The 72,089-nt window shown below is 36.2% G+C and overlaps 1 protein-coding gene and 1 long non-coding RNA gene across 2 annotated transcripts; both read right to left on the reverse strand.

The window, feature by feature from the left end:
* Positions 1-2,350: 2,350 nt before the first annotated feature.
* On the reverse strand, positions 2,351-3,128 carry LOC124631531. The gene is made up of 2 exons (XR_006984518.1): positions 2,721-3,128; positions 2,351-2,451 (listed from the first exon to the last, which is right to left on the reverse strand). It is a non-coding gene; the product is annotated as an uncharacterized LOC124631531 (long non-coding RNA).
* Positions 3,129-15,220: 12,092 nt separating this feature from the next.
* Positions 15,221-53,774, reverse strand: LOC124631390 (5-hydroxytryptamine receptor). Its single transcript, XM_047165758.1, has 5 exons — positions 53,397-53,774; positions 19,509-19,589; positions 18,703-18,969; positions 17,479-17,722; positions 15,221-16,252 (listed from the first exon to the last, which is right to left on the reverse strand). Exons 3-5 carry the CDS (start codon positions 18,938-18,940, stop codon positions 15,388-15,390), a joined length of 1,347 nt encoding a protein of 448 aa, XP_047021714.1. The 5' UTR covers positions 18,941-18,969; positions 19,509-19,589; positions 53,397-53,774; the 3' UTR covers positions 15,221-15,387.
* Between the last annotated feature and the right edge of the window lie 18,315 nt (positions 53,775-72,089).

Here is a 72,089-nt window from a genome sequence, read left to right on the forward strand (position 1 = left end):
TACATGAAAGAAAATAAAATTTGCACAATGCAATAATCCTGGTGCCAGATTTAATTTACGAATTTGATTTTAAAATTTAATTCTATTTGAATGCTTTATGTACAAGAAAAGAATTTGCACAAAGGCGGACTTAATGTCAAAAACTTTAATCATAGCATAAAAAGATCATAAGGCGCGCCTTATATACAAAGTGCGTTGAAACTTAATATAATATGTCATTGAACTGTTGAGGTACTTAGTAACTCAATATACCTGCTACGTTGACTTCATTGGGGATTGGAGACCCAATATGTGAAGATCCCTATAGTTAAAAATATCTTCACACCTTATCCCCTGCGGGTTTCAGGACGAATCGAATGACATCATGGTGAATTTTTGCTTCATACATCGCCACCATAGTGGAAACGTGGCCAGACCGCACAAATAACGAACATTTTTGCACCAAACATGATCAGCGGGCCTAGCATGACCGCCATAGAAACAGCTTTTGTCTACCGGAGAATCGACAAAATGACAGATTGAAGAAAGATTTCTATCGACCCGAGCATGGCGATGTTTGACATCGAGAAAAGAAATGTTTCTTTTCTTCGTCGACATGTGTCTATCGCGTCGAGCATGACGACTATATTTTCTCTACTTTTGACATTTGGGAGTAGATATAACTTTCTATATGAAATGTCAAATACTCTACATCTCATCGGACCTAGACAAGAGTAGACAAGAATATTATTATAATTTTAAGATCTCAAAAAGCATTTACAAAGTATGTCGGGGTCCTACCGTCGTCATGTGGTCAGTTTTTATGCTGAGAAGAATCAGTGTAAAGCTCAAAGAACGAGCTATACGAGTGTTAAGCCTCTCGACATTGAAAACGTAAATGTGCAGAGATGGTGCAGTATTTGTGCGGAATCTGTCTCCTAGGATATCTTAGGGTCTGCCTGTTCATATCAATGTAAGTACCTACAGTCTATTTTATTTCGTTGTGCTTTCCAACCAAAAATATGACAAAGTTTTCGTCCTTATAGATAAGTTAAATATAGAAAGATCTATTCATTTATTATTGTTTCTAAGATTATTTTGTCTATTATGTAGGTATTGCCCTTCATTGCAAGAAAATAATTAAACAGAAGAAAAATATTTAACAAAGCTTAATTGTTGCAGGTTCTTTGTTCGGGTCCTGCTTAGGTCATTAACAACATTACTAACCACTGTTAGCAAATTTTTTAAGCAATTTGTTTTTGCAGTGAATACAAGGTTAGTATACCTAATATATTCCAACAGGTATCTGTGGAGATCAAAGGGGGAGGCCTATGTTCAGCAGTGGATGTCCTATGGCTGAGATGATGATGATGATACCTAATATTAGATATAACCTCTATTTCAGATTGTAGATACTGAGTGCAAAATACTGAACATAAATGCCAATTATCCTGACAGAGTTCATAAACAATCAATTTTCAATAGTTCTCTCATTAAGAACAAACTGCGCAGGCTATATGACTCTAGAATTGGACAGTTTTATCTGCTAAGAAAAAAATGACATTTTAAATAAACAACCATTATGATTTTAATATTCACATTCTTTATTAAATGATATCATTTCAATAATTTATAATTTGTAAACTGACGACCCAGTTGTCATTCAGCATCCTTTTTTTGTAATCTGAAACAAGAACACAAAATTAAATTAACATTCATTTTCAGGGGATTCTAGTCATGCGTTAGGGTCTTGACTCATTACATCAATAAGAATGCTGATAATGTGTCACTATCAGTATGTTATTCTTTTATTATACTGTAAAATAATTCTTGTAAAAACTCTTTACCAAACAGTTATTTCTTTTTGCAGGGTGCCTATGCTACAACTCTTCCCGAAGAAAGGCAGAGAGAGAGACACACTAATGACCTTAGCGGTAGCTTACTACAAGCTGCAACTCACAGAAGAGCAACTATTATGAATATCTTTGTATATCAACAGTTCTTCAAACCATACAGACAGAATTGAGTTGCTGGGGAGTTTGTTCCACCGCTTCTGCTGCTGATTTTCAGCCTATTTTGAATAAATGACTTTATCTGTAGCCTTAATTTTATGTAAATAAACCTTTACCTCTGTGTAAATGATTGTCTCATTTTATTTTTTATCTTAAGAGTTGTTGCTTATATCACACAAGCAACAAATAGGTAGGTAGGTACTATAATTATTATTGCCATAATTATACTTTGAAAACAAACCATGAGAGTTTTGCTAGAATGAAACCAACAAGTCTGGAGAACTATTACTAGTAAATGAATATTATTTAAAGACACTTACTAATAATAGAATGTTTCTCGTGTCAGCATTGTATGCCAACAGCAGCTTTTGAATACGGACCTATTCTTCTTTATCGTGGCCTTCTTTTCCCAATGGATCGCGATACTATCTTCTCTGTTTATTGGATGGGACTTCGTACGCTGTAAATAAACAGGTTTTGTAACGACGAAAGTAAAAACACTTCGGACAATAATATAAGGAAGCAAGATAACAGTGAGGAACGCATTGAACTGTGCATGGCAAAGTTTTCATCAGACAATGCCTCCAATCACCATTTATTGAGATTATTATGTTATTTTCCTTTGTTCTTTTCATCGTATGTATGGATATATTATGTTCGTTTGGATTAATTACACACAACTATTGGAATAATCAGTACTTTATTTATTTAATCACAAAATCTACTTACTTTTTCCTTGCCGCACGCAGTAATCACCAATATTTAAATAAGTAAAATCAACAACAAAAATCGTTTTTTGTAAACAAACAAACATGAACCATTTTAGTTCCACAGATAAAAATAAGTTCGATGAATACGTTTTGTTGTTACTTTGAGTTACGTGAGTTTATGTATAGGTTCATGCGTGAAAAATAGTGCATTGACACATTTTTTTGGCTAACTAAACGTAAATTCATCGTAGAGCGACCCATCACTAGCTACTTATCCGTTGCTATGGAAAGTCTTTCTCTTGATAGAAACGCGAGTCTACAGCTCGCGCCATGCTCGGGTAGAAGACATGTCGAGTGGGAAAGAAAGAGCTTTGTCGTTTCTTGGTAGAATAGAGATAGAATCGCCATGCTAGGCCCGCAGAATATATTAACAGACTTTTCAGGAAATAAGTATTTATTGCTTTACTAGAAGTAAGTGGTTAAATAAATAATGAAGCGAGGGAGTTATGTTGATAAACTCTTGAGTGTCCAAATCGTGCATATCATTTTATTCCAATGTTTATGAAATATATTTCTAAATCAATGCATCTTTGTGCTAAATGCTGGAGCGAGCCTTTGGTTTATGTCGATCTTCACGACATGAAATATTTTTGTCTCCAAAAGATATTTGCCGTACCCATTTAATTTGAACCTTTTTCAAAGGTTAGTGCGAACGAGTAATTCGTACCATGTCATATTAACTGACGTGTCTTTTGGAGACTACAGAGTGAATTTATGATATTAGTAGTAGGTAGCTTTAGCATATTTTTGTGATATTTGTCAAAGGCCTTTTGCTTGATGAAATTGTTCATTCATTCATATTGAACCAGAGTGATTGAAAAGGAATAGGAATGGGGTAATGGATTAGAAATCCAAAACTTCGGCGGCTCACTATACTTACTTAGTTATTTATTAATTAACTTGAAAATTCCGCGAAGTAATTTGACAGAGAATTTGCAAAACTTATGTTGTTAGGCTATATTTTATGGAGAAAATTATTTAACGTTTATTAGACGTCAAGTTAGTTCATTTTATAGGTACTAGCGTCAACTTTAATAAGTCGCAAATATTTTAAAATATTGCGTTAATTGTACGCCTTCATTTATGAATGCTATGTCGTGTTCCAAATATTTTATGTAGGTCCCTATGCCTTCTTGTAGACGACATAGTAGACGACGATGATATACCGGTCGTAAATCAACGTATGTCCGGAACTAATAAGAAATAATAATTTATTTATTTTTATAAAATTAAATAAAAGGTTTCAAATATTTTTCCTTTAGCAATGGGGATGACGCGCTCGAAAGACCCCTAAATCTATCAACCGCGTCGCCAATATACAGTAATTAAAAATATATTTGAAACTGACGCTAATTAAATGAGACTTTGTTATAAATACGTTGCAGATGAATTCGTCTACATTCAAGTACTTTTTTGAATTAGTCTATATTTACAAAGAATATATAAAACTTATTAATTGAAGTAGCCATATAAGTGGTTATTCAATGTTACGAATATGTATTTGTTTTTCCCAAACTGTGTATAAAGATTTTTTCTGTAACATCAACATTTACAATCCGCTGAAATTCCAGTGTAAAATATCGATTCATAACGATCACTCGTATCGGATGTTTGGATTGTTATTTTTCTTCAAGGTTATCGAGACATTACTCATAGTCGTGTAAGCTGACCGATCGAAGCGGGGACGCAGTTGCAATCAGCTCGGCTTTTAATTAACGCCGAACGTAAGCGACCGCACTTTTGTCGGTGACCGATTTTCATCGGACAACGAGTGACGATTTATAGCAATGCTTCGCAGTTCGCACGTGTACATTGACTAGTACTTACATTACATTGCTTTAAAAATCGGATTTGCATGGAAATCCTTTAAACGTACGTACACCAGAGAGCGTCTTATGTGTATAATGTGAGTATAATAATCGTTAACTATCTAAAGATTTCATTTATTTATTTATTTTATTTATTTGGCTCACCAACAATTGTTTACACGATAAAAATATTAAATACAATCATCATAATACAATACTTGTGTAACAATCTCTTATAGGTAAGCACAGCATGCATTAAATAAATTGGCTTCTAAATAATTACCTACACGTTTAGACGACGTATGTATATCTAGAAAATAGTTTTCTGACCTACCCAAAATGTCACACGAAAAAAGAATTCGGACTACACGGTAACGGTTTTTTGGAATTGACGTTTCTAACTTGCAAAAGGTGAAACTAGTCCAAAGGTATAGATTGAAACAGGCGCCTAACCGCAGGGCTTTCACAGGCTGTATATTTTGTAAAACCTAGTCACAGACGTTTCTGTTTGCTGGCATTTCACATCGTCCCAGACGGGGATAAGTGCGGACTTCATTTAAATAGTTTCCAAACATACACGGAATGTTACTCGTCCCTACTTTGAATATAATTACATAGGATTTTGTTTGTTTGAATAAGAGATTAACGTATATGGGACCCCTGTGGGCAAGCACGCGCGTTCTAATGCGAACATAATGTAAAACTGAGTGATTTTTGAATTGAAACTACCCCTTACTAATACCTATTTTTCTTCAGACCAATTATTTTCAATATGTCTTTGATAGATTTTATAGTCGACCCAAACTTTTTCCCAAACAACTAAGTACATCTACATTGAGGGTTGTATTCTTCTTCTTCTTCTTCTTTCGTGTCGATGACATGTCTTATAGTGAGACTACACTTTGTCAGCCCAATATGCCGCCACAGCGAGGGTTGTATTGAAACATAAATGAGATGTCGTTTGTTTGAAAGGTTATAATTTAAATAAGAGTCTGTGCCTAACTTCATTATAGTTCTAAACAAAATGTAAATGAATGAATTTCTAATTCAAAGTTCAATATTGACTGATCTGTATCTACGTAGCAGTGACAGGTTGACATTTATTAGTCTGTTAATCTTACAATACCTTAGTTAGTTAAGTACCCTATAGGTACGAGTACCCACTATACTGCTATTAGTACTATAGTTGCACTTAGCCAGGTATTTTATTTACGATGCGCTGGCGAAAGATAAAGCTTGGAAACCTTAGATTAACAATAGGTCGTTGCGGTGCTTCAGCTTTTCCACATTTTGTTTTTCTTATTTCCCAGTAAACTGGAAAATTGTTCAGAGTTTAAAGAAAAATCTAAAGCTAGAGTCACTGGGCTTTGAGTCATTACAGTACCTACTTAAAATAAATGAAATAAATGTTTAAGGTTTATCGTTAAGTAAAAAGCAAATAGTAGATATTTTAAACTGCATGTTCCCCTCCATTATCTTATTTGACGAACCGTGTTTTATTAATACGTACCAATGACGTCAGAGTATTTGTAAGCTTAGCATTACCCTGGGAATACTGAATTAGGTACTCGCAGCGTATGACAGTAGAAAGTCTAGTTTTATTATATTCTGGCAGTTGGCGAGAGAAGCGGCGGCATATGAGGGCTCGCTCTTTGCCACCATTAACCCGCGTCCATTAACTAATGGCGGGCCCTAATGGTGCGCTCAGCAAACACCGTCTTGGCTTAGTTTAACTTAACATGCATTTAGCTCCGTCGTCCTAACTTACGTCTTTTGTCATCATACAGATAAAGTGGAGAACATTCTTATTCAACGTCTGCAGCGTGTATGCAAATATAACATGTGGTGCACCGTATTATTTATAAGTTGAGGGAAACTTTATAGCGGTGTGCGGAATAAAAGTATGATGAACCATAGCGATAAGTTAAATTATTCGTGGGTACATTGTTAGCGAGTCTACGTGCTTCAGGTATAACATGAAACGAGGAAGTTTCTTCCACATGAACTGCCTTATAACTGAATAGTTCGTTTCTTATTCATAATCTTCTCACTTATATTAATAAGTCTGTAGCTTAAAAATAGACGAGGTTTTATATGATAGAATGATGTTCTGCACATCGTGTAATGTTATAAAATTTCCAGCCTAAATAAGAAATGCAGACAGCAAAACATCTCAAGATGTTTTGGAATTAAAGTTTTTTCAGTGGGTGCGATAGATATGAATTGTTCACGAGTAGTTCCTTGCGGGGCTAGCACTCCCTTCCCCCTCCCCCTCGCGTCTGATGCGTCGTCGTCGGCTTGGCTCAGTTCCGAGCCAAGGACTACTTGAAATGCCCCAGTTCCGAAGCAAAAAGAGTATTTCACTTTTGTGCAGGATTGACAGCCTAATGTAGTGCTCATTCGTTGTGCTTTGTATTAGCTAGTTTGAAATTATTTTTGTGCATATAATCAGATATTCGGTTTCAAAGATACTTAATGAAATCGTTGAACTTTGTTTGTCGAAGTATCCCGTCGGAAATAAGACAACCGTAGTCAAAGATGATAAAATTAATTTTGCATAAAAATCTCTGAAAGTACTTAGACAGTTATTGTCATGGATGTCCCGTGAGGCAGTCAGGTGTTGATGTGACCTTGTCGCGGCGTAGCTGGTGTCGGTGACTCGGCGGGCCTGTCGCCGTGTCCGGCGCGCGCGCGTGATTAATGAACCCTGCATTATTCGCACGATAGTGATCAATCAATCACGGGTAACCTGTTGCCGGAGGCTCCTCGCACTATTAAATAACTATCATTGTTATCTTGTTAGTAATTGTTTGAGCGCAGGTGCTTGCCTCAGTCGACGGCAAGCAATTACTACACACAAATGAATCTCGCCAATTCATTCATTTTGATCGAGAAGCTATGGAATGGAAATAACATTCCGCTCTCGCAACTATTTCTTATTAAAACTTGCACCCTTAGTGTCGTTAACAACTACACAAAGCCAAGGCAAACAATACAAAACATAAATGCCAGTGCACATCTGTAAAATTACTTTTTAAATCTCTGAGCTTCCAACATTATCTTTTTGCGGGGATTCTATTTTATTTTACAAAACGTTTGAAAATGACTTGCAACGGGAGCACAGCCAAGATTGGCACTCCGCCACTTTTCGGTGCAACTGTTACACAAACATAACTTCACGTCGATATGTAACGAACGGTTAGTGATACATGAGACAGCTCTTGTCGTATATGGTCAGTGACTAACAATGTCATGTCACGGGGTAGTTTATGTGGCATATTGTACTCCATAATTAAATCGTTTCATATGCAAATGAGGATTATACAGTATGTTGTCATGTTATCGCAACTAACGTCTACCTATGCATGTTTGCGCAATATCATAAATTAATACTTCAGCTAACTGTGGGAACACGCCTACTGTGCACATAAATACATTAGCGTGATGTTACATAACGTTTTGTGTCGCTGCTAATCACCTTTACTTGTCACGCGACACTTCCCTCATCAATTTTGAATCATACCCTGTAAAAACTGTGTTTTAAAAATCATATGAATTAATCGTAGCCTTAACACGCCCAACTGTCCACATGTTTAAAATGTCGTGTTACAAACCAAAACACAGACAATTTACTACTTAAATAAGGCATGGTATGTAATCTACACGTAATTGTATGAGCTACCATGTTTAATATACGTTAGGTATATAAAAACAAATTGTTTCTTGACGTTAAACGCTGAGGTCTTACAACGCAATAAATAGGAGTACAGCACGCAATATATTATTCAATTTATCTTGCTTGTCTCTGCTGGGACGTTAGGCGGTTTTGAACTCATTCTTTTACATCGGGCTCATTGTTCATCGTGTTATGAGTAATTATTGTACTGAACTAGCTTTTCCCCACGGTTCCACTCGTCTCCCGAGAGAACTACTACTTCGAAAAATATATCGCGATATTTTGTGAACTGCAGGGAAAGTGAATGTTTTCAAATTCCCTTACTATTTTCTATAAAGTTTTAATTCAGTTTCATGCTTAGAGAAATTTCATCGGCAACAGTTATACAAGTTAATTTGTATTTTGAAGTCCAGTACAGCGTAGCAGTGGGGTCAGATTTAGTCTGCTCGGCTAAAGTAAGCTAACTTTGTGTAATAGTGTTGTGAGCGGCGAGACTCAAAGTAAACTGTAGCCGAGTGAGGCTTTCCGCAATCACCACGCTGTGCAATCCACTTTGTACGCGTTACTTCTCTACTAAATATTTAAATACCTTTTAAGCATAAAGCAATGCTTAAAGTCTTCCACATGGGTAAGCTATGCGCTGCAAACAAGTTTAGCTTAGGTACCAGCTTTTAAACGTTTCGTTTAGAAAGGAAAAAGGCAAATTAAAGTTAATTGCTCTAACTAGTTTGTCACACTGAGCGGGATTGCCCGCGGCGATTGCATTTGCAGCAAGTATTCGCCCCGGGCGTAAGCGACAGTCCCTTAGAATTAGAACAATTGAGATAATTTCTGCGAAGAAATAATACGACTTTTCTTATTAATTATGTTTTATTACTGAAGTTTGTTTAAGTTAAAGAAAGTTTATAATTATTACCATTACTACTGAAAATGATGTTGATTTTGCTTATGCGTTTTAATCGCATTTTGACAAATCAGTGTGAAAAATTTTTCTTCCTTTACGAAAATGGGCCTTTGTCTACAAGTTGGTACCACATTTATTTAAATTTAAGCAATTCCATGATAAATGTGTATTTAGTTAATTAGTTCACCGTCACCAATAAATCACGTTTGGGCGAGCTACGCGTTGCCGCAGGAATTTTCTCTTTAACGAGTTTTGTTGGGCGCGGCGTGAGATTACACTGCGAACTCCATCACTTAGAACAACAAGCCGCGGTGACGATACTCCGAATACTCTACCCTCACCAAATGGAGCGTGAACACAACTTTTTGTCCCGTTTAGTAGTCGCGTACTTGGAACTTACTCACAAACTGTCAAACCGACGGTGCCTGATTGATGACTACGGTACATGTATTTTCACGCTACGAGTATTAAAATTCAAGCAAAAAAACTTGTCATTTCTCAGCTTGCAATCTTTCACCATTTTACCAGATTTTATTTTATAGGATTTGATCTAAAATCTTGCGTTGAAGAGCAAAATCTAGAATGTACGAGGTACAATCCTTTTCACATCTTCATACAAGAGTATGTGATTCACAAAGCCTTTAATCTTGTTACGATTTTTTTAGATTAATTTTTCAATACGCCGATACGTTATTCAGCCTTTCAGATCGCGAGAGGATAATGTTCGCTGATACAGACATGTAGTACATGAAAACGTGCGACGCGACGCGCTTTCAATATTGCCGTCGGATTTTTTCAGGCATACATTTTCACCTTCAATACAAAGTCGTGCATATCGGCGTAGCAATTTGCGTTATTACTGTCATTGTAATAAAATAATAAGAAAGTTGTGTATTTTCTGTATGAACAGTTCTGAATGGCACACATTCTGAACGATTCTACACTGAAAGTAAACATAAAAAAGTAACCGAATAAAATATTCAATTGTTTTTAATGAAATACTTATTTACCTAGTGAATACAATATTTGCCACATTATAATTTGCAATAATGTACACTTAAAACATTTAAAGTTCAACATATGTAAAGATGTTCGTAGGCATACACTACGACAGTTGCTACGAGCGTAGCGGTGCATTGCGTAGCAGCATGCTACAACGCGTAGTCGCAATACGTCAAGGTGGTGTAGCTTTTTCTATGACATTGACATTACCATTACCGTTGGACATAAACTTAAATTACAAAATAAACAAAGATAACATAAAATACATTCAATGCAAAATAATGGCAATGACATTGTCCTGTTATTAATAACCCGGCGAGCTTTTATCTTACTATATTTGGTTGCACTTCATCCTACTGCGGTTAGCTATCAGCGCTTTACCGATAACCTCCACGTGTATTTATAAGTGCATTTCAATACGTTACCATGGCATTCAGAGCTCCGGTGTTATGTGGTAATCTATATAAATCATCTGGACCGCTATCACTTAAGGATAAAATATCGTTCATTCATGTTCCCATATTTTGTGCTTAAATGGTTACTGTATACATAGGTAGGTATACAGTTTGTTTTGTTATTGCGATTGTTAGAAAAACGACAGATATTATAGATTATGGATGGCGCCCGGCTGATCTCCAGAGATAAGACCCGGGATACGGAGAATGGATCGGCGAATGAAGGATTTTGCACAAATTGCTGTCTCCGAGCCTCTGTCGTTCCGTCGTTATTATTGTTTATTACTTCATCTCAGTTCTATTTGGAAATATATGAGGAGGCTTATGTTTGGCTATGAACTGTTATGACACATTACTATTGTTTATCACGGTGATTACATTTTATATCTTTACTCGTTATGAAAAAAGCTGACGCCTATTCTTTAAGAACAGTCGTATATTAAGTACTAAAAGTTACTCGACGTATTGAGGTAGTCAATCTCCAAATTTGACATATCGTCTAATGAGGCGACGAAGGGTATTGAAGGGAAATCAACAGTTTCCACCGAAATTCATGCGTACCAGAGATGAAAGCTGAAACGGCGGGACCTCCATAATAGATCCCACAAAGGGCCGAATCGCCCTTAGTGCAAACAGGTTAATTACGTTGAAAACCGCAGAGACCCGCATCACGTATGACGTTGCACTACATTGCCACTACACGCCTGCGAATTATATGTACTTACGTGCGAAACCTACAAAAAGAACCACTTTTAAATGGATCAAAGTTAATGAGGGTTTGAAGAAGGTACTTACTGTTTAACCGACCTCTAATTAAAAGAAGTCTGATCGTGCACTTATTTTTTCTATAAAAAATAAGAATTCAGTAAAGACAATTTTAAAATTAGTTCTTTGTTAATTTTAAACGTGAGGATTTTATAACTAACTGTTTTCTAGTTCATAATTTCTCATTAAATGTACATGTAAACAATGAGTATTAATTTCGGCTTACATAGGCTTACGACGATCTAGACTATATATCACTTCAGAAATAACGTGCAAAGATACATCCTACTAATTTATAATCCCTAAAAATATTGTTATTGTTAATATTATTAGACAACAAAGATATTGTTTTATAAGTCAACAAAAAAGCTTAATCAAAGACGTCGACATCCGAAACAATCAATTGATGGATGATGTTCAAGAGTGTTCACAAAATTAAATTATAATTCACTCTGTGAAGTAGCTTCGATAAAAACTCATCGGCTTAAAGTTGATGTTTAGTTTTTATTTTACTGGGCTTCGCTAATTGCTTTATTGGCGAAAGGAAAATTTTAAAATCTATTAACATCTCATATTAGTTTCCCTAATTATTGTCAACAAATACCTAAAATAAAATGTACCTATCATTGATACGCATGATATACGAGTGATTTATTATTAAGTTTGTATGAATGCGGATTTATTTACTCACCCATGAGTGCCCATGACGTAATATTTCGCAGCCACACCTCAATAAACTTCGTATCTTTTTCTCATTATTTGAAGAGGAACGTTATTACTTTTCACCTTTCATAAAAGATGGATGTGCGTGCACTCGAACCTTATAAAAACATTGTTTGTATTTTTAAATTGAACTTTTTGAAGATGTTGATTGCTTGCATCTTTTTAGACGTGATTATAAACAAACTACACCTAAGTAGAAAACTATAAACGTATTCAGTGTTTGTGTGTAAAATATTACTGAAGCGTTTCATGAATATTTGTTTATTTAATATTTAAAAAGTTTACGTTCGTGAGTTAGTTGAATTTTGATTGCAAACATGTTTTTTGCTCATAAAAAAACTATTTTAATTTTACGCAAGATGGTGTAATTTCTCACGTGACGTAACAGAAAAACTAGACTGGTTGGATCGTTGATATCCATCACCGGTTCGATAAGAAACAAATGATTGCGTTGTATCCATTGTTGGCACTCGGGCGATATTGTGCGCTTTATATCGTTCCGATAGCCACACATTATGACTGTCATTAGCTTCGTACTTAGCTGAGCTGGTATTGGACGGGTTGGTACTAGATAGCGAATAATTATCGGCTGTATCCAGGGAACTATGGATAGAAATATGAGGCTTTATGAATGCTAGTTAGTTGGATTTTGCACTGGTACTTAGGTACCTTAAATGCTCTGTGTTTTTGTATTGTGTTGCTTAGATATTGAGTTCTTAGAGCTAGATACCTACTAGTTTTCTAACGTAAGCATTCATATAATTTGTTATATCGGTACACGACAAAACATTTGGTCAAGATTTTATTCACAATTTATTAATTTATCGTCTTTTCTTGGTACTGAGTTTTATTTACAGAACACGATTTTTGCACACACAAAATGTTGATAGCCTAGCCTGTAATTAGTAAAATTATTACTCATTTAGAGCTAATATCTTTCTCAACACAAAAACACTCAAATTCGCCTCTCTTTGTCGATATTGATATTAAACCTTTATCCTAAAATGAGGGCCCTATTATTAATAACGGAGGGTCTCGAAACTTCTAGAAAAACATAGTGCTACCAATATGAACCGGGTCGATGAACTGCTTTATTCTTGAAATTTGAGTTAGCCTTCAATACATTTGTGATTTGTATAGCTTTTAATTGGCAACTTTCATCCGATACATTTGTTCATGTGATATTGAAAATACCAGTCAAAACAGTGCTGAACTTTAGCGAGCAAAATGAAAACAATTTTGATTACGATCGACGAAACTAATTAAAATACCCGTTATTGAGAGTTCATTACGAGTTTTCTGTTCTATGCATGAACCATTTTAATAATCGTGCAATTTAATTAAGTGTAGCTTTAAATTAATAGCCTAAGTTTTGAGCTGACAATGTAGGTGCTCAGCGGCGAGGGCTTGAAGGGAAGCCGCTGATATTGTTTATGGTCAAAGTTCGCCTCAGCAAAGTTTTGTTGCGGATTTATGGTAATCAGACACTTCCGATGTCAGTAAATTGTGAATGTTAGTTTTGGGCCGAGTTGGGTCGTAGGTACACCTACTCCAGTAATTTAGGAGAATCTATTGGGCGCGGATTATAGGCTCGCACAAAGGATCAGCTTTATAGTCAACCCGGCTTAAGGAATTAATGAATACTAATTCTCTAACGTCTGGCACGGTCGGACCCCGTGATGTTGTATTCACGGGCCCAGCTGTATAAAGCTACCTTGTAATAAATGCGTTGCCCGTCAGAGTTAACGCAGTTTGCAATGTAAAAAGTTTTTACTGTCAGAAATTATGAAACAAATATTTTTGTAAGCGCAGTTTTCAACTGCACGAACAATATTTTTCTCAGATTTATTGGGAGCTATAAAAACGGCATTTTGCTTGACGAGATTTTACTGTGGCCAGTCATTTGTTTTAAACGAGTGGTATGCACTGGGAAAAGTATGCTATCCAGGTTTATATAAACAATCTTAATAATGTAAAACGATTAATAATAAATAATAAAAGAAGTACTTGTTTTCACTGTAAGAATTACTTATCATCTGAGCATTCATAATAAAGTTATAAAATTGTCTCACCGTATAAAGAACAAGCAGGGTTTCTAATGGCACATTAAATATATGGACACTTAATCGTTAAATGACTCTCTGAAGGTTTACGGTCAATATACAGCCAGCTTTATGAAAAATATTACACTCGAAGGGAATTTAATCACAGAATATAATGTTTTTCTATTGAAATCTAGTTTTTGTGTTTCTTATCAGTTACATAAAAAGGTTCGTGGCGCTGAATGTTCAAGATAGCGTTTTTAAATTCTAATGTTGTATTCAATATTTACATTTTAAATGTTTGTAATGGTATACTGAAACCTAACTGTAGATATATTGGAAAATATGACAGATAGGTACTAGAGAAAACTGATTAATTTTACTGTAACGTCAATTTAAATGAAAAGCTCATAATAGAACGCGAGTTCCTATTATCGTATTATTGAAGGTTTGAGCGAGTAATTATTCATTGATTATCCATTAATTGTGACAAAGTGGCCATTTGAGCGTAGCAATACCTCATAACATTCATTTTATAACGCTTCGAGTGTTCGCCCCGAGACCATAGACACTCACTTTTGATCTACGACCTTCATTCAGATTTTACGCTGGCGATATTAACGAACTTTTAGCGATAAAGGTACTTGAAAAGAAAATTAAAGGATAAAAACTGTTTCTATATTGGAATACAAAGTATACATTACTGCAAGAAAGTTAAAACGTTTGAAAAAGTTCTTTTGTGTAATCAGACCAAAAGTGTTTTAATCAAAACTATTCAATAGCATTATTTCTTGAAAGTGCTTATCCAAAAACTAGGTTCTTTTAATAAGCTTGGGGATTGAGTCTGGACTTTACACATTTCTTTATTTCGTATATAACTTAGTTCCCTCGGGACAAATATGATTTCCCGCGTAATGGCTTTCATTTAGCTCGACTAGAAGTTTTCTTCGACGCAACTATTTACTTGAATAGCAATTTGCGAAATTGTGTAAATTCACTTCTCAAGTCCGACCTTTCATTATATTGCTTTAATTTTAATCCAAGCCGCTTTCTGCCTGAGTGGCACGGAACGAATGAAACAACGTTGTAAAGAGAATTTGTGATTTATTTACTAGACAGGTTTTCGTATTCACATTCATCACGTACAAAAAATAAAGGGGTGTAAATATATCTCTGAAAATGTAACAAGGTAACATAAGTATGTTTCGAACTAGACGAGGTCAGTCGGGTAGGGGCGAGGGGAGGGAGAGGCTACGGCGGGGCGCGCCGGCGACGCGCGCGCCGCCCGCACAGCAGCCGCTGGAATGCGTGCCGGAACTCCGGGCTGAACACCGTGTAGATGATCGGGTTCAGCGTCGAGTTGAAGTAGCCCAGCCACAGCGAGAACGATGTCAGCACGGGGCTCACTTCGCAGTCACACGTCGGCACCAGAATCGCCAATACGAAGAAGGGAAGCCAACACGCTACGAACGCGCCGGTTATTATTGCCAATGTTTTCGCCGCTTTCCTCTCACGCTTGGAGTCCGCGGCCTCTTTGGGTTTGCGCCGCACTAGCGTCGGGTAGTAGGCGGCGGCTACGGCGCCGTAGCCCGTCGTCGGTGGGTCTGCCTCGAGGCCGTTGGCGCACGACTGTTTCTCGGGGCTCGTATTATTCGAAGATACATTTGTGAATCCCGTAGTAGTCGTTTCGGATATAGTCGGCAGGGGTCGTCCTATGACCGCGACGACGGCGGCTGCGATCCCGCCACTGCCGCCGGCTGCGACCAGCGCTCCGCCGGCCGGCACGGGCGGAGGTCCCACTCCGCCGCGCGCCGTCGCCCCTCGCCGTCGACGTATTCTTTTTCTAGCAGTTTGATATATCCGCCAGTACAATATTAATATTACGAGAACTGGCACGTAGAACGACGATGCTGTCGCAAAAATTTGATAACCTACGTCCTGACTGACAACGCAGCGTAGGTCTTCTGAGACTCTCCGATCCCAGTCGGGATCCTTCCATCCCAGCAGAGGTGCGATACACACCAGGAAGCTTACAACCCACACGCAAGCAATCATGAGGCCCACCCGGCGAGCGGTTCTTGCGTGGATATAATCGATGTTTGTCACAGCCCAGTACCTTCAAAGAACAAAAAATTTAAATTAGTACATAGTAAAGAAGACGGATCACAGTCCATACAAAATTGCCCCACGTCCTATAACAATGTGACGTATCTCAAAAAAATAGGGTATACCTCACAGGTGGTCCCATAATCATCAGGTCAGGATCTGATGATGGGAACCCTGAGAAATCCAGGGCAACTTTTTAAAGTTGCAGCCATACGCAGGATAAAAACTTGACTATAAGGTGTATGTCTTATAACACTATGTAACAGTGAAGATTTGGAGCTGACCTGATGATGGAGAGGAAAGAAGGTCCAGGGAACTCGACAACTGAATATGTAAACTACCTCGTGATTGGGCTTATATTATTTGTATTGAATAAACCTTTGCAACAGTGAAGGTTTGGAGCTGATCCGATAATGGAGTCTCACCTCAAGAGTCGGTGTCTAATGGATGTACCTAAGCCGATGCTCCAAGGAATAGTTTTTTTTTTGCTTTTCAGTGTTTTTGGGAGTCGGTTTTATTTTATTGTAAAAAGTTTTTATTTTTATTTTTGGCTTTTCAGTGACAAGCACAGTTGTCACTATCCGCATAAGTGGAAAGTTCTCATTAATACGAATAATATAAGCCCAAACACGAGGTAGTTCACATATTCAGTTGTCGAGTTCCCTCGACTTTCTCTGGTCTCCATCATCAAGTCAGATGTAAACCTTTACTGTTGCAAAGTTCTATTCAATACAAATAATATAAGCCCAAATACGAGGTAGTTTACGTATTCAGTTGTCGCCTCAACCTTCGTTCGCCTCCATCATCAGGTCAGCTCCAAACCTTCACTGTTTCATATTGTTATAAGACATACACGTTATAGTCACGTTTTTATCCTGCGCATGTCTGCAACTTTAAAAAGTTGCCCTGGATTTCTCAGGGTTCCCATCATCAGATCCTGACCTGATGATTATGGGACCACCTGTGAGGTATACCCTATCAAACAAATAAATAATTTAATAAAATAGCCCTTAAATAGTCCTATTAACGATGTTTTCATAACAGCGCCTGAACAATTTTTAAAGCATTTTTTTCGTACGAAGGTGTAAAAAAAAGAATTAGAGAGTATGCTATATTTTTTTAAACATTTTTATATTTTTTTTGAGATACGTCACATTGTTATAGGACGTGGGGCAATTTTGATCCATCTTCATTTTAAGGAGTATTCGTTATTGAGTCAACAGAGTTAGTACTGACCTGTCAAGTGCAATAGCAACGAGATGCAGTATGGAGGCGGTGCAGCACAGCACGTCTCCGGAGGTCCACATGTCGCAGAGCTCGGGGCCCAGCGTCCAGCGCTGCGCCACCTCGTACACAGCCCCCAGCGGCATCACCAGGCACGCCACCAGCAAGTCCGCCACCGCCAGTGATAAGATCAGCTGGTTCGCAGCGCTGCGCAGGTGCCTCTCCAACAATATTGCTGCTATCACGAATACATTTCCTAAAACAAGAGAGTATCATGTTAAATGGCAATCTTCTTTACAGGGAGAAAATGGGCGAGGACAGGAAAGAATATCAAGAACAGGTCCCCTGGATATGTCATTTCGGGACGGCTATTGTTCTAATTTCCTAAAGTTCTGGGCACATGTCTCGGTTGTTGGTACTTAAGTAACTATTTACCTACCTATTCCTTCATTTTCACATTTCGCTGAGTTTACCACAACTGAGAGGGTGTCGAAAGTGTTTGTGGCAAAACTGAAACTAACTTGTTTGACGTAACATACTCAGCAAACTGCATTGGCCGACAAAGTCAACTACAAGTGCTACAACACAGAGTTTCGTGTATAACCGCATGTCTACGTTAGAACACGTTTCATGTGCAACCACTTTCAAAATTGGTTGAATGTTGATGACCAAATAAACAACCCTTTGTTAGTAAAATAATTAATATTTTACGCTATCATCACGGCTTTCGATTAGAAATACCTTCTGTAATGCTTCTGTATTTGCTATAAATATTTTAAAAGAACCTTTAAATTAAAGTGGGGATAAATTGAAGCTATCAATATCTAAAATATTATATTTCATGTAACCGTCCGCTATTGGCGTACAAGGCCATAAGACTGATCGAAGGAATGGGGCTCTCTGAAAAATTACGGCGCAAGCATTTTCTATATTAATGGTGAAAGTATGAAGAGAAATATTTTGAACTAAGCTTATGAAGAATTTGATATGATGAGCTTTTAATTATTGGAATTTTGTTTTAATATCAATTAATTATTTTCTGCAGAAGAATGGTCATGGTGATCATGTTAATTTTTAAAATATTTTTTGCGGGATTATTAACAGAAAATTCTTCTTTAGATGCATGAGAATCGTAATTTAAACTATGTCACCAAATCTGTAATAACATACAATCACATCAGAGCTCTCAAGTCACGGTTAGTTACCGCTACTACAATATCAGAGGTGTATAATTACCGACTACAGTGGCGAGAATCAGTAGTCCGAGTACAACAGCCTTGGCGGCGGCGCGGACCAGCGCGGCCGGCGAGTCGAAGGGCGCGGCAGCCTCCCACCAGGTGGCGTTGGGCACCACGGTGACGTTCCATGTGGCAGGGTCCCACTCCGTGGCGTTCCACGTCGAGTTCTGCAGCGGCAGGCGCAGGTACAACGCCTCCCATTCCAGCAGCTCATCGCGGCCGTCCGCGCCCTCCATGCCCTCTCACCGAGACTCCACCGCGCATACTGCACATCACACATGCTCGTTAGCTCACGGGATCAATGTCAAGAACAGACGCTAAATGGAACATGATACATGCTATGTAGACATTGACGATTGAAGCGGAAATTACGGTTTGTTAGATTCATAAAAAATCACTGGATCGAAAATTTCGATTTTAGCGTTTCAAACAGATTTTTAATCCTACAGGATATAAAAATAAACAACACAGGTATATTGCGCTCAGAATTGCCAATTTAAGTTTGTGTTCAAATGAAACTGACGCTCCAATAAATATACAAAACAATTAGAAATATACATATTGCGTCACATCACAGAATTCTTGGTTTGTCAGTAAATAGGTGAGGCGTGATTGTGTCAAAGAGTAAATGGTGGAGCATAACTAACGCTGATAGAGTTGGTAGGCACGGCGGGCGCACCACATCAAATAACTTCGCTCCACCCTAACTTCCAAGTAATTAAATAACAACCGGGGTGACAGCTACTGTTACATTTGAATGCGGCATGATTACGCAGATTCATTAGCTGCCATTGTGGTACTCACTGTTCGTGTTGTATTTTCGGAGGATACTGCTCAAATCACGGTCCACCATCATTAATTGTAGTTTATTGCTTACGTTCCAATCTGTAAACAAGAGAATATAGATTTAGTGCTACTGCTAACCCATATCTTTGGATCTAAATCGTAATTCCCCCATATTTCACATTCACATTGGAATGCAATTGATATTTTCTTTTCAATACAACTACATTATCCTTGCGAAGATATTATGCGCTTTAATATCTTAAAATATAGGATTATATCTACAAGTTATAATCCTATATTTTATTGCCATTCAGAGCATAGATATTTTTGATGGTGATAAAAAGGCTGTTATTTGTGAACGCAGATGAAAACGAATGAAAACGTTGCTCAATAAAAAGGTGTGAAAGCTCAAACGCATAAGCACAAGCAAGGGCGACGGCCGAACACGGAGGGTCGTGAACTTTTAACATTCACTATAACTCTCAGTTTTCTATTGATTGCATTATCCCGTTTGCGTATTCACGTCACGCGTCTAATCAATGTTTCATAAATCGAATCAATGTCAAAATATCTCCATATCGGTTAATTGTATTATAGTTCGGCCATTCAGAGAATGCGTTCCTGACACGTCGCGATTGAACTGACGACGTAACTTTGCAATGGCGTTGCAGTTACGATAAAAATATTTTTGCTGGTTGTTTACCGTTTTAACAATTGAGGAGCATTAAAACAACATTATTATATCAATAATCAATGAATGTTATAATTTTGTGCCAAACTGAGTGTCAAATAACTTGGTAAACAATATTTTTCTAAATCTATACTGCGCTATTACAAGGTTATGTCAGCGGTTTATATTTTGTAGTGCTGTGCTAAAAATAACAGGCAAGTATCGTAATCTGTTCTTATACAGTTATAATATAAAATAATACGTTTTGATTTTCTTTTTAAGAATTGGAAAATAATGGACTATAAGACTTAATTATAACTTTTATGAAAAATAAAAATAAAACTATGACCAAACCGCATTTTTATACTTAGATTAAAAATGGTAACTCCAAATGGCGTTATGGGCCGCCATTTTGTGACGCTAAAACAGTCGTCCGTTGTCGTTTCGTGCGCATAGACCACGTTTTTCAAGTGTTTTCGATCTGTTTTTATTTGATTACCCGGCTTTTGTTAGACCGAGATATCAGGATTGATTCTGTTATTGATAATAATATAATTATACATGTAGGCGAAGATGATGATGAAGACACCACCTCCTCAAGCAAATCGGAGTCTGATTAATATTCTGTTCGCACATTCAATTCAATGTACTTGTAACAAAGAATAAATAAAACAATTTTATTATATGAATATTACCTTTTTTTGGTTTCCACTTAAATAACTAAAATATAAAACAAATGATTCCGCCAATTTAAAACGAAAATAATCTTAAAATAATGCGGCGGTTCATTTTGAAGGAACGGTAACGAACTCAGTGTTATGTTGTGCCCATCACTAGTCGTGACTAACTGATAGGTGTCAGGAACGCATTCTCTGAACGGCCGAAGTATAACTCAGATGTATCGATATTTTCAATACCTACATACGATGTTCCCGATATATTCAGCGGTTCTTTTCAGTTTGAAATTTTGAATCGGCAACGTACGTGTATGAAATTGAAAAACGGAAGCGCAGTTTCAATATCTAAGTTAACAGGCGTGCCACGTCCGAATAAAATAGGACGTTCCGTTCCTATGTACAGAACAAGTATAGGTATGTTCTAATGATATCTGTTCTGTAATATAGCATAGAAAATTGTTCCTAGCTAAATGTTTCTTATACGGCGAACGTTTGTAAGTTTTGTTCTAGTAAAATTGCGCGCCATTTGCAAAGTTACATTGTTAAAAGCAGACGGAATTCCTGATAAGAATGCTTTGCTCCTTTAAGTGCACCCTTGTATAGTGGGTACATACAGGTATTAAGCCATTCAAAATTCTGCATTTAATAAGAACTGCTATTTACGAGGGCATTGATTTATACAGCTTTATTGTTTTACAACACAAACAGATCAATAAAACAATTACTGTCTCACAGACAATGGAGTTAATTGCGCTTAAAAAACAATGATGATGAAGGGATCCATTAGAGATTTGTATTCGCGTTTGTATTGTATTAAATTGATAATTATTGTGTTAAAGGTGTCATCTTATTAGTGTGATGGCTGATCATTAATAATAAATGAGGTTGACAAGGCAAGGGTAACAGGTGGATGACTGCATCTATGCTAAAATGTGAATAATCTTTCATGGGAGTTCGTGCCATCTTTTTGGATGGATTTGGTGGATGAAGTCAAGAAGCTTTTTTATTTATGACTGTAAGTACTTATTAAGCTATGTAGGGACCAGTTGGAAGTTTCCAGAAGGTAAAAAAAAGTGCGGACATAGAAAAACAGAAGATAATCTCCATAAAACATCAGACAAGGCCAGTCATAGGTAAGAAATGAATTAAGAAGAAGAATAATTCTTTTGTTATTTTTGTAGTGCACTAAGAAGCAGAAAAGGAATCTTAAAACAGTGTAATACTCGGAAGATTAACAATGCATCAAAGCGCAGTAGAACTTTGTGAATATTAAAATGCATAACAAGTTCTTGACATAAATGTCCAGTTTACAATGATTTCGGCGTACCTTGAATAATTTGGTAGGCAACCACGAGCAATCGGACAGTCAACAGGGCCTGATTGATATTGATTGTGTGGGTTTCCATTGCAGGGAATGAGTGGAACTGTGTACCTTGATGGGTAATACAATCGCTGAGCATCGATCGAATTACCGCTTGCATAAGGACGTAATATAAAGGTACCTACTCTGTAGTAGACGGCCATTATTTTCTTTATCTCGCAAATATGACGAAGTTTTCTTTTGTTATCCAATTTAAATCGTAATTATAATGCATTATTTTTGAGCATTTGATTTATAAAGTTCAAATAGTTTCAATTATTGTTCTCGTTATTATTTTGGCGCCAATAAAAGTCGCCATCTTAGATTACTTATTAGAATTCGAACGCTAACTAATCCAATTTCGAAAGTTTGTTATGAAAACAATTCTGTGAAATCTTTGTTATTTATTTTAGCTATTTGGGTGTTGTTATATGAGGCGACAGTTCTCAAATATTTGTACTTACGCTTAGACCACAGCAGAGCGTAAATGTCATAATAAGAAAACAACTACTATTTACGTTATAAATCTACCAAGCGTTTGTTAACAAGCTTGTCTGATTAAGTAGTCAACAATTAAATGCTTTTGAATAATGCAAAAATGTTTAGTTAATTACGACCAGTGCAGTAAACGAGAAGGTAAAAATAGCAGTTAATTAAATCTAACTATGGAAGTGGTGAGTCGATTTTGTCCGCCATTTTTTCTTTATTGTATAGCGTTACATCTGTGATTTTTATTTCTGCATTCACTGTGACTATAAACATAAAGAAATTAATTTAATTTTCTACCGTCTTTGTATTCGATTTTCTTTGTAATTTATTACAATTGACAAGACTAATTGACTGTCAGTATTTCAATCGATTATAACAAAATTGATTTTGTAATAGGGTACATAAACTGATAAACGTAAATAATGAGCACCCAAATTATTTTCTGTTTACAAAAAGTATGTATTCAATTAATAATACGCATTATTTATTGCTGGCATGTGATTACTAGTTAAGATATAAAAATATGGGATTTCAAATTCAAATTTTGTTACGAACGTTAAAGCACATTTATTGTGAAGTTCCAAACATAACATTGATGAAAGAAAAATTTGAAAAAGTGCAAACTTGAACTTTCTCATAAATCGTAGTCAAGATGTGTACATTTCTTGTTGTTAAAAAAAAATAGGTAGGTATACTTAAGATCTATCTCAACATGTACTGAATAATCAATACCTTGTAGCATTAATCAGATCGATCTATTCAAAGCCTAGGATTACAGCGGAAATTCACTGAACATTATTAGCAATATCACTTAGTATGGACTATAGACAATCACGGCTCTATATCAACAGTGAACTAGTAGATTTAGTTCGATAGAACATTGAATGCTATTGGTTCAGGATATAGTCTTACAATGCATCAACATGATAGATGGTATGATAAACATCTGTTTGTCTATGCTCTGTCTTTAGTGTTATATCAAATGCTATAATATATGTTGAAAAAATATGTCGGCATGTAGAATTATCTGTAAAACCAGTGGCATATTTTCATGCCGAAATTTATCTATTTCAGCAATCAAGAGTTTAATTACACTACAAACAGATTAGAACTCTCAGACCCAGACTCCATCAAGGCGGAGCCTATCGGAATCATTTCTAGACAACGGAATTTCTTTAAGTATTCGGACATTTCGTCTTAACCCACTCAGAAGTATCCCTGAACTGATAAATTCTATTGTTTTTGTTTTTTTAGTTTCTCCATTTAGCTTCACTATAACGGAGTCTGGGTTGAACATTTTTTTTTGGATTTAATATCTATAAATAAGACATATTACAGACCATACGTACATGTATTTCAATAATAGTCAACTGAAATTATTTCAAATGTAACTTTAAATTATAATTTATTTCATACACTTAAAGCATGCAGCCACAAAATGATAATTTGAAATTTCATATTATATAAATGTGGTTTGCTTTTCAGATTAAAATTTTACTACAACATTATATGATTATATTTTCCATTTAATTAATTTAGGGTAATGACTGTTTTCAATAGCAATTAATTACGTTCAATCGCGTTGAGTGATTGAATGAAAGCCTTTTAGAGTGAGTCTCTGGCTTATCGTTCATCTGGGTCACAGATAGAATGAAAGCCTGTGACATTAAAACAAATTGAGATCAGTTAATTTGACCGAATGGCACAATTGCACCTTTCAGCCTTTTCTTTGAATTCTTGGCGTTGCGTGTTTTTCTGAAAACTTAAAACAATCTCAAGAGTAGGTAACATGTGAATTGCTACTCTATATATGAAACATTATTGGGATCAATGCTTGCTTTCTCTCGTGTGTTTTGAGAATTTACTTAGTTTATACATAATATAGGTTCTAAGCACATAAATATAACTTTTGAGCGCTTACATAGTTCATAGAGTTCATACATAATAAATAGTGAATTGACGAGCTGACGTCTTCAGACGTCAGCTCGTCAATTCAGCATAAACCGGCCAAGTTCGAGTTGTTCTGCTGATTTGTTTTGTTGGCCGACTTAATGAGTTGTTGTCTGAAATCGTTTGTTTACAAACCACAGTCGAAAGTTTGTAAACGTTTGGCTGTGAGATCCGATTTGAACTCCCTACTGGAATAACTGTCCGTTTGAATTAGCTTCGGCGGTTTGTTTTAGAAATTGGTAAGTATTTTTGATACTATAAATGTCTGGGACTAACTTTTTAAAAGATGGTATGTAACTATGTTTATATGAATACAGTAGTTCGATAACGGCTCCCCACACAAAATATTTTTCAAGAAATATTTTCTTTTATGTCGACAACATTTGATTGCTTATTGCAATCGGACGTAATACGCCAAAACAAACGAACAAAGCAATAAAGAAAAACACATAATGTGCTCAGGCTTCCGCCTCCCACTGACATCCCACAAATCCCGGGTTTAACGTATGACATGACAAAAATGTAACACACGCGTTCTTCCCCGACTTGGCGAAAGACGTCAAAAGGATTTCTTGTTCCCGACCCCGTAAAACGTGAACGTTCAACAATCGGATCAGTCAGCATCATAAATACTTCGTTATTATTGTTTATGGAACCGCCATCGTTCTTTGAATATTTCTTATTCCGTTTATTTCAATACGGAGTTCTGCCTTTGAACCGTTTTCGACGCCCGACATACAGTCTGCTCGTAACTCTATAGTAAACTGAAAATAAATATAAACTGTTACATAAAAATTGGAATTACGATATTCCATCTGCGGTAGAGTTATTTATTATTGTAATATTCTCAAATTTATATCAAAGTTCAATTCATACATTTACCATTATCTTTACGTGCATTCAGTAAGTACGTGCTTCGTCAGAAATCTATAATTTATTGATGCTGCCAAGCCTGGAGATACAATCAATACAGTTTTTTCTACAACATTCCGATATTTTTTATCCCAAAAAACTTTTAAACTGCAATCGAAAATTGTAATGTAATAAAAAGTTTTGTGATATCATTCTAGCCACATCGTACTAGTAGGAGGCAGTTGAATCACCAAGTTCAAGATTTCGATAAAATAGATTTTCATTCGCACCGATAGCTATCGCGGTAACCTTTTAACCATCTTATCGCGATGGATGTAACCTGACAAAAAGTTGGTATTGACAGTAACAAATAGTAGTAGCATACATATAAGGTTAAATGTTGGCTAATTTGATAAAATAAAGATCGTGTGGCATTTTGCTATCTTTTTTAAGTGACAGTCAATTTGTTCTTCTAGGCACTTCTAGAAGTGGAAAGATAAAAACTATCCATTAGTTATAGCCATCAGTATGACATGTTAGAACTATCTTCTTCACTCGCGTGATAGATTGTCTGTACCTATAACAGTAAACGTTATACTACGTTAATAAATAATCAAGTTACTATTTGGAAGTAAAAGCCAGCAGTCAGCTGTAGCTGACCTCAAACCAATTTATTCCCAGTGGGTGTATTCGGATAGATAAATTATACCAATCACTTGAAATATCGTTATTGGCATTATTTTTTATTACCAAATATAACACGCAATAAATAAACCTAAACTAGGTTTGATACGGCCCTCCCGTGGATTCCTTGACGTAGATTTTTGACGAATTCGATCAATATTTGGTGACCTCATTATAATGCTCATTGAAGACTTAAAAAATACGTTGAAAGATAAAGTAAAACTACATGCAAAATAATGCTTGTGTCTCACTTTTGCATTTGGAATTAATCAGCATTACGTTAAGAAGAACAGAAGTGAAAAAAAAAACAAAACATGAGAACGTGCGAAGTTCAAAATACCTACTTCATAAAAAGTCCTGATAAAACCTCTCCGGCGTTTTATCCGCTTTTTTACAAAGTGCCTGTAATAAAACAAAAAGAAATGGAGGGAAATAAAAGGTATCTAGTAATTGAACATATTCGAAGCGTAGAACAATCGTGCAGGTTGCAGCGTTAGAAAGTACAATTAGCGAGGGCGAGGGCGATGCGGCCCGCTCCGGCTGGGCACGACCCAATGCACTAATAACGAACACAACAGAAATCTTAAGAGCTCACCTATGAAACTGACTTTCTGCGAACAAATCAAAAGAAACTGCTGCAATATTACCTATACGATATTCGGGCTAAAAGGATAAAAGAGAATAATAATGGATTTCTAGAAAGTACCCAGAACAGTAACCTATCATTGGCAACAGTCTGTGATAAATTGTTTGTCTATGTATTAATATTTGTCTGTCCTTGAATGCATCAGCTTTTTACATGAGCATTGAAATCGTCTATTTATCGTCCTTTTACAATGACGTACGATAAGATGGCAAAAGAAAGAGGTTTTAAAAAATCTGCAAACTATCTTGTGAAAAGCTTGAATGTATTTTATGCAAATATTTAAATAATCCATAACTTAGTTTTGATTCAGAGAATTCAGAGTAATATAATTTATCCTTGCCTCTGTGAGGCACTAACCCCGCTCTGCCGGCAGAAACCATTTTTATAAATGTAAGTACGTGCTCATACGAATGAGTTATTAGAACATAAATCCTCAAGTCTTTATTTTACGCTGCTACGGTTTCTATAAATTCACTTAATCTACGAAACGCTTTCTAGTAGAAGACTTCATTTTTAAATAAATATGTTATAAATCATTCAGATGAACCATTTCGCGGATAACCGTGAGTTCGGTAACTTCTTCATCTTTATAAAGTCGTAATAAAGTTGCGTATATGATCCTTTAATGGAAGTTACATACTCAAGTACGCCATAAAACCTCAAGCGTAGAAAGTTCTTGTTTAATATTACACGAGGCGCTACCAACCCCTATAAATTACATTAAACCGGTTTTTTCTAAGAACATTATGCGGATAAGTTAGTAGGATAACTAATGTTCTATTGAGTCGAATGAGACAGAATTTACGGGAACGGTTCAGAAACTCCTTTCAAACAAATTCCATTGAAATCCGATGCAAATAACAATTAACTGTTCGCAGAGCCGACGACTTCTATTTCCTGTGGAACTTAATTTAAAGGCAGTTAGAACTTTTTACTTCATTAGTGTTCAGAAACTAAATTCGAATTGCAGAAGGTCGAATTTTATTTTTAAATTTCCGTTTGTTGAACCTAAAATACTAACGAAATAAAGTTCAAGTCTGTCTATTTAGTATCAAAGTGACTCGAGATACACGTGTAGACAAACAGATAGTTTAGTTTTTACATCACATTTTAAACAAATTGAATAAAGTAAACGAAATCAGTAATTTTGAGTGCAAATAAAGTGCCTTGTGAATAACAGATTTTTATTGCACTTTCTTATTAATGAGTGTGTTTGGTGCCAGTATGGTTTACGACAAGCAAGAACATAGAAGGCTGTTGTACAATAATACTGTGGATCACACTGAAAATAATGAATTCATGTCGTAAACTCGATAGAGTTGTTTCACACATAATCGTGAATAACATATTAGGAACCCCAAATTCTTCTAACAGGATTTGGAACAATTTTGTCAAGGAATTTTGGGTTTGTTTACATAATCATTGAACCTATTTATGGATTAGAATACCACGTACCTAATCATGTATTTTTCACTTACGGGGCTGAAATTTTCGAAGTAAAATTAACTTTTTGCTTTTGGTTCTTCTAAAAAAAAAAATACCAAAAACTAATAATACTTTAAAATTCGGTTAAATATTGGTTGCTTCCATATAATCTGACAACTAGGTAAGTACTGATCGTACCTCCAGTTGCTATCTAGAGATGCGAACACCAGAAACGGTCACGAATGGAATTTTAAACAGGCTATTACGTACTCCCTCGAGAATACTTGTTTAAAATTTTCATATGCCGTAAAATCTCAACTCGATCGTTACGGTATCGAGTCGGTTCATGAAATTAGCATCGCCCGAGGTTTGAAACAGGTATGCAAAGTAAAATATATCAAGATACATACGTACTTCATGAAAAGTACTCCTTGTCTCGTGAAAATAAATTTACTTTTTGAAACAAACTGAAGTAAATATGTTTCTTTTTAAAAATAAGATACGTTGCGACACAAAAAGGGTTTATAATAAACAAAATCAGTGAATATTTTAAGGAATAAATATTTGGCATAGAAACGTCACGTCAGTCAGCTTGCAAATGAAGTGCTTTTGATTAGCTCACCGCTGGCCTATTTATTAAGTACTTTCAACCCGCATCTTCCAAATGGGTCACGCAGACGTAATCACGTAATCCATCAATATCCTTTCTTTGTTTACGTTGTGTGCACAAGTTATATAAAAAATATTTTATTGCGGTGATGGCCCATCTCAAACGTTTATTGAACTCGGGCCCCTTAAGACATAAGGAGAGGGCACGAATTCTTTTTTCACAATGTTATCTATGGATTTATTAGGATTCTGCAACTGTAAGCAATTTAGGAGAATTTTATTTGTATAACGGTTTCAGTTTTATTGATACTACGATAACATTTAAGTGATGAGATCCTTAACATAGAGTACTGTAAGGTTTTATTTTTTATCTATTTGTGAAGTACCTCTTATTATTTATTTACTAACTTAGAGGATTGTTTATACCGCTTTTCTGAGTACGAAACACCCGAGTCAAGATAAAGTTTTATCTGCAAGCCAAACAATAAGATTGACATCAGTTTCTTTATCCTTATTTTGCGTACAAGCCTGTAAGGTTGTTTCTGTCGGACTTATCCCTTCCCCCATTAGAGTTAAGGAACGTACGTGAAGTTAGGGTAGGTTGACGTCACAACAACAACTGTTGTTTGACTATGTTGTTGTTCCAACGTTTTTTTTTTTTTTTTTTTTTTTTTTTTAAGTACTTAAAAATAATTTCTCTAATAAAGGCATTGGGGTGACTTTTTAACCCCTTCAACTAAGATAAATAATAATATATCAGTCTTGAGTGAGTTCACTTCAATATGCAGTAGTGGATGAGATATTAAATGAATAGTTACTATTCCTAGTTGCCTAACTAATGAATGTCATAATAAAAATATGTTTCATAACTACTAGCTTTTCCCAACACCCTCTTGTGCAGTTATTTATAACTAGGTAGATAATTACAGTATTAATTTAGCCTGAATATGCTGGCGCAGAATCTTATTAAGTCTAGGTTGTCTGAAGCTGTGCTTGCATGAGCCTAATTATTAGATAGTTATTCGTGAGACTGAGCCAAGTAAAATAGTCCTAGATATTTTATATTTAAGGCCGAACTTCCCAAGGAAGTTCATACCAATTACAATTTATCAATACCGAATACTTAACTAACTTATTCTTTAATAAGTGTGTTTCTGTAATTTTAGAGGACTGAGATTTTAATTGGAATATAGACGAAACATTTTTGAGAACTCGTAAAAATGAGGGACAAAACACTATCGGGTGAAAATTACGCGAGCCTGTAGCGAAAACTTCAAAAAAGTTCGGGTCAGATTTTTGGGGACTTTCCTGAGGGACAACCTTTGTAATCCCTTCTCCAGATATTCGATAGGGTAATGTATCATCACGCCGAGTCCTTTGGGGACCGCGTAGTAAACACTTGTGATTTATAACTGAGCTCCGCGAATTTTAGTTATTTTTATTGGTGTGCCGAAAAGAATCACATTTATATTTTGTTAAAATAGGTATTGTGTTCCATTTTAAAAAGTGAATGCATTGTCTGAATATAGCAACCCTAGTACTAACTAATCCTACAGAAGGGAATTCGTTCTATATTTAAAATTAATATCTTTATCTAGGAGGGCGCTTCAGCTACACTTGACATTATTATTGTAATAGTAAAGCTGCGCAGAGCTGAACTACAAACAGTAATAAAGCCGGGCTTGTATGGCGTGTCGTCACATTTCTGCGCAATTATGCATACAGGAGCCCTCCCAGTGCTTGTGTAACGAGCCTTATACGAACATTCCCAAGCCATTTGCGCCGGCCAAATGACAAATACCGAGACAAACAAGCTATTGTACGTACCATGTACCATCTATGAAGGGACATAAATCTTATCTGTCCGTCGTACGCTCCACATTCATACTCGGCAAGATTATACAAAAACCACAACACGATATGAATAAAACTGTCCGTCTATAAATATCCCTGTCTAGTAGATTGCAAATTTTATCGAATTCATATCGGTTAATGTTGTACGCATTCGACCTGTTTAGTTTTGCCGCTGACGTGGAAACGTTTCGACACAGAAGCGTGTGTACACAGATAAGTGAAATTTGTTTATCATGATTTTTACCTCACGAGAGTGGATACAAATATTTTTTCGTAAATATTGTCTATCAAATGCGTACGCGTACGAATATGTTTTATTTAGGGCCGGATTCAAGTCTTCACTTCTTGAACACACAGTCTTGAATTACAATTGCATTTAGCAATGAGAAACGAATAACAGCAGAAAGACGGTAAGCTGGCCATTAAAAACTCAACGGAACTATAGATACGTAATAATGACTAATGACCAATCATACAGCGTTAAAAAGAAAACAAGATAATGCAAACCTTCAAAATAATGCGAAAAGTCTTCATAACAGTGCATACCATAAAGTATGTAGCCACTAGTAGGAACAACAAAATAGATATAGTTGTAAGAGAGATAAAGATAGTCTTTACTATCTTGTTTAAAGCCATTTAGATTATAAATGAGTACTGAGTCGAGGAAACGAAGCAATGAACGGTGTCTGATGCAATTTTCAGCTTAGAAATCGTACACAAACTATCAGTATATTGGACTATATCGAGTAGTTCGTGAACATTTCGATAAACATCGTCTTTAAAACGACTTTTGTTCGGTTCCAAGATTCTTTGTGTCATTCCATCGGTTGTATCTTATCTGATCTTGTCATGTATGTGAGAAAATGCATCAGCAATTGTTTTTAACTTTTGTGAATGAAAAACACTAAGCAAATTTTATCTTTAGGTGTATTTTTAGCGGTTTGTGTTATGGTGATAATGCTGAAAAATATATTTTTACTCACGTGTTGAAAACTAGCGGATTCCAATTCACAATAAAACGTCACAAAGCGACAATTGTTGGAAAAACTTTACGATTTTTTTAGTTAAATTGATAGCTTTCAGAACTACACACTACTTCTAACAATATTGTACACTCTATGTAAAAATGATTTAGTGGAAACCTGTTTGGTATGTAATTGATATCTGCCACAGGCGTGTGCGATTTTTTCATTATCAACGACATCAAAGTGTGAATGCGATATCAATCTATATGTATATATTTATATTACTTATTTATATATGCATTGGAATATCATAAAAAATCAAGATTACTATATGCATTTACGAGCAGCACGTACGCATAGTAATATATATATTTTTTATATTTGTAAGGATTTAGAAAATTGAATCTTGTATGGGCTTAAATTGAAAGCAATTTGCTGCATCACATGTCTTATGGTTCCGTGTATATGTATGCACGTATCTACATAAGTAGACATCGTATGTTTCGGTGTTGTGTAACAGTTCACTACTTTTAACACAACATATTGAATATCATTTACAACTAACACAGATAAACAAACCAGATCACATATTGTTATTCCTTTCACATTCACTAAACCGCGATGCTATTTTGTTGCGAGAATTGAATTGGGAAGTATCTACTCGTATATTTGGGTAAAAGGGTTTCGCTTGATCGAGTTACCTAAGGCATAGGGCTCACGGAATGGCGGAACTATGATCCTTTGTATGGGTGGCGTGTAGAATGTAGTTGTTTGATGCGGGGCTTAGATGCATCCGGCGTTTGTTCGTCGTGCGGATGCATGGCGGATGTCTACTTAATTCTGAATGCAACGACACAACCACTAGACAAAGCTGCATGAATGTGCTTCTAAGAAAAAGTGTGAGTTAGAATTCTTTATAAAAAAACAATCTTTCATATGAAACCAATCAAAAGCGTAACTAAAAGTGTACAACAATATAAAGTTATTCCTAGCATTTCTATCCTATTTAAATGGAAAACGAGATACTTAAAGCTAAATCGACACATTGCCATTTTCATTGTTAATAGCTAATATCGACCGTGACCTAAACAATAGTGGAGTAATTTGAGTAAACGGCAATGATTCCATCATATGAAATCTGTTTATTCATTTACTGGGGCGAACAATCTAATTTTCAGTCACCCGGTAAATTGGACTTGGCCACAAAATCCTGAATACTATATATAAAACAAGCCGTGAATATTTGATTTGCAATTATAGTTGGACAGGCGGCAGACACTACCACAATAGCGTTTGTGGGAAATAAAGTATGTAAGTCGAGTTAGGAAGTTGTTTCGCGACGTCTGGGATATTGGAGCACGTATTCAGGGAGTTTTCCGCGTCGCCGCGTACAAAGCAAGTGCAGTATGATTTAGTGTGCGACGTCTTGGAGCGGCGTGACGTGTCGGCGGGTCGGCCGGTTCGGTGACGGAGCACGCACCGGCGCGCCGCCGCGTTCGGCTCACTCGGCTAGAAACTGCCTGATTGCGAACGCGGCGCCCTGGCCACTCGACCGCAGACTGAAACCCAAAACCTCACCCACTTCATGCCTATTCACTGTACGTCATTTGTAGTTAATCGTTTGCAATGTTGCCTTGTTTCCAAAAGTACTTTTAAGTTGGACTCGATAACTATCACTGTCATTGTTGTCAATCATGTTTCCACCGCCCATATAAATACATTACTTACCATCAATGATACCAAGTCATCCAGCAAACAAAATGTTGTTTTAAATTCTTACAAAGAAAAGTGTCAGCACGCTGAAAAATGTATGCAATTTGTAATATGCATTAACATTGTGGGATAAAAAGTGCCACAAAAGGCATAAATTCTTTAGCGGACGAACAAATGCTTTTCTAGTAGAATGCAAATTGCACTCAACGCTTCATAATGTTATGGACCATGTGATTAATTCGGGCATTATTTATAATGCCCGAGCATTATGAATAATGTCTAGCTTTGTCGGGCCAAGTGATTAATAACTATCTTAACTTCATTATTTATCACATTGCACGGGCATTATTATATTGCTACATGATAGTTGGTCAATTTGATAATAAAGCTATATTTGGTGGCAGTTGTTCTAATAAATAAATCCTGTTACTTGCTACATATTTTATGATTATTGTTTTAAATTATATGTTCTATTTTAATGGGAAATTATAAGTACACAAAATTATTAATTGGACAATTGTCATCTAATTTACTAACTCGGCCTCGTTTTTCTTGATCTCATTTTTCTTGGCTCGTTTTTTTTATGGTAGAATTTAATTTGGATTCAAAACATTGTATTAAAAACTGAACTTAATGACGAAAACGAATCGCTGCAAAACTGACTCCACGTAGTTTTGTCTGCCCTACCCCTAGAGTGCAATTCAAAACCGCGTAGGCACGGAGGGGCGAGGCGGCCTGCGAGCTGAGGCGCAGGTAGTTGAAACGCTCGCCGCCGCGGCTGAGGCTGGCCGGCCGAGCCGGTCAGCAAGCCGAAGCTGCGGTGGTGAGCGTGAAAACTATCTGCGACGATAAGCTCGCATGGGACCGCCGGAGCCCCGCAGCGCCGGAGCCGTGACAGAAGCCATGCTTGCTGCATGTTGCATGCTTACTTCTATGCTCTGTCAATTGATATGGGATGTGTTATATTTAGTTTATTTTAAGTTAAATGTCAATAACAACAAAAAAAATGAAATTAAATATGTTTGTATTACTTTGCCCAAAAGGTCACGTGCAATATGTATAGTGCCCGGTCAATTTGATTGTTTGAATAATTATTATCAAATTGCACTCTCATATTGGGCAGTATTCATAATGACCGGGCATTATGTATACTGCCCAATTTATCACTTGGTCCATAACAATAATATTATTTCATCTTGACACAACTCTAGAGCTTGGTTCTGTCGAAACCCTTGAGTCTGCGTTTATTGAAAAATATTAAATCTACACAGGAAGGAAATTGCTTCAGCCTTTAGCCTATAGTTACGACGTTAATGGGATAACCAAGACCGATTAAGCTTTCATTGTAATTAATCCCAATGAAAATGTTTACACGAATTTTTCCCGTTTTCGTAGGTAAACCTATACCTATGCAAAACAAATACGAGTGAACGTGACCTCATCACACACGAGTTGTTAAAGGAAACGTACAAAGTTAATATTATAAAAAGTTCCGTAGGCAATCAGTTCTGTCCATATAAGAACTTGGCAACAAAGATCGATTGTCCTACTACTTTACAGACAGAAGATTACCCGCCGGCCGCTAAATAATTCATGAGACGTCTCATGTCGCGTAGTCTTACGGCGGCTTAGGCCTATTTATGCAAAATTACATTGATCAGACACATTTGACGTGTCACATATTATGAGGCTCATGTCTTATATCCATATCATGCCGACTCATCAAAGCTTTTCACAAAATAAACAATTCCTTACTGCTATCGAGCTTTAATAGCAAGTGTGTGTAACGTGAAATTCAACGGTGGTGACAGGCAACGGCCCATTACTTCCAGTCTTAAAACTACATAAAGTATTTTATTTCTAAAAGCATTAATGTACGGAAAATGTTCCGTACCAAAGCTACTATAACTTCGTAAAACATGTAGCACATTCACTAGCCGGGGGCGGCCCGTCCATAATGTAAAACGGTCTACACAATATTGTTTATGAAACCTTACTCCGTACTTGAGCAAATATTGTCGCTGTACTATTTTTACTTAGCTCTTTGCAGTGTGAACGTCTGTTCTGTATAAAATGTCAATTTGTGATGTACATTTTTAGTAGCGTCCGGGTTTATGTTGCAGACTGAGTATAAATTAGCTGGAACTTCTCTAGCGTGGCTTAGGCTAGTAGGAAACGTTTTTCAGCTGATGAGAAGCGTATTATTGATAGCAATTTCTACTAAAATGATGCTAAACATTATTAACGTGATGTTGGCATTCCCGTGTCTTGCTGGAGGGGTAATAAACAAATAATACTTAGTTTGTAATATCAACATGCTAATGTATAATGTAAATACTTGACTCATTGGTCAATAGTTTAGCGATATGATACGCTTAGGTTAACACAATAATATACTATCTAATTGGCCTGGACTAATTAGCGAATTGTGATCTATTATAGTCGTAAACACATTCAATTTTTTCAATACTAGCTATCGTTTTTGAAACTGTGAAGGTTATCAAAAGGGTAACTAAATTCCTTCTAATGTCTATGGTAATATTAAGGTCTATGGTGCTCATAATTTTTAATTTTCTTTTCAAACTTTTACTTAAATAACTTTGAAAATTGACTTACATACTTGCACCTTATTTGTATTTTTTTCTTTCCCATAAATTAATCGTAGCTTCTAAATAGCTCTAATAAATATCTTCTATAAATATCCTGCTAAAAACGAAATAAACAAATTAAACATGTAACATAGTCATGTTGTTCTAATGAAATTAACCCAGATATGGTGGCTGACGGGTATTATAAATGTAGGTGGCTATATTCGTCAGGCCCACTCAGCCCTTTCGACAATGAATCTCAGGTGTGTTCGGCCAGCCCCGTATATTTAATGCGTCAGAAATAAAACATAAATCAAAGAGACTTGACATTTTTATGCGCGTTTCGTTGACAAAATTCAATGGAAAAGGGTTCGTTGCGTAAAAAGTTGGAATAGTAATCAGTTTTGCGGTCATCTGGCGTCGAGAAGGAAAATTCGAGAAAACTTCTTTTGAATAACGTTTAATTTTTCTCTTATAATTAAGAATTTATGCAAATAATTGTTTGATCACGTTTTATTTATAAGATTATTCTAATGTTTTGTAATAAGTATTATTCACAATTGGTCTAATATTTCTTATGAAGACAATCAAGCGGTTAGAGGTAAACAACGTTGTTATAGAACAACAAACAACAATAGATTTGATACAAATACTTTTATGATATTTTTATTTATCACCTATGGGTCACCGTACAAACAAAATAATTGATTTTAACCTCCGAAGTGATATCGATTCAAAAGCGATAGCTAAATTATAAATAGAAACGCATTGAAAATACTCTTTTCTAGGAATTCCAAAATTGAAGCATCGATGGAGAGAAGGTGATAAAAATGTGACACTACTTTCACCATTCTGTATTGAATTTGACAGTATACACTACCATTGTTCAATTATTATTTTGTGGCATATTTTTGCCTCGTGGCCGTATATGCGTCGCCATCAAGTCTCCATCATCATATTTTTCGTGATAAATCTAGTTTACAATAATGTGCGTTTCAGGTTTTTTCAGGTAATGATTTCTCATCCATCATCCGAATTTTATTACCTACGTTGAACCCGCAAACTTTTCACCTTTGGTATTACATCATATTACATAAACATGCAAATCCTTTCAGACCCAGTTAATAAGACGTAGGTGTTAAAATATGATCGCAAAACAAATTACGTAGAACATATTTTTTTAAATAAAAATGTATATTGAAAAAATAGGATTTTTAAACTCCATTTATAATTGGAACACATTCGAAAAATGACATTAGACTAACAATGGCGGTGTTTGTTGAAATTGCTTAATTTTAGTGTTTTAATTTACATGTAAATGTTTATTTGATTAGATTGCTTTTTTAAGTGAGATAGCGTAAAGGGTTTTGTTTTTCAATGTTGTGAATAATTAGAGTACGGGTATGTTCAGAATGCAAATGGGATTTGTGTAATTAACTCGTGTAATTATTTTAGGAAATAAATCCAATATGCTGTCGGTAAACGTTCTGATATTACCGAATGATTAAATTGAATGTTTCACATAAAATCGACGTGAAAGCGCGGATCGTTACTGGGCGGCTAGTTCAATTTGTATTACCTGGGGAAATGCGGGAAATAATCGCGCTTGTACGTGATGTATCATCACTGATTGATTGCAATACTTGTATGCGCCCATTAATCCCCGTACAACACACCAATTTATTATCCGACTACGGCCCAAAAGGGAGGATTATGATTTTAATTACAAATTTTACAAGCTGCGATATATTGTTGGCAAACCACTGAAGAAAAATACATATTTTTTATAAGTATGCTTTTATTGAAGCTTCAGATAACTTATTACGAAAACAATTACTTACAAATATCACCTCCTAATAAACGTTTTATTTAATAAATCTATTTTCAGATACCAACAAAATATTTACAAAAAGTAAAATAATAAAGCCAAGTATAAAGTCGGGCCAAAGTTATATTAAGCTAGCAAAAGTCAACATAGAAAAGCCAAAATGAGCTCGGCTCGGCTCACGTGCTTTATTTTCCAAGATGTCGTATAAGCGTTATTAATTTGTTTGTCAGCAAAAATGAGACATTTATTTACATTTACGGTTTAATCAAAATAGATTTCATTAAAAAGAAAGTAAGGCGTTAGTATAATAAACGTTTATTGTATTTTCCTATAGTAAGGTTATATAATAATGTAAGACACGATTTCTGAGTAATTCGAACTGAAAAGATAGAAATATTTGTATTATTTTTATGGTCCCTGATATCATATTCCTTGGTAAGACTGGTTGTCAGACTTTCTGAAAAATAATGATGAATGAAAAGATGTTCAAACTATTTCCACAATTAGCGAGCGCCACTAAGTGCAAATGCCTCCCGGATCACGGAGGAACTCGTCACGAGAAGATGGTCTGGTCACCCAGCCAAATGTTTTTTAACCGTAACGCAAAAAAAAAATACAAAAAATATATGGAGGTACCTTTTCATAAAACCTTTATAAAGTTTATTACGTAAATATCGAAATGTTTGATTAGCCGACCACTGTTACAAAGCTTGTCAAACAATTGTTTCTGACACGAACGTAATAGGATTTATCGCGAAGGTTTTTGCTAATAACTAACATTTAGTTTTTCGCTATTGTTTTCCTTGTCCGGTCCCCCACTTAACTGAAAGGGACTTGAAGAGGATTACTTCGATATCCGACTATGGTGTCTGATTCTATACCGGTGCTTGTTTAAACGGAGATGCCTGTAACATTTTCGTATCCTTAAATGCGCTTTTTACATAAACCCTCGAATAAAACGATAATACGTTGTTCAGAAAGTAATTCGTCGTAATCTTAACTTATTCATGTTTAAAGTTACAAGAATACATTTTCAACTTTGAATTATTAAATGAAATATATTTATTTTATAAAGATCAACTTTGTAAAATTATATTAATAACAGTTAAAGCATGCAGCTAATAGTCTGTTTTAATTCACTTCAGACTAAAACGCATGTCAGAGCATTTAACTAGACAAGCCGAGATGCAGACTAATTTAATAAAAGTTAACACTCCCTAACACGCAGCAACACGAAAACTAATAAATCTCTTCGCTTCTCATGAAATGCAACTAGTCGCTGTAATTTGTTACAAGCATCTGTCTCGTTTAATTACACGTAAATAAATCACGCACCTACAACATCGTATGACGTTCTACCAATTGTCGAAATAACGAACACTTGCGAGTATAAAGTACGCATTTATCAGAATATTCATTAAACGCAAATTAGGAGTGAGAACAGTCACCGCGACTGTCAGCGGACTGATCGTTAAACCTACAGCTGTTACGCTTTCTAAATGACAAGCGGTTAACTTTTAATGAATCGTAAGTTTAAATCAATTGCCAACGATATCATGGCAGTAATAACCTATGATTTGTCAGGTTTAATCGTACCTATAGCGTAATATGTTACATCAACCACTATTTTAAATTACTTAATCAAAAATGTACAGGAATAGCAAGGCAACATTTAGTATGCAAAACAGAGTGGATCCGCTCTACAGGCTGTCTTATTTTCCGATGCAAACTATTTCTTGGAAGAGCGCGGAGAGTTCCCAAATGTTTTCTTCCGGATACTTGAAATAAGCTTTTAAAGTACAGGAAGATATAGTGCAAACTTATGTATTGGGTATTAAAACTAAACATAGCTTGCTTTAAGTTAGAAGGTGAATGGAGAGATCTCGTATTTATGTATGGGGTCTTATAATGCACTTTATAAAAAGTAGTTGGTAATGAAATTCTTTATCCATATAAGTAGTTAATTACAGATACAGTCTTTTTATTGAATATTGACGTAAATACATAAATGAGACTATAATTATTTTATTGACATCAATATTAATACAACCATACTTGTCTTTGTTCAACGTTGAATGTTATTTTTATCTATGTGTTATAGTCGGACGGCATGGTTATTATCTAACTCCGGGCTAAGGGTTGTGAGTCATCCTACTTGCTTCAGGCGCCAATATTCCTGTGCTGTGAACAAGTTTCTGTTTGTTTTCATATACATTTTATAACTATATTTATCAGTTTGTTTGTTTATCTTGCCAATTAACGATTCTGTCATAACTTTAAATCGTTTTAGACATAGATATTGGCAACACAATAATCCAGAAGCTTGTTTGGAAAAGTTAACAAATGAATAAAGTTTTCGATATGGATATCGAATTTATAGTCGATGCATCTAATTTAAACTTTTGGAATCGAGTGCACACGGCCACACACCCTATTCCCTAACGACAAAACTTGTTGAGATAAAGTTTTCGAAAAGGCAACTACAAGTTTCGTGCTCAAGAATACCCATCGGGAACGACCTTAAAGTTGAAAGAAATAATAGTTGTATGTAACGTACACATACATTTCTGGAGTACCATCTGCTGCTGCTTCCTACGGAGGTATGTCATTACACATGAATGTTTTCGCGAAAACGATAATAGCATGTCTAATTCTGTAATAACACGTAACTACAAATGTTTCTGTTTCTATGAATATTGTTAATATTACAAACTAATAATAGGCAAAGAAATTCGAGAGCACAAATTGGTAGGAATGTAGAATTATTCATAACAAATGGAGTTTTTGAGTACAAAAATGTGGTGTTGGCGCCGGTAAGTACCGGTGAGCCTCTTCCGTAGTTACGACGTCGACATTTAGGTATTCCCTGTCCGTCGGCGGCGCCCCTCAACGTTCAATCACGATAAGAGGGGAAACATCAACGGAATAGTAACTCTCAGATTTGTTACCATAAAAAATAAGCGATCAAACTGATCTCACCATTGATAATGCTTTACGATCTTTAAATCCGAGTCACAGTAATGCCACAAAATCCCGCTTTGTGTTATAAAACTCACAGGAAGGAAATGTTCGTATTTAATTTCTTTTGTCTTTTTGTAAAGTCACGGTTGTTCTGTGAAAACAAAAGGTGAATGGAACAGAAGGGTTTAATTTACTGTGATGTGGTGTTCAGGAAACGGAATGTATTTTTAACGTTAATGCCTAAATTGCGTGAACACTCTTATTTGTAAAGGCGTATCTACTTTTTTCATCACTTTAATGGACAGTGTTTCAAGTAATTGAAAACTTGGTACGATATATAGACGTACGTTTACGAAGAAGGAGTCGGCTACATTAACGAGATCAATATCAGTGCACATAGTTGCGGTGGCCTGTGAAGTAATAAATCGATGCAACTGTCACACTACACGTTATGAAAATTGATAGCTCGTTGAATTTTACGAAAACTCCAAAAACCTTTTAAAATAATTGAATTTACGTACCTTTTTGAGATGCATAAAAATATTCTGACAAATAATGTATTCGCACATGGTTTTGTTTGGGGTGTACAATACCTACATACATTCTTACTACATCGTTTTCGTTCTGTTGATCGATCTGTTTTTGTCTATTATGGAAACACTTAAAACTGTTGAAAGTCGTTTGGGTTGAAATAATATGACAGTTTTCCAAGATTTTCCTTATCGATTTTATAGTTACGTAAGAAGTAATTATGAAAATTCAAGACTTATGACTTATTTTAGTCTACTACGTATACTTAATAGCAGTCTGAAATTAAATTTTCTTTGTTTTTGCCTACCTGTCTACTACAAAATGGTTGAGCTTTTTCAGATTAATTTATCTGTTATATATAAAAGATAAGAACTGCCTAATAATTGAGTAATACCATTAATTTAGCAACAGATTTGCCATTACGCATTTATTATTTTATATTAATCACGCCAGTCATAAGTAAAAGGACGCGTCATTAGCTGTTTATGTCTTTCATTGGATCCATGTTTGTTTTGCTCGCCTGTTGACAGATCAATAGCGTCTGAGAATCGCTTTAATGTTATGGGAAATGATTCTTTATGACCTCAACGACGAAGTAGGTGATATTTTGGTCTATAAAACGTATCAGAGAGTAAAAATGTCCATCAGACATTTGATGTAGGCAACAATCGCCGTTTTACAATCATATTGGTAAAACGAAATAGCTCTATATTTACTTACAAGTTTTTATTACCAGGCAATGAGTGTAAGATTTTATGTGAAACCTTTTCGTGTTCCTAATGTTTGTAAACGGAATTTGAGAAAGCATTACGTCGTATACGCAACATTTAACACTTATTTTTTGGCTGTTATTTTTTCGTTTCCGTAGCATCTTACATTTTTAGAGTTTGTTTGAGAGCTGTAACATAAATTCATATAAAAGTATGTTTGGCAAACGAATTTATGGCATGGAAGAATCAAATGGATAATAAAGTGAGTACCTATAGAAGCGCTTTAAACGTAGACACAGCAATCTACTTTAAAAATAAGCAGGCAACCCTAACTAAAGCCATATGGCCTTACTACAAAAACTTAAACCCCTGTTTTACACTTGTCTAAAAAAATTTTGGCTGCAAAATGAACCGTATGTCAACGTCATAATTTGACATTTTTTTAGACAAGGCATAAACTGACGTTTAAAAGTTTTTGTGGTAAGACGGTTAAAGTTTAAATAAAAACATTGAAGTATTTTTATTTTTCTTCCATCGTATCGCTATTATGTGTCACAGTCAAGAACATATATATCATTGTACATCTTTCCAGGAAGTGTCGTCTGACGCGGCAAAACGAAGTCGTTTGCCAATAATGTTGATTTAACGGTAACTGAAGTTGAAGTGGTTGCATTTGTAAGGATTTGTATTGACGGAGTAAACTGCCAAATCATATCAGTGGCTTTGTCCATCCGGCCACAAATCCCCGAATAAACCGCATGCAAGAGACTCGTGGACCAGACATTGTTACTGCTCTGAGAATGCCCCGGGAACGCAAATAATTGTGCTGGGACTGAACTCCTGCAGCCAGAGTGCACGCCGTTTATATCAAATGCCAAACATTCCAATCGCACAGTCGATTAAATTTTAATCCTCATCGCTACTATGCAGGAAAAGCAATCAAATGTGCTGGATGTTTTTGTATTATTCTTTTAAATCGTATCGAATAACTATTTCGATCAACAGAGTTCCGAAAGTTGGACAGTGTTCCCCTCCTATGATGTGGAACAACACTTTCCGTCTGTATCAACATAATATTTTTCTTCTGGCATGTGTCATATTTGTCCTTTAATCTTGTTGGGTTGTGCCCAACATTTTCATGGCGAAAAAACTTTTATTCCGTTATACAGGATCCGTCATAATATGTTTAATGATAGATGGTACAATGTGCGCAGTGACGTCATCGGTTTAGTAGATTCAGGGGCATATGTAGGCTGCTGTTTACTTACTATCATCAAATTGATGGATATTGTTACAATCAATATCAATGGATAATAGCGTGAGATTTTATACAAAGACATAGAGAGTTTATAGTATTGTGAAAATCACTGTAAACATTATTCTTACTTTTTCTTAACCAAGACAAACACTCGCCTATAGATATATTAAAAACTTTGAATATATAAGCAGCTAAAAGTCGTCGTTTACATTTATTCAAGTGTAAAGTCTCAGATTTCGATATAATTAGTTTGTATAAAGTCATTGTATCATTTAAGAATATGCGTTACCATATATCTGGCGGGACCCATTGTAAGTTGTACGCTGAAACAACCGTAATGTTATCTTTAGCTGCTCCATTAATTGCCATTATAATAGGAAACCTCTGCCTTTTGTTCGGCTGATTGGTATTCCGAACCATTATTACTGCGACTAACAGAATATAACATTAACTAAACATTAAACGTGAAATGGGTTTGAATGCGATGTTACATTTTATCAAAATGTTTGAAACTTGATCTATATTTTCGTTGCTCGCTACGTCACCGTTGTCCACTTTATTTCGTCTAGTACAGTTTTAGTAAATGTTTGTGGTGCATGCATTTATTATGAATATTCGGTTCTTCGGTTAGTTTGAAATACGCTCGAGTGGAAATTGTAGATATTTTTTTAAGTTAGTTCCAGATCATTGATGAATGGATATGGGAATTGCATTCCCTCAACGCGAACTTTGTTTGGGATAATAGATCTGATACATAGAAATGCACTTTAAATTGATCAAACTACTTTATCAGTAGATAGATAATGGTTTTAATTAAAATGGTTCCTAAAAACAATAAGGGCTAAATCTAATTTATGAGACGTTAGTTTTGCTCCGAAAACTACAGAGTATTTGGTTTTCGTTGCCTATACCCATTGTAAACATTGATCCTTGATAAATGTCAAACAACAATGCGACAGTACACAAATCCCTTGTAATGGACGATTTGAAACTTGCAACAGATACTGGGATAGGTCTCCGACAAGAACAGACCGCAGAGTTATCACTCTTCCACATCAGTGGACAACGTTCATCGGTCTACTCGCTCCCAAATTAAGCGACTCAATTTAAATTCTAATATTCAATGAATACTATCCAAGTGGTATGCAAGTCCTTTGAGTGCCAGATATGACTTATGATGAAGATAGTAAGGAAGCCAGTTCTAACTACCTACTGCGGATTTATCGCTTCGTAGAGGAGGGAAATTGAATTGAATTTCATTAATGTATCTAGATGGGATTGTGTGAGTGTGAACAGTGGTTGTGATGAAAGCGGCTTGTGTGATGTTACTTTATTGGGGTATGTAAGCAAAGACCAGACCTCTGTGGATACGATGTAATATACATTTGATACCGAAACACAAACTGATCTAAGTAGACTTCTGACTTTTGGACATATTATATGGCTGCATTCTATACAAGTCTAAAACATTTTCAGGCAAGCATTTTCAATCACGTATTAACAAAATATTTACGAATAACTAACTTAAGTGTCTCTCAGGAAATTCCGACATAATTTTCAAGTGTTTTAAATAAATATAGACCTGTATTTACCAGATTTATGTAAATACCTTTCCTCAACTATTCAAACAATGTTGCTGATTCCTCAGCTAAGATGATTAGGAGTACCTGTGCTATACAAATTATTATTAGTTATGTAACTATTTCTCCAGTAAATGTTTGACGAACAAACAGCTAGCGTTTGACTAATTAGTAAAGTACTTTTGATTAGAGGATGGTTCTGTGTGTCTAAGCTCGACAGGATTCTATTGCAATCAGACGTTAGGCTTCGCGTACAATGCGTGAAGGAACACATACGTACAACGGATTGCATTAGAGATAGTTGCGTCAAAGACGAAGGTAATCAGTTTCTGTGAGAGACGACATTTAAATTAAGCTTGTTTTAGTCTTACGTGTTTCAATAATATTAGTCCTTTTGAACTGGGTTATCTGCTTTAGGATATAGGTTGAATTATGCACAGAGATTACAGTTAAAAATTTTAGAATTCATGTCAGTAAACAAGATAATTTATCGTTGATAAATCGATTGTCCGTCATTACCTGTAAAAAAAGTGACGACTTATACAGTTATGAAGGTCTCTTCGTGGTCAAAGCTTAAACAAACTACTTATTTCACAATCACACAAATAATATCTCAAAGTGAACACTGCATATCGATTACGAAGCCTACAGTATCGAGTATCATATCGCGATAAACCATTCGTTGGTTGCACATATCCATATTGGTTTTTATGTTGATTTATAGAAACAACCCAGTGAATTGTGGACCGATAGCCAATATTGGGCTGTGGAGCTTAGTTTCAATATTCTAATAGCCGAACGCGGAGTACACAACGAAATAAAAAGGAAACAAAAAGTGGTAGGGTATAAAACAACTGGTATGTTGTATCTTTTCAGTTCGGTAAAAGCACTCAAATCATGTTTAGATAGTATGTTCAGTTCCTAAGTAAATATGTGTTTATTTATAGCACATAGGTATAGGAAGACATTTACCTACTTGGAATATTAACACACATTAAATATACCACTTTCTTGGAAATGTCTTTCTAATGCAAATAGGAAGTGCAAACACATTACTTATGGAGCAAGCGATTTTGCGGTAACTTGCTCCACGGAATACGTGACAGCGGAGACAAGATGGGTGACCTCGGGCCAGTGGCGTTCGCAAAATGCTATGTTACCCGATATGAAAGCTAAGATAAAATGCATAAGACAGCTTAGGAAAGAAAATTCCGAGGAACGGAAAATGTATTAAGATAGATATTGTATATTGAGCGGACATTGGAAACCTAACATCCTTGTCAGCATTGCTGAAAAATATGATGCAATTTTATTTCTGTTAGAATGTTGTTAAAAAATAATATAATAAGTATTATACAGTTATTGAGCAGAAGATAATATGCAACAATATTCCTATGGAAATAAACTATTAGGATCGCCCAATAAGCTACTCGTTTTCCTCACACCAGTTCCGTGGAAGTTGCTTTTCCACTCAAAGCGTAAACGTTGCGAATTAATGCTCATGTATAAAGCATGTGCCCCACAAAGAGGGAATACGATATTTCATGCATAGCAATTGATTGGTGCCGATACGTTGTTAATAACGCTGAGCGATCCTAAGTTACGCGCCACCGACTATCGTAATCGCATCACCCTACGTATATTCAAAACCGAACTTAATTAAATTTTGCTGGTCATTTAATTTCACGAACGTACGGTAAACGACGTAATGTATACCGTCTAATGTATATTCGCAGCGTATACAATTAAGGAAATTTTCACGGCCGGAATCGCCCAGTGTCCTATTTTGAATATCAGACAATGTAAGCTGTGAATTTTAAACAGGTCCACATTGTTTGTACGGAAACCGTTGTTTCGATATAACAAGACACAGGCTTCCGATCTAGCATGTAATTGTATTCTGTAGAATATTGAATTTCAGCTAGATCAAAGGTATAGCGAAAACTAAGGCAAAAGTTAACGTTTGAGGATTGCTTTTGTAGATATAGATTCCAAGAATGTGTCAAGAACTTAGAACATGTTCAATGACAATGATAAAGAACTTGTCTCGGTATCAAATGCTCTAGAATGGGTAATGTCAGTATCATTACTCTAAAAGTACCGCCGAATGTCCTTTTAGAAACAAATATCTTTATTTATTCTCCCTACTCAGTCCAAATGCGATTTGAGTGAAACAAATACAGTGAAAATAAATTAAATTACTCCCACAAGATGTTCCAGCCAAAACTTTTTCTTTTCTCCTTATTTTCCTGTTATAACGAAACATTAAGCAAATGGAGTATAGAATAAAAATCTACATCATGTACCCAATATAAACATGAATTCTGAGTATGTCTAACCGAATACTTACGCTTTCTTGGTTGTTTGTTATTTTTATTTTCATTTACTGTCGCGGATATTTTTATATTTTATATTTAAAGACTTGGAGTACTTCGTCAACTTAAGAGATTCGCTAATCGCTCTTTAAGAGCTGTTTTAAAGGAGCAAAAAGTGAAGGAGAGGGTTTTACATCACGCCAAGTATAATAGAATGGCCATCGTGCATCCCGAGTAATCCCGCCCATAGAATTCCAGCGTTATCTAGTTGAATAGAAATGGGACAAGCTTTTCAGAAAGATATGCATAAAGGAATATTTAAAAGCCAACTTACTTTTTATGTGGGTTGTACTAAAATTCGAGAATAGCTTTTGTACTTTGGATAGGAATTGTTACTTTGAGAGTGTTGAAATTAAACTTTCATTAGATAATATTGCAATATTAGCTTGAATTAACTAAGACTGTAGTTTAACCGTAGTATGTACTTAATATTTCTACAATTATAGATTTTGATAAACATAATCGCAACAGAATAACTAAAGACAAATGATAACGTGACTATTATGACATTTACAACTCTGACTACGATTCTGTTTACGATTTGGGAGTATGAATTAATCTTAGTCAATCAATTGTGATTCTGATTATTAAAAGATAATCTGCTTAGGCTTTTCCAAACTACGTTGGGGTCGGCTTCCAATGGATGGACCTGAGACAAGGAGCGACTACCTATCTGACCTCTTCAACTCAGTTAGCCGTCCCAATGCCCCATGGTAAGATTGGTTACCAGGTTTCTGACTACCCGTAACGACTGCCAAAGAGTTTCGAATGACAGCCGGTGCCTACAGTTCATCGTGCTTTCCGAAACACGGAAGATCTCTTTATGAAAAGATGGTTACCCACCCATCCACAGACAGACCGTGATAAACTTTATGATCGATCTTATTATTGATCTTATATTGTTATGATGAGGTGCTTAACTTTATGATGGATCGATCCGCGGGGCTTTGTGTTAGCTGCGAGCTCTTCATTAAAGGCTATTTATTAAAGGATAAATAATAAACAAAAAATACCACTTCATTAATTACTGAGGTTAACCAGTAACCTGACCTTTTCAGAATGGAGCCTACATTTGGGAAATGCCAAGTTTTCCTGGAACATGAACACGCGTCGTGTTCGAGATCGCAATATATAATTTTCCACATTAATTAATTGGTTAAACTACTGAATAGTATTAATTGTTATAGTCGTAAATATTAATGCGATGTAATTATGTTCACGAGTGTTACAATAAATCTAATGTGACCTTGTTATGACTGATGCGTTAGATTGGAGCGCTGTTAATTAATCATGTTATTACGTACAATGTTTTGGATGAGATTTTTGTGGAATAAATGTTATATATGTACCATATGTATTAAGACATTATACTTAATATAACAAACAGTTATAATATGAAATAATACATTTTTTTTACAGTAAGTACATTGGTAAGTACGTAGGAAACGAAATTCACTTCTATAGATAGTTGGTATATCTAAAGTCGGTTTACTTTTACGGAGTAAGCTATAAGGAAAAGTGTATATTTTACGATCATAACGTAACATCGTATTTTTTTACTTTACTTGATTACGAAGTAAATGCGGTTTAGGCATTTCAGGTGATAACAGCATCAGCTGAAAGGTACCTTTCAACCAATATAAGAAACTTGCTCTTATGCCTTGGTGGTTGCATTTTCATTATAAAATATATATGAAAGTTCGTATCAGGCAGTCAGACCTAGTAACTGATGTGACACTAAAATGTAGGTTTTATGTCATTGTAGAATATTCTTAATTTGAAGACTAGTGGCCTTACTACAAAAACTTTAACCCCTGTTTTACACTTGTCTAAAAAAAATTTGGCTGCAAAATGAACCATAGGTCAACGTCATAATTTGTCATTTTTTTAGACAAGTCTTAAACTGACGTTTAAAAGTTTTTGTGGTAAGACGGTTAATGTTCTTAATTATGACACTAGTCAGTATCTAGTCAAACATAATATTGAACTACATAATTTAAATTAGGTCTCTCTTATTCTTAGGTATATCTTTTGTAAAGTCAGAGTGTAAAGCTACTAGGTATTTCTAAAGAACAAAATATACATGCAATCAGTATAGGGTCAATGACATGAATACGATAATTGACAAATATTAAGATCTATATACTCTAATAATTAATCTATTGTATTATAAAAATAAAAACGATACAAAGATTCTCTCGGAGGCTTTATCAAATTAATGTAATCAATGATTAAGAATGCAGTAACAAATATTTTAAGTGTTTGTGTATATGCATATTTTTTTAAAATATTTGCAAGAGAATGTAAGCAGAAAGTAATTACTTGAAGTGTTGACTATTTTATAAGCCAGAAAATAGGATGACTTTCTTTTGTTTACATTCGTAAAATATAAAAAGGTGGCATTATGTGTGACCATGAATATGACCCTAAGAGCCAGACGAAGCCACCTGAAATCATTCGGATTTAGAAACCTTTGAATTATAAATACGTCTATATATAAACTGGGAGTAGACGCTTTTCCCTTTACCAAACATATGCGAAGGGTAAATTTATTACAGAGATAATATAGAGTGACATATACTACAAATTTTTTAAAATTAAATGTTTTGGAAAAGGTGGTATTTTTTTCTACAAATAATATTTTTTACCTTAATTTATGTTTCAATAATAAAAAATTGTGAATGGCTCCAGGACAGGATTTACATGCTTTATAAACATATAGTTTTGGAAAAGTTTCAGCGAATTCATGCCATTCAACAATGAAATAACTGAAAACTACAGTTTCGGTGTTTAACAGCTTCGCAGTCTCAAAAGAATAGTTAACATCATTGAATGAAGTAGTACCGAATGATACGATTTTGTATTCCTTGATATTCCAATTATAGCAATTATCCAAATGATATAATATTATATTTATGATAAGAATGTATTTATTTCAACTTATTCAGCTGCGTCTTATGAGAATTTTCTTGTAAATGTTGTGGAAAACATTGTAGATTTCAGATCAGACCAGCCTACCATTTATTATCATTACTAGCTGTTGCCCGCAACTTCGTCTGCGTGGGCAATATAGAATAGTCAAAATACTACTTATCCCGTAGGTGCATTCTTTCACGTGACAGTATAATTAGGATTAGCACTTAGCAGTCGCATAGATTCATTGATCAAGGTTGTGTTGTGGATGTGACCATTTATCTAAACAAAAGAAGTAAAGTTTGTGACGTTGTTCAGCCAATTTGGAAAATTATTACGTATGGTGCGTAAGTAATTTTCACAGGAAACAGCTATAATCTATGTCTACATGCTTTGAGTCTGACAAAGCTGTCATTTGTACATTTTCTGCAGCTGCTGCGACTAATCAGAAGCCAGAAAGTCTGTCAGTCTTACCATAATATGGATATCGTCTTGTGTAGTAGACTGGATTGTGATAGGTAGTCGCTCCAAGCAAAATATTGGTACTAAAACAGATTCGGTGACTGGAAGCCAACACCAATATAGTTGGGGAATAGCTGGATGGATGATAAAATGAGTCATCATCATCAGCAGGCGCATAGGGTAGCATAGTTTCACTTACTCATGGTAAGGCTGACCACACATTAGGCGTGCGCGATCCTCGGGCGTGTGAGTAGCGCGGGCGTCGCTCACGCAACGCGCTCGAGGATCGCGCACGCCTAATGTGGGGGAGGCCTAAGCCGGGACTCCACCGAAATGTTTGCATTAGTTCACGAATAGGCAAAATGTACGTATCTGTGAGAGTCCACTTCATGTGTTCGTACTTGAAACCTGTAGTTTTGCCAAGATTTTCAGAATGTACGCTCGCAATTTGTGATTTCTTGGTGGAGCCAGCAAATCAAAAGAAACATAAGTGTTGTATACTGTGCGTCACTACCGCACACCGGGAAAATTTCGCTCTTGCGGAGGACGTTTATATACCATATTTTGTGTCACACGTAAACAGGACGACAATAAGTATCCACCGAAACACTTTCAAAGATCTGATGAACGAACAAATCAGACCTGACTTGGTCACCTGGGGCCAATCAGAGCTCTATGAAGCGATAATACTCTTTGGCTCCTACTGTTATTGTGGTTTCTGAAAATTTAATCACCTCATTTAACGATGAATGTAATTCTGATGGTACTATTAAGAACACTTGCTTAGCGCAGAAGCTGACGTTGGCAGGTCAACTCTTTTGACTTCTCGAATAGGATACCATTGGTTTTTGTGCAATGCACACCTGCAATGCATTCTGGATTAGGACAGGATATAGGTGGATAGGATTTGCAACAGAGAACAATTCTGTCTTTGTGATTAAATGACATCAAACGTAGTTTTATATAAAAGGTGTTTTTTAGGGTTTTTAGACTTGGCTCGGGTCTTACTGAGACTGTTCGTAATCGTGAACAGTGTATTTGCGATCAGAAGTTGAAAGTAAGCATGTCTCTGGTATGCGGCGCGTAATTTGTACGTTTTCAGACGCATACAGCATTTTACGTGTGTATGGTATTAAATAGAGAGAGCTCCCATTTCTTATCTGCACTTTGTATCTGGGCTTGTTTTTAAAGCTACAGAATCCTACATTACCTTCCTCACGCTTAGCAGCGCTTGCGAGAGATAGATCCTCATTTCTTCTAGGATTAAGTTTACATATTTTGCATCAGAGATAATAATTAAGGTCTACTTAATACTACTCACTCAAAGTAATTTGTTTTAAGGCCACCACATTAGTGGAAGATAAGCTAAACTATGTTTATGAAAAAATCCTGATATGAACTCCATCTGTAACTTTAAATGATAATTAATTGTTCCACTAAAGTCATCATTTTTGACATAATGTTCAATAAGGCGGCCAACTTTCCGAAAACTGAATGCGGGACTTAACCTTTCGTGAAAAAAAGGGGGGGGGGCATTGAAAAATGATCGGACGGAACTGATAAAATAAAAACCGTAAGCAAAAAGCTATAATTTAACCTATCAATATCGTGTCACAGCGTGCACTAATGTCTTATTTTCAAAATCATTAGGCCTCACGAGTTCAGTAGAAATAAAGAGAACGAGATTATATTATAGGTAATCTGTGTTACTGCACTGTTGAGCGTGCGCGCAGGTGGGTGTTGTGTAGAAGCGTGGTAGAAAAATAGGGATGCGGGACATGCGGGACGCATACAACGTTTTGCGGGACTATTTTACTAACAATTTCAAAACGGGATTTCGTCAAGCATTGCGGGACGGTCCCGCAGAATGCGGGACGGTTGGCCGCCTTAATGTTCAAAAAATAATTTAGATGGCACCGTTTTAAATTTGGCTGAGAACTATTAATTTTCTTTTCATCAAGGTAATAATTATAGTTGGATTTTGATGTGGCACGGCAAACTGACAAACACTATTGAAATGTCTATCGAAAAATTACACTACGTGTTAAAATATGGTGAATTACGGAAAATACACAACTCCATCTGTTGAAATAATAATCCTCTATAAAGAATGTATGGTAATATTGTCATTTACCACCTCGCTCCTTTGACAAATTGATGATGTATTTTATTTACCACAGATGGAGCTACTTTAACCTTGGCTAAACAAAATTTTCATATTTTTTTTTCTTCCGAAGTTACCTATAAAGGTGTGATTTTCTGTGTAAAGATTAATAATAGGCCGATCAACTAATATAAGTACAACATTCAAATGTACAGTTTTGACAAATAGATTGCGTGTCGTAATATTTTACATCTTGAATTCACAAAATTAATCATATCTTTTGATAGAGTGAATCGATTTCGATGAAACAAAAACTAAGTAATACCCCAAGTTACGTAGAATTTTTGTATATAAGCATTGTCTGCATTTAATTTGTAGATTTTACGTGAATCCCGAACAAACAAACAGATAAACAGACAAACAGACAAACAGACAAACAGACAAACAGACAAAAATGACAAAAATGATGGAAATGGGTTCTGTTAGTTATCCTTTAACATGCTGGCTATTTTTTTCGTCAATTTCTTCAATGTACAAAAATTACTTTTCTACAGATTTATTATATGTATAGATATTAATCATATCAGTCTATTTATTTATAAAAAATTGCTATTATTTATACAAAAAGAGATAAAACTAAAACGATATCTACAACCAAAGCATAGAAGTTGTAAATCTCTACATCATAATATCTAGATGTACCTTAGTGTAATAGTAGTGTTTACGAGTTGCCGAAGTCGTTGACTAGTGTTATGAGTCGGTGCATCACCCAGTGGGCAAGTCTGGCGCGGTTACTACAGCACTACTACAGTCCGTGGGCGGCAGACGGGCCGTTTACCCCTAGTCGGCACTTATCACTGACAGACGTAAAAGTCACAAAAACTCAATCACATAAGTCGAAGTGGAAACAAAGTGGGGTTTCACAGAAGCGTAAGGAGCATTGGGATACGTAGTAATTTGTTTACGGTTGCGTGAAGGGCGGGCGGTAGGGTCGCGTGCGGCGCGTTCGTAGCGCGTCCACCGCGCTCGGCGCGCAACAGATAGTACGTGCGGCAAGTCGCGCGCGCGAGCGGCGGCGCGCGCCACTGCCCGGCCCGCCTCCCCCGCCGCGCGCCGCCCCGCGCCGCTGACGTCACGCCACAACCTCCCGAAATCCTCGCGACCGCCGATCGCTGCACCGACTTGGGCTGAGCTGAGCCGAGCGACAGTTCTCCGACATACCCCGGACTGGCCTGAAAATTATTTCGCATTATGCAAAATGAGAACTTTTCTAACTGTTTAATTTATTCAAGTTTGTTTTGAGTTTTTTCATTTCATGTTTTCTTCAGTGGGCATCGCCCACGTATTTTGTTTAAAGTTACCCTTCTTTTAATATAAGAAAAAACTTTATTGTATGAATCATTAAAAATTAATGGAATCTTAGCCAAATTATGGGCGCGTTTATCTCGTTTGTATACAAAATCATATATGCCCACACAATAGCAATCCGTGGTAAGGGCTAGCGTAGCGGGATAGCTCGTCAATCGACTGTTTGTTACATTGAAGAGATATTACTGTGACAGACTTTATCGATAAACATGAAATATGATGTACTTTCTATCTAATAATATAGTAAACTTACGACATTTACTGAACAACAGCATCTATTTTACAAATAGAACCTAATAAAAGAAGAAAAACACTTAAGTACTTAACATTAACACCATGAATGAATTCTATTTAACTTTAACAGTCACATAAAGTGGATGGTTTTGTCTTATTATTGGTTCGATAATAGCTACAGTAAAGCAGCTTGATAAAATCGTATTGCGAGCTCGAAAAACAATATCGAATTGAACACGAATAAGTATTCGTTAATAAATTATTTGATGAGATTCGTAATTAAATGATCGATGATTTTTTCTACCACACATACATTTCTAACAATGCCTTACTATTAATTATATCTGATAATAACTTCAGTCAAACTTCTTTTTATATAAGAACTGCAATAACGTAGGAAAATATAAAAAGAGAGTTCTATGAAAATTAATATTCCTATTATATAGTAACAAAAAAAAGTGTACTTGGCAGAGGACTACTAGTAAGCTTGGTTTTGTTGCTTACTCTGAAATGTTTATAGTTTAGTTCACCCCTCTTAAGTATAATATTATGACGACATGCCTTATATACTGTCTTATTAACTGTTAAAACAATTTTCATTAGTCTTGAATAACAAACAGCTCTAGTCATAAATTATTCACTCATAACTTATAATGAATGCGATCCTGAAAAGTAAAATAATATAGCAAAGCAACGTACGTAACTCCATACAGACAGACGGTACCCTGTAGCGAAGCAAACTGTACTTGGACCTCTAGAGAATCAACTTCCCGAACAAAACGTGGGATGTCAAAGGTTACCCACGTTTCACAACACACTTTTATTTAAATTAAAGCTTACATTTCAAAACACAACAGATGTAAAAATAAAATATTCTCTATTTAATCATGTAATAAAACGCGAATAGAACAAAATGAGATGTGTACCTGTTGACTTTCGACATTTGTAAATGTCACTGCGTTTGTTTCGTGTAAAAAATGAATAATAGAAACAAAACAAATGTGAAACGAGAGCTGAAGTAGCAGACAGCTGTCGAGCTCTTCAAGAACATGACTTTTAAAAGATATAAAAGGCGCGGTAATTTTATTGGCACTCAATATTTTTATCAGTAAAAGTACCACCTTTACATAATAATCGGTTATTATTTCTTGACCTGTTTTCCACTGACCTAACCCAGTAAGTAAAGCGTAAGACTTGGAATATCTTTCAGTAAACTGCAGAGTATTGCTCACAGCGTTGTTTATGTCTGGACTTTGTTACGATTTACTATCACGATTTAGATACTTGTTGAATCATCTGGCTTTGTTGAATTACACATATAACACTGAAATACAATTTGAATACAATTGCAGAGCCACAGCCACGAATAAACTGAATGCAGCATGCTTATTGGACCACTTCTAAACAAAAACTATCCTATTCCAGCAAAAAAGCAAATACCTATGTACGTCTACGCATGTCAATTTCCAAATGGACTTCACATGGGTGTTCTCTAAAGAACTTCCCTTTTTGAAGAAAAATCAATTAGCCAAATTGTAACGTCACATCTATTTCCTGATTTCATATAGATAATTAATTGTACGACGGAACTACCAAAATAGCCATGCGAACAAAAGGTTAATCAGCATTAACTTTGCTTTGTCAACTTCGAACTCCAGCTTTAGATACACATTACATATTTACTTTAGATAAACCACGGAAAATGTGAGGGACTTGATCCAATTTGAGCTTGTTAATCCAACAAAAAAGCGTCTCGGCCAAATCTGGTTAGCATTAAAGTACGGTGAGTGGGGTCTAAAAATACCCGTACCTATAGATTAGTGAGGAGGGGACAAACAATAGCAAGTGAGTATTAACAAAGACCGTGTGTTCGTGACGACGGCGCGAGTAACTGCGCGCAATAAACCGCCTTTGTCAGACATTTAATCCACTTAAGAGTTTGTAGCCCCTGTTCAAAGATGTGGACAGATTCCTGACTGTTGTCGCCAAATAATATTACTTCCGATATCTTTCCCATGTCACAACAATCTGCAGTAGACAATCGCAGGTTTTATTTGTCTTATAGCTGTGTTATTCCATCGTAATTACAATCTGAATTTGCATAATTAACCTGATAAAATGATAACTGGCTATTGTTTACATATCAATCTTTTTTATGGTCTCAGATTTGTTTCTCAGATAACACACAAGCATCCTCACTAAATATAACGTGGGCGTAGAAAAAGGTCGTACCTCGGCTCCTAATCAATTATTTGTACGCAGCACTCTCAACCTGCAAGTATTAACAAAAAAGGTCGAACTCGGAAGTAGTTCTAATCTCTTGGCACGAGAACATTCAGGATATTAAACTAATACAAATATGTTTGCCTACGGAAATATTTGAATGACTTACCGATAGATCTCCAGCTGATATGCATATTGATTCGATAAGGATATTGTATTGATAAATAATTTCCTTATCGAATATCCGGATCACAGGAACTCAGAGTCACCTCTGGACCGGTAACTCTGTATTTGCCAAAACACATTCCCCCAAAACAGGGGAGTGACATAAATATCTTAAAAGGCTCCGCGGGGCCTGTAAAGCTTTCTGCGTAATACAAACAAACTTACCTATGCTAAGTACATATTCCTTTCAGATATTCCTTATTTGCAAGCCTGCTCTTAAGAATTCACCACGATTACTGAGTAAGTGCCTACATCTTAGATGTCGTGACTACGACAAAATAATGAACGTAATTATTATTTGTAATTTCCTAAGCCTTTGAGTCTGCGCACCTTTAAGTTAATATAATAAGGCTATTATTATTTTATACACTTGAGCAGAGTATTTTATTTAACTAAAGAGTAAAACATTTAAGTAAGTACCTAAGTTGAATTATAGTCGATGTTAAAATTAGCTGATTCAAAGAGCTTATTATATTACATGTGTGATCTTATTTGCCATAAAATTTCACTGTTTTTATTTCACGAACGAGTAAAAGCTTTTTGACAAAACACAAAATGTTTGGTAATGATAAACAATGTATTTTGTAAATAAGTAGAAATAAAAGTAAATTCTATCAGGAAGATTAAACGAAAGTACATTAACATAATCTAACGGATTAGACCTTCTTAATTAATTAAATTACATGACAGTGTACGCAAGCGCAGTAACATTTAGGTATCAAAGATTACCTTAATTATGAAAAGTAATTATTTTATTTTGTTACAAGTAGTTATGTTATATTATTAATTCACTGTATCCCGGACGAAAGGTAGAGTGCTAACTAGAGAGATTAATGAAATAATCACCTCTTACCGAAGGGAACAGTCGATAACGCGATTACATTGCTCGGTTAGCTGCGATATTAATACCGCGACCGGCTTTATCCTGCGCTGCAAGCAAACGGGCTTTAGCCTCAATATTGTACCCAACCGCCAGTCAATTGCATTTTGATTGAAATAGCTTTTGCAAATCAACTGCGAACGACTTTCAAAGAGAAAAAATAAACGACCCACAAACTAAATTTTCTCAGCTATTCTTATTGACCTCAATCAAAACTTAGGTAATTAACATCTACTTATTCTCGCCAGTTTGTGTGTTTGACTTCTTAAACGCCAGACTGTTTAGCCAAAATATTCAGATTCGCAGCGCCTTTGAGTTTCCTTTTACAAATTACTTTGGAAAATCGGACCGAAAATACTTTTAAGTTATTTTGTAAATTTCTAAGAGAGACGAGCTAAGAATGCATTTGAAATGAAAGCAATAAGAGATCGACATCAATCACTTAAAAACTCTGAAAATGTAGAAGTTCATTGCAAGGGAAGGGCACGCGACCTTTGGCATTCTCGGAACGATCCGCGCGAACTCGCTGAACAAAGGTTTGTTCCTGGCGTCGCTATAGCTCGTACTCTGAATAATTTAATGTACGTAGATATGTATTATGTTCGTCGTACTTATTCCATCTTTTTTCCCGCAATTTACGCGACTGCTTGAAGCTAAATCACTTTGTTCGCGGTTTATGTTTGCTAATCGTATGTAGATACGGGATATTTTTTTTTTTGTTTTATGTTTGCGGATTTTTGATGTTGTTAATATATCAGTACTTTGTTTGGATGTCTTTATAGACCGTAAAATGTATAATTTTCGGCAAAACAAAAGTGGCAGGGTTACAATCGCGAACCTTCTTTTATGATAAATTGCTATTTTACATGATGTGACCCTACCTCACTCAACATGTATACTTGTATCTTACATGAAAATCGGGCAAGCTGAAATGTGGGATCGTATACCTGTCTGGCCCCTGTAAGTCTCTGATAAATATGGCACCGCAGGTGGAAATGGCGACCATCGCTGCATGCATTTATAACGTGTTTTCTTAGGAAGTTATTGACCATAAATAATAATTCATAAAATCGCTACATTATTCATGTTTGAAACACCTTGGATGGCCAATGAAAGAGTGCATGACACCCACCCCATCTGGTATCTTTCTAACAAGTTTTATTAATAACACAAATCCTATTGATACGCATAATCAAGCAGTTGTGTCCATAACGAAAAAAAAACTATGAAATTGCTGTATTACGTTTAAAGCCTCTTAATGGTTTTTCGTCTGATTAAAAATGTTATGCAATCAAAATGAAATTAATTTATCTAAAGGATTACGATGGTTTCTCTAATGGGTCTCGCATTGAGGAGGGCAGTAATAGAAAGATATGGATTAATATTTACCTTATATAATCTGCATGGAAATTCAGTAAATTGATATGAAATTCACTCAATTTAATGAATTAAATATTTGTGGCGATTATAAAAGGGTTTCTAATTTCAAATATTGTTAAAATTCTAGGGACGAGATTATAGGGGAAATCATGGGATTAAACTGGAAGTAGATTAGGGTCGAATCAATAGGGAATATATAGAGCTGGCCTAATTGAAATGTATTACCGTGCAGCGGTTTCATCGACTATGCATTACTGGTCTAATTACCTACACGGGAGCGCGGCCACAGATCTTGGTCACCTATCAAATTAATTATAATCTAGTGTGGGTTACAGAACTTACACCTCAATTATTGAAAGGCAATTAAATAATCATCATGATTTATCGTACCCAAACTGTGAACTAACACTTATAAAAAATCTAAGGCTTTTCCACCACATGACAACAAACAACCACGCGACCCTCAACCACAGAACATCAAAAAACTTCCATAAACTAAAGCACTTATCTAAAATATTTATTGAAAGGGATAAGGAACCGTAAGAAACCGACATTAGGAAAGTAAAACCCTCTGTTCCTACGTCGAGGTTTCGATATAGATAAGTGTGATCGGATTTCGGTAAGCGTGGCTCGTGACGCGGGGCTCCGAGATCAATACCTCGTGGCCAGCTGATTGCTACAGTTAATCTTTTGTTTGGGAACTTTAACGGGAGCTACCCATTTAGGATATGCTACTTAAGTATATTTATCTAAGTGGGTGTTACATTAAGAAGGTATGGAATTAATAGAATCGTTTCGTTTTCCTTAATTTTAGAGGAAAATCGGGGTGAATTTCCCAAGTGATTTATTTTTAGACTAAAGTTAATTCAACAATTAGAAGTCAATTTATTGTAACGTTGTAATTAACAACTATTTTTTACAAATGAACAACAGTAACAAAACATGTGATAAGTTTTTTTGCTATTTAGTTGTGTTCAAATTCTGGAAACCGATCTTCGATCGAGCTTGGGAGATGATGATGCGTTGTGTTCAAATTAATTATAGGCAACTTTATAGAAAAGGTGTAACATACATCGACGTTTTAACACGAGTTGATATAAACAAACAAACACAATTTAATTAGGCTGGTGGACACGAATGAGGCATAACCGTTTTGGCACACAAGCTCAACATACCACGAGTTGTGCACTTAATTCATTAAATGACGACATTTAATTAAACTGTAACAAAGTGTATGTACGATGTATGTAGGTTCATCCACCGCATTCCCGAACTTGTGCAAATGGTGGAAATTTTTCGTACGTTGATAAATAATGACTGTCTCAGGGCTCGTTTCGTTCCTTGTTCCAGACGGAGTTCGGTATTAATGTGTTTTGGGGCCGCCTATAAAATTATTAACGTTATTAAGAAATGGCCAGGGATATTGTGGGCGTCGGAAAATACAATTATTTACCAATAAACGTCACATCTGCACTTTTGATACTGTGTTTGTGTTGAGATAATCTGCTTAAAGTAATTCGTTTACGTTTTATATCAAGTATCACAAAACATTCTTTACCATATATCAACTTATGCTATTATAGGTATTCATAAATGTACATAAGCAGTAGAATATGTCAAAGGTTCCTACATAATAATTAACTCAAAAGATGAGTTACTGCAGTTATAGTAATAAAGCGCCTGTTCACGGATACATTAAATAGCTAGCATTCACCACACTGACGTTGAATGAAATATCAGGCCAAGTCTAGCAACTATGCAAGTATATTTTAGCCGGAGCCATAATATATTTGCTGGAATTATGGCAAAGAATTTCCAGCTAAGGTGAGTAATGTCGGAAGGCACATGAATTTAAACTTGCTTTAGTTCCTAAAACAAATAATTCTTAATTCAAAAACAAATAAATTAATATCTAAAACACGTGTAAGTTAATAAAAATAAATCAATTAAGAATGCCGTGGCTTTATTGAACTTGATGAAACATCGATTCGTGTTGATAAAAGTTATTAATAGTTTCATTATTGAAGTTCTGCATCCCAAGAGAAAAACACCGAAACTCATTTTATTTAACGTAAACAGCATACCTATGTGACAGTAAAATTTTACGCGACGTTTAATTTGATTGGTTAAGTCCCAGCAAAGGGGATTTATACGATTCTGTATTATCAGCAACAGAACTATTGGGAGTTCGATGAACAGAAATCCTTGACGTGTTACGGGCTATTCAAATGTTTATATTTTACAAAGATTAACTAAAGATATTAACTGATTCTTCAACTTTATCAACTTCGGAAACATTGTTTATCTTTAGCATAGACTAAATGTGTGATTTATTCTTATTTTCATTTAACAGCGACCTACATTACAACTTTCTCATCACAGAATTTTATAGACAAAAACCTTATTCACCCTTTAAACAAAAATTAAACGGCCACGAGGCACGTGGCATAAAAAGATTTTAACATAATCAAACTCTTTACCACAAACGCAAAATTGTCGGTACTTTTAATTACACGTAAAGACGAAACAAGGTTTAAATTAAACAAGAAGTATTTACACTTTGAGGTAAGGAACGCGGCTACATCGTCTGGGATGTAACAACAAAACATTTTTTTGTAAAGTTCGAATTACGTAAACAATTAAATAGACTTTCCTACGAGTATTTTCGGTAATACAGCAAAGCCTCGTATCTACATGTTTTCGGAGTCAATCAGCTAATGCATATAATATTTATGAGCCTCTAAACGGCCGCTGACTCGTCTATTATTTCTTTTGTAGCATTGTTATTACTGTCAGTGACATATGACAAGATACAAGTTTATTTCTGAAAAAGAAGCTGATAAATGTGTTGGAACATTTCTTTATTCATTGTTTTTTATTGTTACTAAATGATATTTATTTTTTGAGCTCTACGTGTTCTACATTGAGGAAAATTTACATGATATGAAATGTTTTAAGGATAAGCTTAGGAAATACGTTGTGAAAATATTCGAATTGTACCCTTCCACATAGGTAAGTATGTAATCCAGCAAACTTCCCTAGCTATATAGATAAGAGATAATCGTCTGGTTATCTGGTATCATTCCGCAAAGACATTCAAAAGTCGAATAAATTTCGCATCGATAGCAGTTACGAGATTTTCCGGCTTCTGAACAGTAAGGACCGCATACAAACCGCACAACCATTACTAAAGCAATTTACTTCCCATAGTTAGCGTCATGGGATTACCGAAACCATAGATTTTCCCGAGCAAGGATTTCCAAGTATAATAATCCCTTACATCAATGGGGTATATACCTACACCGTACGTAGTGGGGTTTCCGTCTCAAAGTTTTTACATAAAAGGTAACATAATTCCCAGTTCAATTTAAAGGCGTACCTAATTGAATATGACGAAAAACTTTTGCAACAAGCTTTAATTAGAGCAGTTCTTTATGCATCATAAAATATGTATTATTGCCATTACACATTTAATTAATATCATTAGCGTTCTCTCATCAAAGAGAGAAAACACATTCAGCCAATAATACTTATTTTCAAATGAGAAAAGTTATTTTCAAAAGTAATATAAAACACGCCAATCGTATATAAGCCTTTTATTTCGCCGTAAAAAGTTAGAATTTGGCACAGTTTGGAGGAAATGGCAATTCAATTTGAAACGTGACGTCCTCTTGATTTAAGACTCGTCTGGGATTGTAAAGAATTATTTTGAGATTGTCATAGTTTAGGCTGGAAGTAAGTTACGGTTTTTACAAATCTAGACTCAAATTAAAACTTTGAATAAATACGCCACATTAAAATCATTTTTGTTTATACTTAGTATTGGTTGTACAATGCAAAAAGTTCCTGACTTCCGTATATCAAACTTAGATATAAAAATAAAAAAAAATATTCATAAAATGTCTATAACTTTCACCTAATTAATTTCATGCAGTTCTTAATTAAAATTAATTAGTCAAGTTTGCAGAAACATACTCGAGGAAAAAAGTCAGAAAAAACACATTCAACGTCGGCCGTCATCTCGCCTTTGTACACTCGTCTGAGCATAAAGATGTTTCAGACGAACGTAGCGGCGCGCAGCGACAAACAAATATACCAGTTCAGTGCATTTATAAATAAATATTATTTTGTTGAATGCAAATGAACGTTTAATACTTTAAACAGTGAAATGCCGCGTATCGCATGAAGTCTGGGCGTTATAAATTGTTATTATAAATCAAGGGTTATGTAGGCGTTCGCGTGTGGTGCTGGCTACATTAGCCGGAACGAGCCGCGCCTTGGCCCGTTCCAAACAGCTGCTACCCGCAATAATACTTAAAGATATGCATCTCACCTGACGACGTAAGTACCAACCGTTATCGTTACTTTTACCCCAAACAATGTTAAGCTAATGATCAAATTGCTACGGATGTTATTCAATTCTAAACACGAAAACAAACAGCCTTTTAATTTGAACATAAAAGGCTCAATTTTTATAATTGTTATGGCCATGTCAATTTGTTCGTTATTTAATGGAGGGCTTCAGTATAGAACGTTTTGTGCTTCCAACTTTAATGAACAACTGTTTGACAGTAGACGTTTCGATCAAATAAGCTCAACACTATGATGCTATATGGTACGTTTTCTTTAAAACAGGCTTTATGTTAATCTGTTTTAAAATTAGCACTAAATCTTGATCCTTCAAGATTCTTCAGATCCTTGCAAGCAAAAGACGTAACAAAAGAAAATTAATTATTTAGACCCTATAGATAATGCGTCGGCAAAGTTTTAAGATACATTGCGAACGACCCATATAAATAAAACCCTCTGGCTAATACGTGTCTAACTGTCTACGAGTGTGAGCTACCATTACCATTAATCTCGAAGTTGGCTTTCAAGACCCGTCTCGAAGCACAGCCCTGTGCTATTCGGGCTCCGAAGAATACTCGACCCGGCAAAGTTTGAAGCCTCGCCCAATGAGTCCGGGTACTTTTGAGGAATAATGTCCGTCAGGCTTAAGAGGGGGAATCGTTTAAAACAAAAACAATTCCCGCGGTCTAGCCCCGCCGCGCTGGCACTTTCCAACTGCATTCTGCAGTGAAAGTGTTAAAGTACCACTTTAGTCAGCGTCTGTAGAACAAAGTTTTTCACCACGAGAATGTTTTTGTTAGCAGCTAGTTTTGGGTGAAACTGAAATTTTGTATTTACCTAAAAACGGCCGGCGTTTATATAAACAGTGTTTGGAACAAATGACTACTACTTTACATTTGTATTTATTCATTGACGAATTTGTGTAGCATGGAATTAATTGCGCAAATGTTTAACATACACAAGCGAGTGTTCGTTTAGTGAATGCTGGAATACTGAAATGCGATGGACAGCCTGGTGTTTGTACACACGGACGGAATTTAGATGATCCGACCCATTTTAATTGAGCTTCCGCACATTGTTATATTCTTCCTGGAATTGTGGCAGCAAAACGAAAATTCATTTTCAGTGTAGAATTATTATGTTTATTATTATGTATATATTTGTCATGTTATTGTTGTTTTGAATGCTTTATATAAATAATGGCAACGAATCCAACAAGAATATGAAAGTTTAAAGTGAGAACTCGATGAGATCGAAGATTTAATACCTGGCGTCGCGTCGTTAAAATGTTTTCGATTTCTTAGAATAAATTAATAGTTCCTTGGAGGTGTATAAATTACTTTAACGACGGGCAAACTCTATAAAGTTTGTCGGGTGTCCAGATACCGGCAGTTTGCGATGCAATAAATTAACTGTCGCGTAAAACTAAGAGCTTGTTGCGACACTACATCGTAGTTAATGCTGACGCTACTTTAAAAGTGCTGCATGATTCCTCGAAAGTTTCCTTCTACCAAAACAAATTGCAATTTTACTGCACTCCGCTTTATGTGAGTTTAATGGAATGTCCGTCTACTAGATTTGTAAAACTTTTGATATTTGTCTTAGTGCTTGGAGACAGTTAAACTAGAATCTAAGAGCGTACAAGTCTTGAGTCTCATTTTTTAAAAGGTAACTTGGCTGTGCCATAAATCCAACAAAAGGCGAAAGGAACCCTGTCTGTCCATCTGTGATGATTTCACGGTAAAACCGTTGAACCGTGTTACTATTTTGAACGTCGTTGGATAGTTTTCTCCCGGTTAGGGAGAGAAAAATTCCCCTGGGACGGTGAAACTATTGGAAGTGGCTAGTTGATGTATATAGACAAGTAGAATTATTTTGGCCGAACGAAAAATCTGAAAGACAAAACGTTCTAGATAGGTACATATTTCATTCATAATCATAAAGTGTGCAGTGTAACGAGAGAATTTTAGAAAGATTCATACAGTAATATGGTGGCATAACTTCAGATTCCTTAATTTTTTTTTTCATAGTTTCGAACGGAAAACCTAACCCACGGATCGCTAATGCTTTTCAGGTCGGCTCCATCATAAGTCCACCAAACGCTGCATGACACAACAAACAAAAACGAACCCTGGTTTCGTACCAACCATTGCATAGTTTTTCCAAAGAGATGACGTCACAATGTGTAGCAGCTACTGCTAATGAGTCACGTATCATATTAAATGGAACAAGAGTTTCGTTTAGAGCACGCGAGTACATTCACATTCAACTACTTGACAAAGAGAGCGTTGTGCGCCGGTCCGTATGTTACCTCCACTCCACATTATATGCCAGCTACGAACTCGCCTAGATGCCATCTGCATACTCCGAACTTCTTTTGATATACTTCGTTTTGTATATAAATGGCAGTTTACAGTGGTCCTTCGGATTTGTTCGCTGATAATGCTGAAAGGCTGTACTTTAAACCAAGTTTTAGATGAATATTTGATGTCGTGCAATTGTTTTGGCGTAATGTCTTTTAAGCAAAGAAGCAAGTTCTTAGAATTTGCTTCAAGGTAATGCACGTTATCCTTGAATTACAATGACATGAAACTACTCGATTATATAGATACGTGCTACGAATTTATCTTTGAGTCTACAAAATGTCAGGTGTAACTAATTAATCGATTTTCTTAAACGACGAATTTGATTATTTTGTAATCCAATTTACTATTGTACATACAAGAATTACTTTAACTGTGAACCCTATCTCTATTTTATTAGGAGCAATTCTTGATTCTAAACTCGATTTGAGGATCACTGAAGCTCACAAAAAGCGTCGTATTTGCTGAATAGCGGCGTCGCCTCATTGTCGCCTACAAGGAGCGCAATTTCCTATACGCACCAGTTTACTTTAAGAATTTGTTCCAGATTATAAATAAGATACAGGCGTAGGTATGTTTTCCTTTAATTTTCTGATATGAAGTGTAAATACAAAATGATATGACAATATTGCTTATGGCTCTGCCGCGTTGTTGTGCCGATGTATCAGCCTACTTTGTTTACCAATATCCCCCAAACATTGCATACTGTTTTGATGCGAAATTGAGAGTACACATACCCTAAATTATTTGCTTTACTATACTATACTTATCAGTATAGTAATGCTTACCATGCATATGTGGGATCCACTCTATCTTATGGAATACTTTATTGGGGATACTCAACTGAAAGAGAAACTGCTTTCAAGGCACAGAAAAGGTGTATTAGATCAATCTGTGGAATACACCAAACCGACTCCTGTAAACCACACTTCATAAACCTCAAATTATTAACTCTACCTTCTCTCTACATGGCCTCCATTTTAGTTAAATCCTACATCAGTACATATGTCACACTAAAAAGCAGTAGACTTCAAAACACATTATGCCATGAAACATCCCGCACTGCAGTATACGGTAACAGTATTTTTTGTATGAACATTAAAATATACAATAAGCTACCCCCAGAAATTAAGAACTTAAATTCTATTGCCATATTTAAAAGGAAGCTCAAAGACTTCCTAATTCAAAAAGCCTACTATTCTGTTAAAGAATTCCTTGAAGAAAAATAATAGTCTAATTAGAAATTACTGTGATGTAAATAATATTATCTTGAAACGGGTTAACTTTTGCCCAGTGTATGCCATGGTCAAATTTGTTCGTATTGACCTATACTATCACCTCATGAAAGGATGCGGTCTACTTACAAGTAACCCTGTATAATATAGTGACCTTATCTTAATTATTATATGTTATTGTAATAAATTGCAATGCCTTAACAGGCAACTAAGTTCTAAGAACGTACCTAACTATAAGATCCTTTTTATACCAACTTAGTACGCAATAAAGATTTTGAATTTGAAAAGTTGGTTTGTTTGCTTATTATTAGTCCGTTTGAAAAATTATTTGAAAATCAAAAAGAGACTTAGAGCAGGTATACCTAAAGCCTACGGGACATATTTATACAGAAACTGAGACATATGAAGTATGCATGATACTTACATAGTTATGGTTGCCTGCACCTTCATATATCAGTCGCAAATGTCAGTGCAGTAACTTCGCAGCATAATAACAGTTGCAGGCTTGCAATAAACGCCATGACGCTGCAAACTTCAGCAAAGGTTAGCTTTAATACCGCCGGCATTAAATTAGTTTTTCAACTAATGAGGAACTTGGAATAACGAGTGTGCTCCAACAAATCTGTGCGAATGAGTAATTAACTTGACGAATGTGTCGCGAACGAGCTCTAATAGAGGTGTTACTTCAACCAACTTGGATGTTCTGACTTCCAAGACGTGCTTCATTATTAGGTTTCGGAATACCATCGTGCTTGTTACTTGTTTACTGCTTAGGAATTAAATTCAAATCAATGTGATTTCAGCCGGATTTAGGTTCCTTTGTAACGCAAAGTTTGAACATGCCTAGTTAAAGTTTAAACACATTTGCGTACTTAAATTTCCGTCAGTTCTCCTCTAAGCTAACATTACGAATTATTGCTTCATAGTTAGTTTAAAAATGTCTTTTAAATTATGAGAGTAACCAATTCAGTTGATTCAAAGGATAACACTAACTACATAGCTTTTAATACGTTTACAAAAGCAATCGAGAAAGGGCATTAATCCTGTATAATAGGTAGCGGTTGGTTATCCAATACCCATTTACTAGCTTCAGTTCCCGGAACTAAGTTTCACGTGGCCGAATGATTTACGGCACGATTTTCCGCAATAAAAACTGCCCTTAGCTCTAATCTACGAGAAGCAATGACTTATATGGATGCTAGGAAACATCTCATCTCCTGCTAGACAGAACATTTTTTACCATTATACGTATTATCCTTACTTAGTTTCCTAAAACATTCATGAACAAAATGTCAAGAACTACGGTGAAGAAGTGGACTCAACTTTTCTATAATTTTTCAATGACGTAGTAATAATTACTTGTCAAGTTTTAAGGAATATTGAAATAATACCTATTTATTACTATTAAAGATGTCAGCAAGACAGTTACACATTAATTACCTTCGTCTAAAACTTAAATATAACAGCAGATATAACGCCAATTGATGTATTAATTACGCTTGTCAAGTTTAAGTGACACTCCCTCACACCCTGCCCTTGATGGATAATAATTGATTAATTGAATTAGCATAATATATAGCAATCGTGCTACAATGTTATTCCACCCTCGAGTCTAATCCCAGTAAGCTTTGATATTGTCTCTTTAATAATTAATTCCGTTAAAGTACGCGCTAATCGGGTGATTAATGTGACAGATGGAAAATGTTCATGCAGATGTAGATGGATAAAAGTAATGTCACAAGATTGTAGTGGTAAAAACGTTTTTAATGAAAAGTAGAATTTGAACGATTATTTCGCTATGTATTTGTGATTTTACCTCATTATTTCTTGCTGAGCTCCAAACTAAAGAAATACTGTGATCAGAAATACTGTGATCTATCAATAATCATAAAAGATAATTACAAAAATGGACGGGTCCCAATGCAAGCCATGATGCTGTCTTGTTCGAAATATAAATTAGTCTATAGCTTTCTTAGAAACGCCTGCACGGTCTTTCTCTCTGAACCTTTCAGTCGACTTCGGTAGAACTGGGTTTTCGACTAGTACTACCTATTGATAGGAATAGGACAAAATGTTTTCGACCATTAAACTGCCTTTACCTACGCAAATAAACAACCCATTTACTAATCATTATTTAGGCAAGTAGGCGTTTACACGTGTCTCGTATTCTATATGTTAATGAGGTTTTAGCTGTTGTTACTTTATCTTATTTTACTCACGTCACTAAGGGATGTAGCATAATGTATCTATTCCTTAATTACACGACGATGCAATGTATAAGGAAGATAGATGGAATATTGTTTATTTGTACTACAATAAGACACACAAAAGTGAAATACGACAATCTACATGAGGCGCCTCGTATCTGCATTTTTTTATATGGGATTAAACGAGGTAGCACCAGGATCACTGTTTGCATCTTTTGACATAAATATCTTATTTTGCAAAAAAGCGCAAGTGTGTTGTGAAGCGTGCGTTAGCCGTGTAGCGACGGCTTAAGAATACGTATGTCGCTACCCCTTCTTCCAGTGGGTGTCGTAGAAGTCGACTAATGGAGTAAAGAATGCACCGAACACCAGTGTGAGAGAAGGAAAACTCGGAAAAAAACCCTCTATCAACCCGTCTGGCCAGCGTGATAGCAGTAGGCTAAATACCTTCATGAGCAGCACAAAAAAGCCACGGCCCCTAGTTCCCGGCAGTCCCGCTATTCCCGGTCACGGTGGCGACCGTGGTTACGGTGGGACAGGGGGTGCGAAGAATCTCCGGGTTACGGGAGGCCACCAAACTAAACTGACTCTTGCGACGTACAACGGCCGCACGCTACGGCTTGACTCGCATCTGGCGCAACTCGAAGTGGAACTTGGGAAGATTAGGTGGCACATATTAGGGTTATGTGAAGTTCGAAGAGAGGGGGAGGACACCATAACCCTCGAATCAGGTCACCTAATGTACTTCCGAGAGGGAGACCAACAATCCCAAGGTGGCGTTGGGTTTCTGGTTAATAAGTCCCTAGCTGATAACGTTGTGGAGGTGTCTAGTGTGTCGAACAGGGTAGCGTACCTTATCATAAAGCTCACCGATAGGTATAGCCTCAAGGTAGTGCAAGTGTACGCACCGACCTCGACACATTCAGACGATGAAGTGGAGGATATGTTTGATGATATATCAAGGGCCCTCCACTTCACTACAAAGACCCATTACACCGTTGTCATGGGGGACTTTAACGCTAAAGTGGGAGTACAGATTTGCGGCGAATCGGCAGTAGGATCCCATGGATTTGGAAGCAGGAATCATAGGGGGCAAATGCTCGTCAACTTCCTCGAACGCGAGGGGCTCTTTTTGATGAACTCCTTTTTCAAAAAGCGGCCCCAAAGGAAGTGGACGTGGCAAAGCCCCGACACTATGACTAAAAATGAGATTGACTTCATCATGACGAACAAGAAGCACATATTCAGAGACGTCTCCGTGATCAATAGGTTTAATACCGGGAGCGATCACCGACTTGTCCGAGGCTCTCTGAATATCAACTTCAAGGCCGAACGTTTCCGTCTGATGAAGGCCAGGCTCCGACCAACACTGCTCCAAACCATGACAGGATCTGAAACGTTCCAGTCACATTTGGAGAACCGATTTGCCGCCGTGGAAACCACAACAGACGTTAACCAGAACCACGAATATGTGGTTCGGATCCTCAGGGAGGAAGGTTCGAGATTCTGTAACATGCAGCGTAAGGGCAAGAAATCAAAGCTTTCGGAAGAGACATTAGGACTTATGAAGAAACGACGTGAAAACCCGCCTGTCACTTCGTCAGCTAAGCGAGCTCTAAACCAAGAGATCAACAAGCACGTACGACGCGACCTCCGGTGCTCCAATACTCTTGCCATTGAAAGAGCAATTGAGCTGAATCGGGGGTCAAAGGTGTTCGTACAATCTCTTGGAAGAAGCCACTTGACGAAACTGACCACAGCAAGCGGAGAAGTCGTTTCTTCGGTGCCGGCAGTCCTTTCGGAAGTGGAAAATTTCTATGGCCGGTTATACGCATCGCATGCATCCCGACCTGATCCCGGAAATGAGGATTCTAGAGCCACATTAACACGCCATTTCACCGAAGACCTGCCAGAAGTCAGCAGTGGCGAAATCGAGATCGCTCTGAGACAGCTCAAAAATGGAAAAGCCCCTGGCGAGGATGGCATTACAACAGAGCTACTAAAAGCAGGAGGAAAGCCCGTACTGGGGGAGCTCCAGAAGCTTTTTAATGCCGTCCTGTTTGAAGGGAGAACTCCAGAGGCGTGGAGTAGGAGTGTTGTCGTCCTGTTCTTCAAAAAGGGAGACAAAACCCAGTTGAAGAACTATCGACCCATTTCCCTCCTAAGCCACGTCTATAAGCTGTTCTCAAGAGTGATCACGAACCGACTTGCGCGAAGACTCGACGAATTCCAACCACCGGAGCAGGCTGGGTTTCGGAGCGGATACGGCACCATAGACCACATCCACACAGTGCGGCAGATTATACAGAAGACCGAAGAGTATAATCAGCCCCTGTGTCTAGCATTTGTGGACTATGAGAAGGCCTTTGACTCGGTTGAAATCTGGTCTGTTCTGGAGTCCCTGCAGCGTTGTCAAGTAGATTGGCGATACATCCAAGTGATGAGATGTCTCTACGAAGCCGCTACAATGTCCGTCCAAGTACAGAATCAGCAAACAAGGCCCATACCGTTGCATCGAGGAGTGAGACAAGGGGATGTTATTTCCCCGAAACTGTTCACTAATGCAATGGAGGATATGTTCAAGACGCTGAACTGGAAAGGACGCGGCATCAACATCAATGGCGAACACATCTCTCACTTGCGATTTGCCGACGATATCGTCATCATGGCGGAAACGCTGCAGGACCTACAACAGATGCTGAACGACCTGGCTGAATCTTCTCTACGCATCGGCCTACGGATGAACTTGGACAAAACCAAGGTCATGTTCAATGAACATGTTCTACCGGAACCGATAGCGATACACGGCGCCGTTCTCGAAGTTGTTCGGAAATATGTTTACCTCGGGCAGACATTGCAGTTAGGTAGAAACAACTTTGAGGACGAGGTGAATAGGAGAATTCAGTTGGGTTGGGCTGCATTTGGGAAGC

Source organism: Helicoverpa zea, chromosome 6, assembly GCF_022581195.2.
Source record: "Helicoverpa zea isolate HzStark_Cry1AcR chromosome 6, ilHelZeax1.1, whole genome shotgun sequence".
Lineage (NCBI taxonomy): Eukaryota > Metazoa > Arthropoda > Insecta > Lepidoptera > Noctuidae > Helicoverpa > Helicoverpa zea.

What these genes read in the sequence shown, in the direction of transcription:
- LOC124631390 (XM_047165758.1), bottom strand. Translation starts at nt 18,940, where the DNA reads ATGGAGGGCGCGGACGGCCGCGATGAGCTGCTGGAATGGGAGGCGTTG. An exon ending in GATTCTCGCCACTGTAGTCG is followed by an intron (nt 17,723 to 18,702) that starts GTAATTATACAC and finishes CTCTTGTTTTAG; the next exon opens with GAAATGTATTCGTGATAGCA. An exon ending in GTTGCTATTGCACTTGACAG is followed by an intron (nt 16,253 to 17,478) that starts GTCAGTACTAAC and finishes TGTTCTTTGAAG; the next exon opens with GTACTGGGCTGTGACAAACA.